General features: G+C 43.1%; 1 protein-coding gene across 1 annotated transcript; it reads left to right on the top strand.

The window, feature by feature from the left end:
• Positions 1-41,681: 41,681 nt before the first annotated feature.
• Positions 41,682-42,410, top strand: LOC308099654 (dual specificity protein phosphatase 12-like; the record flags this gene model as incomplete). Its single annotated transcript, XM_080448390.1, has 2 exons — positions 41,682-41,705; positions 41,811-42,410. 2 exons carry the CDS (start codon positions 41,682-41,684, stop codon positions 42,408-42,410), a joined length of 624 nt encoding a protein of 207 aa, XP_080304516.1.
• Between the last annotated feature and the right edge of the window lie 29,679 nt (positions 42,411-72,089).

Genomic DNA, 72,089 nt, shown 5'->3' with positions numbered 1-72,089 from the left:
TAGAAGGCATTTGTAGAATCGGCATCAAGTCTTAATTTTAAGGTGCTTTTACTCTACTTTTATTTCCATTTTCCAATACTTCCAAACTTCTACTCCACTACACCTCAGAGGCAAATGTACTTTTTACTCTGTAGTTACTTTGTAGGTTTTAATTATTATTACAAGAAAAATACATGAACCAATTAAGCCTCATTTTACCTTTATAAAATAGCTGATCTTCACGCTCTCAGCATGTAGCATTGGACTTTTAGTCATAACAGAGTATTTCTACATTGTAGTATTGCTAAGAAAATAGGAGCACTTCTTCAACCACTGTCTCGGGGGCCATCCTCACTCCTTCCACGCAGATGTGCGCAGGGGTGGCAGCGCAGAAACATGGGATGTGGTCGGGGTTGTGCTGCGTATCACATTAATATGCCACCTAAATGCATCGCTCTCTCCGGCCTCCCAGGCTGGAGCCATGCCCAGAACAAAGAGATTGAAAGTCATTTGGACCGAGGGGAGGGGGCTCTGAGCACAACCTACATGAAATGAATACGAGCGACTGAACCAGCCGGCTGAATACTAATCGGGAAGCCTATAGTTCTTCAGACCCATTGGAAGAAGGGGGATATTAGTCTGGGACCTGGCTAAGATATGTATGCACTTCATTTAGGAGAGAATATCTCAACTGTTCTTGGCAAATATGACCCCAAGGAACAACTTAGGAACTGTGACTAATTCTCTATCCGGGGCGAAATACCCGAAAATGACCACGCCCTTTTAAAAATGACCACATCCTGTGTGCTACTTCCAACATAGCTATATTTTCTAAACCGTTTGTGCTACAGATATCCTGAGGTGCTCAAAATGTTCAGGAAACCCATGTCTAGAGGTGCATTTAAATGTTTAAAATTTCTAATTAGATTTTTTTATGAGAAAACTGACAAAAATAGCTTAAAAAGTTCACTTATTACACTATTGCTGAGGTAAAGGGCTCAGCTACTGTAGAATTAGTGATGGTCTCTGACACCTTGTAGTTGGTGGGTATCTCCCCACGCTCCTTCACTGCTCCCATTCTGATGAGCTGTTGGCAACTAACTTGAGACCTAAGCTTTACTCTGGTCCGGCTCTGAGTGGCAAGGGGCCTTACAGAGATCTCACTCTCCTCTGATAGTTTCTCTAGATGAATTGGAACATTTTGGAAGAGGACAAGGATGGTATCATGAGTGGAGCCTGTTCCTGCCAGGGTGCTTTCGTTGCGGTCAAAGTTGTCCATTGCCCCATTTAGTGGGCTTGTTGCTTCAAGGACAGCAGGAAGAGGTACTCTGTTGTTACCTGTTGTAGCGATGATTTGTTCAGCGAGATCCACATCAATCCTCTTGACTGTGTTGTAGCTAACACAAATTCCGTGATGGTTAAGAGCAGTCACAAGCTCTTTTGATCGAGCGAGACTGTGGACTCCTTGTGCCACCATGACATGGAAAGGTCTTGGTTCCTTGCCATCAGTCAGGATGTAGTGCAGAATTTGAAAAACTACATCAACCTTCAGCTGAGAAGTTGTTTTACCCGTGAACATATGCGAGCAAAACTCCTCCCATTTTGGTGGTCGGTTCTTATTGAATATGTCATTGGACAGTTGGAGGTCTTGGGGCTCACAGAAGCTATTCTGCAGACCAAATCTGTATTCTTTCAGCTCCTGTGCCAGCTCAGTTGCAACCTGTTGGACAGGTGACACTCTCAGAGACTCGACCAAGGTCACTGGAGAACTATTGGCACAAAGTACCATCTGGGATATTCGTTTATTACTTGGGTATGTAAAGCAGACAGTGTCTCCATACAGTTTGATGATTAGCTGCTTTACTGCTCGGTTTGACACTATTCCAGCTGAACCGTCATTGATAGAAGTCAGACTGTGCACTGACTTACTCATATCCAGCCCAAGGGCTAAAAATCTATCTTTCAAGGATTTGTCTTCGGCTATTAGGTCATTCTCCACTTCAATGTTTTTCAGCATTTCCTCAACTTTAGCATGATATTTATTAAAATAGCCTTTACAACAATGATCAAGATATTTGATATCAGCCGCAAAAACATCCTCTACCGCACAGATTGTTGCTGTTTCAGTGTACACATGGTCCTTGAACAACATGGCTGCATTTAGTAGTTTTTGGGCCATCGGTTTTTCACAGATTGTGAACAATACGTGTATTTTCTTCTGTTTACCTGTAGTTTTAGCCGCACCACAAATGATACAGACATTTTTAGTTACACTGGACTTCTTCTTCCTCTTGCTGCGTCGCTCAGATGTAGCATGAATAGGCAACTGCTGCCGAGATGGTTCTGCCTGTTCTAATGGTTTGGTTATGCTGTCTTTTCATATCCTTTTGAAATATTTTATAGCAAGATGAGCTGTGGTATTTCATGATACTCTGCTCTTGCTCTGTAAGTTGAAGAACCCTAGCAGCTAACTGCTATTAACATTAAGTTAATACATATGGCAGTTGCTGTATGTAGATAGTTTCATGTAATAAGTGTTTATAGCTGTTTTTGGCCATTTTCTCATAAAATATCAAATTATACATTTTACGCCTTTCTATGTCCCTCTAGACATGGATATTCTGAACATTTTGAGCACCTCAGGTAATCTGTAGCTCAAACGGTTTAGAAGATACAGCTATGTTGGAAGTAGCACACAGGATGTGGTCATTTTCGGGTATTTCGCCCCGGATAGAGAATTAGTCACAGTTCCTAATTTGTTCCTTGGGGTCATATTAGCCAAGAACAGTTGAGATAATCTCTCCTAAATTAAGTGCATACATATCTTAGCCAGGTCCTAGACTATATGAGAACAGTCGTGCTTATACAGTATGTTCTCACAAAACCAAAACATTCACGACAATGCCCCTAAATTGATGCGCTGCATTTGGACACCCATCTGACATTATCATTCTTTTTTTGGTTTCAGGGATCGCCATATAAGAAGTTTAGTGTGAAAAAGTATTCCAACTCTTTGAAAATAACAGATCTACAAGCTCACAACGCGTCACATCATGACCGACGTAAGCTTGTAGATCTGCTATTATAATATGTTTTTGTTTTTGCAGAATCCAATATATCTATGAAGTTTAACATACGTCTCTTGTTAACAAACAATAACAGCTTAAAAGAAACGATAATAATAATCAAACAAATGGCAATAACAAGGTATTATAAGCTAGTGAAACCCACAACTGAGCTATCTTATTGCTGATTTAAAGGGATATTTCACTTTAAAAAAAATTGGGTCATTTAATCGTCTACTCAGGCTTTTGTGAACCCCCCAGACTGTTTTTAAGTTGCTTGATTCAGTATTTAGATATTTGATATTCATTTTATCAGACACGCCCCCTTCCTATACAAACCCATTATAACTTCAAACTCAATTTTTAACATGTTAGATTCATTAAAAACACCCGTCCTTGGTTCTGGTGACTCATCCTGCCCTCCGAATACACGAGGGGGCCGTGTTTATTCGATTGCTTTTTTCATTTATTTTATATATTTATTTTATTGTATTTAATTTTTTTCATTTTCCAATAATTTTTTTTTAAATCAATGAAAAAAGTTATCGAAAAAACACGGCCCCCCTCGCGTATTAGGGGGGCAGGGTGAGTTACCAGAACCAAGGACGGGTGTTTTTTATAAATCTAACATGTTAAAAAGGGAGTTTGAAGTTATAATGGGTTTGTATAGGAAGGGGGCGTGTCTGAGAAAAAAAATCAAATATCTAAATACTGAGTCAAGCAACTTAAAAACTGTCTGGGGGTTCACAAAAGCGTGAGTAGACGATAAAATTACCCAAAGTTTTTTTTAAAGTAAAATATCCCTTCAACCTAAATGGACATGCTGTCAGAAAACATGCAACATTTCTACTGTATATTAGGAACCAAATGGGTCCATTTGGTTCCATTTGTTCAATCTTACAGTTAAACTAACACTGATGATCTTACAGTAGATTGGGGTCCCAGAGATACAAACAAACAAATAACTTGTGAGGTTACTTCTAAAATTGAACCCCAGTTCTCATCTTACCTCCTCCCACTTCAGTGGACTGGGATGGCTAAATGGTAAATAGTGCATTTATAGCGCCTTTATCCAAGGCACTTTACAATGATTGTGCATTACATTCACCCATTCACACACACATTCAATCACCGATGACGGAGGAAACCATGCAAGGCACCAACCTGCTCTTCGTGCCGCGCTGCAAGCTTGTACTGTACATCTGCTATGTTTGAATAGTTTAGAAAAATCTTGAAAGTACATTTTTTTAAAGAAAATCTTCTCTACTGGGGGAGGGGGGGCCCCTGGCACAACACATTTAGATCGGTGGGGCAGCGGCCAAATACATATCAATTTGGGGGTCCTTGGGACGAAAAAGTTTGAGAACTACTGATTTAGAAGGCATTTGTAGAATCGGCCTCAGGTCTTGTGTTAAATGCGGAAGTCTTGCCATACCATATTTGACCACGAGGAAACGGCAGCTTCAATAATCCTCGGTAGTCCTGGGGGCTTGACTGTGCCGCTCAACATTGACGTCTCACGGAGCAGTTACAGCTGCGTCAGATGATTATTTTCAGTAAGTCTCTGGGCTGATATGAGCTAGATGATAGATGATTGCCTCCATCAAGTCTTCGGCCCTCTGATAATTTGATATCGATCAACTGACTGTCTTCGGTTTTCGGGTTCAAATACATGATTCATATCTTCAAACACTTACCACAAAGTCTGTTACTCTGCTCTGCATATATCAGAGTTCTGCCACCGTTGAGACGAGCAACTTCGTGATCTATAAGCTCACGACCGCGTCACACGTGTCGTGAGCTTGTAGATCAGCTAATTTCAGCCGATCTGCAAGGCTAAACCTAAATCAGCCTCCGGTCTTCCCCCAACATGTTCATTAGAGGAGTGCTTGTGTTGAAATGCCACAGAGTCGGCCCACTAGTGCATTCTGCGTCCGACTTGTTATCGTCTGGGAAAAGGTTCCTGAAAACGCAATTACGAGTATCTCTTCCGTACTCTCGCCTTCTTTTCCAAACTGACAAACGTATTAGAGCTAATTGAATCCTGCCCTCTCGACAGCTGTCTGAAATAATGAACCCTCTGTTCTCTGGCACTTTCTCTCGCCGGGGCGGTCAGGCCTCCCGCACTGCGGTGCACATCAAGCAGCCTTATCTCAGAGCGCTATCTGAGGCTCCGGCAATTATTGATCAGAGTGAGTGCCCGAGCCTGCATGTTTAGGCCACTCAGAGATGTGGCATTACCCAGACAAAAGCCATGCTTTCAGGGTCCGACGAAAACAGCCCAGGTGGTGCTTTTAGATCATTCTGTGCCAAACATCCAGGGTGCAGAAAGGAACTTTTTTTTGTTTTTGTTTACCATCTCAATGTAATCCGCTACAGATTACTTACATGTCAAAATCAGTAATACACATTAAAAGAAATACATGTTTCAAGATGCATGCAGACAACATATAAGCCTACTTTTAAACGTATTTTAATATAATGTCATAAAGATTATTATATTGGGATAAAAAAAACCTGTAAAAAACACCATTAGGACTCTAGGCCAGCTCTTAAGGTGCGATGAAATGTTTGTTCAAGCGGCGCATTTACATACAAAGTCAATGCAAAGACACAACTTGGCGCAACGTTTCATCGAGCAGTGCGAACAAGGTTACACGAACAAAGCGTTCCGTCGCCTCGGTATCTTCACTCCAGTTGGAAAATCCCAAGTGAGGCGACGTTCGCTCACGTCACACTGACCAGCGCGAACAAAGTGGAGCGAAGTGACTATAGATATTTTATCTTGCGGCGAGAACGCACTTTTAGGGGCTGTGTCCGCCGAGGCGTTTTCCCCCTGAGCATGTGTTTTGAATGGTTTTCAATGGGATATTTTAGACTGTGCTACAATAAGGGGGGATTCGGCCGTTACATCTGACATAAGGTCACCTAAACAGTTTCATAATATACCAGATGACATTGTGAGTTCTTATGGCTACAGGTACAAAATATCCACTAAAGTTACTTTATATTGTCGCTGTCGGGTGGAAACCTTGTATGTCTAAAACCATTTGTTTTGAAGAAGTGGAGAAAAAAAAAGAATTACCTGTGTTCCAATGGATGGTAATTCTGTTACACTGGACTCATTTTGACCCAGCCATTACTGCAGGTAAGAAAGCTCAGTCATACGAGTGTTATGGAGATACAAGGTTTCTATATATAAGTATGAATATATGAGTTGGTTACATCGTTACAATATTCCTCATGCAATAAAATGTATATCATTGCCATTTTCTTTTTTCTTAGCAGCATGAAAAAAAACAGCTCCTTGTAAAAAGGGAGAAAAACATTTGTTTATAACCAAAATACCAAATACACACAATTCTGTTTGTAATGGGCCCATGAAAGAATAGTGTTACAGGGTTCAATTATACCACACATGAACCCTATCGTGTCACGATTAGTTCAACTGGCGGACCCAAATGCAGACACAACACAAAGTCATAGTCCAAGGGTGTTTATTGAACCAAAGGATGAATAGTGGAGGTTGGTGGTGTTGATTTGGAGTGGACGATGGGGGCAGGCAGGCACAGCAGGCACAGCAGGCAGGCAGGCGAGGCAGGTGAGGAAGGTCACTGTAGGACAGGAGAAAGGAGTGAGTCACAAGGAGTACAAAATACAGGTTGAGAAACTAACTAAGGCACTAGGAAAATCTAGGACTGAATACAGTAGCTGGCAAAAAGCGCTACCACACACGTGAGGTTGTGAAACGATCTGGCATCGCGTGGAGAGAAGACCATGGCTTTATAGACTGGAGGTGATGAGCTGATGGCAAGCAGGTGAGTTGGATGAGGAAACTAGAAACAGGTGTGCCAAGCTGGGAGCTGGAGCCAAGCCTACGCCCACACACACGCCCACTATTAAAGACACAGACACCAACACATAGACAACACAAGGACACAGACAGAGACTGTGACAGTGCCCCCCCGTCAAGGAACGCCTCCAGGCGATCCACCAGGCTTGCCTGGGTGACGGCGGCGGAAGTCAGAGACAAGGGAAGGATCCAGGATGAAGCGGCGTGGCACCCAGCAACGCTCCTCAGGACCATACCCCTTCCAGTCCACCAGGTACTGAAACCCTCTACCTTGACGGCGCACATCCAGCAGCCGCCGGACGGTGTAGGCTGGGTGGTCGTCAATGACACGGGGGGGCGGGGGGGGCGGATCAGGAGGACACAGCGGGCTGGTCGAGACAGGCTTCAACTGGGAGTTCACTAGGCAAAGAAACACACCTTTATGGAAAGTTTAGGGTATTTATTGAAAACATAGAATGTAATGGAGGGAAGTGAAAAGGGGTTCCGGGGAGGGTCGCAGACCCTGGAGTCTTTGGGGAGGAGGTCGTTAGCGTGGTCGGCATGGCGGCTTGGACGGCTGTTAGCGTAGTCGGCACGGCACGCATGGACTGTTACCCCCAAAGAGAGACAAAGAGGGCAACAACTAAACTAAGGGATTATGGCTGGTCTGTTTTGGTAGCCCCATAAAAAACGTGAAAACTGGTCTGGACTGAGCAGAGTAGCGTGGTGGTGTTATAGCCGTGGCAGGACTAGAAAAGGGGGGGGGGGGCGATTAGCTAGGGCTAGGGGGTTTGGGGGGGTTCTGGGGGCATGAAGCCCGGGCGTGGGCTCCGCCGCAGTGGCTGCAAACATGGAGCAGCTTGCAAGAGCTGGCTGAGCAACCTAAATCGTTAAAATTGTTACAGACCATGCTTTTGCCGCAGAACAAAACGGGGCGCCCGCGCCGGTCAGTGGTTCTGTTGTTGGCTGGGTAGATGGGTGAAGGGGTGGGGGGATGGCAAGGGGAAGCTGGGGAGGGAAGGGGAGTTAGGGGCTGGAAGGCCACAGTGGCTGGAGCCGGGGTGGGGCTGGGAGCTGCGAAAGCGCACAAGCTGGCGGGGTGGGCGGAGTTGCCGCATAGTGAGCAGGTTTCTGCCACCCTGCCTGCGGAAAGCCGGCAATACAGCTCGAGGTCTAGGCGACCCCAGTAAGTGCCAAGGTTCCACTGCTGGAGCCTGGCAGCGGCTGTGGAGGAGAACTGGCGGTGGTACTCCTGGAAGAGGATTCCTCCAAAACGGACAGCTAGATCGAGTACCACCGCCATGTAGTCGTCCAGCTCCTGTCGTCGGGCTGGGAAAACTGAGCAAATGACGTCTCTGTAGATGCCGAAAGCCAGGCAGAACTCCGCAACGGTGAGTGGAGCGGATCGGGTAGGGGTGGAGTTGCGGAGTTGGATCTGGATGCCGCCGCAGTCCAGGAAGCGAGGCTCGGTGTTGCTGTCGGAGGGGCGGAGGAGGGAAGCCAGGTCGACGTGGTTGCCCTGAAGGATCTGGTTGCGTAGGGCAGGTGGGATTGGTTGGGGGTTCCAGGAAAGCGCGTTGGCCGGTGGGTCCACTGGAAGGGCTGTGGAGAGAGAAAAGAGGGGGGGGTGGATGGGGGGAGGGGGTATTGAGGGGAGGACAGGAAAGAACAGGGGGGGAAAGAGAAGCGATGCCACCGCTGGTTGTGGCAACGGGATTTGACAGGGTGGCATACGTGGGAGGAAAGCAGAAAAAAGGCGGTGCCTGGGATGCGCTGGTGCCAGGTGTGGCCACGGCAACGCTTGGGTTTTGAGTGGCAGCAGAAAAAGAAAACTGGGTTGGATGTAGGGATGGTTGTGTGGGGGGGGGGGTGAAAGTGCAGCCTGCTGTACAAGGGATGATAACAAAGACAGGAGAGACATTAATGGGTGGGTGGCAGGCACAGGGTTAACATTGACAGGTAATGTGCTGGAAGAAGGAGTAGTATTGGTAGTAGTAGTAAGCGGAATCGGAGAAATGGCTGCGGGCTGGCTTGTGGAGGCGGTGTTCTGTGCAGGCGCTGCTTGGCCAGCCCTGAGGGATCCGGTGCGGTGGGTGACGTCATCCGGAATCGCCGCGCTGAAGCGGGAGACGCGGCGCGTGACGTCATCGGGCGGCGCCTGGCTCGACGGAGGCCCCGGTGTTGCTGTTGTAGCTAGTGGTGTTGCAGTGAACAGCTGGAAGAGTCCTGCTTTGTTAGTGGAGCGGGGGAAAGCGATTCCGCGAGCTCGGAGCTGCTTCTGGAGTCCCACCGTGGTCCAGTCCTTGATGTCGGGTGGCGGAGTATGGGTGCTCGGGTCGGAAGAACCTCGAGGCGAGCGGTTGGAAAAGCTGGGACGCTGGCTCGGCAGCGTAGCTGGAATAGCCGACGGGGATCTCCGAGCTGCTCGACGGTGTTGGTGGTCTGAGGTTCTTGTGGGTTGTCGGCCCCGCTCCCGTTCACGGGGCTGCGGGCGATGGTGTGTGGATGCACGGGACCGACCTGACCTTGCTGGAGTGGACTGACCGGGCTGTGAAGCGATGGTGGACCGGAGGGAGAAGCTGGATCGCCTGGAAAAGGCTGAAGAAACTGAGGCGCTGGGGGAGATGGAACGGCGGGACTGGTTAGAAGGTAAGTTGCTTCTAGTACTGCGGGAAGTGCTGGGTTGAGTGGACGGGATGGTGGGCTGACTGGGCGAGATCACGGAGGGCTGACGTCCCCTGGTGATGGGCGTAGGGCTCCTCGGGATGATCCCGCTGATGTTGTCGTCGTCGGACGCGAATAGTTCGAGTGACAGTGAACTCATGATCAAATGCAGAAACGATACGAGCTTGAGTACGAAGTACGAAAGCGAGTAAGGGGTTTCTGGGTAGTTCTGATGTGTATAAATAGCGCCAGGTAGATTGGTAAGGGGGCGGAGTAAAGGTGTGTATCCCCGCCTCCTGAACATCTGTTGTTCCAACGCCATACATGGAAGGTGGGATGGACTCTCCAGCGAGGGGGCAACTTAAGCTTAACCACAGTTGGATTGATGACGGAGGCGACTTCATACAGGCCAACATACCGCGGCGAAAGCTTCTTGGACTCCACCTTCAGGGGGAGGTCTCTGGAGGAAAGCCAAACCCGCTGACCTGGCTGGTACACAGGGGCCGGGGTTCGGCGGCGATCAGCGTAGCGTCTATTCCGGTCCACAGAGCTGAGCAGGGCTGCACGAGCATCCTTCCACACCTTATGACAGCGCCGCAGATGCGCCTGGACCGAAGGTACGCCGACGTCAACTTCCTCAGCAGGAAACAGTGGTGGTTGGTAACCAAAGGACCCCTCGAACGGCGACACCCCCGTGGCTGCACAGGGCAAGGAGTTGTGGGCATACTCAACCCACACAAGGTGGGTGCTCCAGGAGGAGGGGTTCTTGGCGGCGACACATCGGAGAGCTGCTTCCAGGTCTTGGTTAGCTCGTTCCGTTTGTCCATTAGACTGAGGATGATAACCAGATGTTAAGCTCACCGAAGCCCCAAGGGCCCGACAGAAAGCCTTCCAGACCTCCGATATAAACTGGGGTCCTCTATCGGAAACAATGTCCAAAGGGATGCCATGAAGACGGAATACATGGTGTACTAGGAGGTCGGCTGTTTCCAGGGCTGTGGGGAGTTTAGGGAGAGCCACGAAATGTACCGATTTGGAGAATCTGTCCACTATGGTAAGGATTACGGAATTACCCTGAGAAGGAGGAAGGCCAGTAACAAAGTCCAATGCAATATGGGACCAGGGGTGACTTGGTACCGGCAGGGGATGGAGTAGACCCGCAGGTGGCCGATTGGAGGATTTCCCACGGGCACACACAGCACAGGCAGACACAAAGGTACGGGTGTCAGCATCCATGGTAGGCCACCAAAAGTGTCGCTTCAGGAGGGACAGGGTGCGGCCAACTCCTGGGTGGCAAGCAAACCGGGACGTGTGTGCCCAGAGAAGGACCTGAGAGCGGACGGAGTCAGGCACAAAGAGGCGGTTAACAGGGCCATTGCCTGGGTCTGGTTGGTCCTGCTGAGCCCCTCGAACCAGCGACTCAACCTCCCATGTCACGGCGGCCACCACACAGGACAATGGAAGGATGGGCTCAGGACTGGTGGGACTCTCTGAAGTGAACTGACGTGACAGGGCATCCGGTTTGATGTTGCGGGATCCTGGACGGTAGGTCAGCGTGAAGCGAAACCGACCAAAGAACAGTGCCCACCGGGCCTGACGGGAATTGAGGCGCTTGGCAGATTGGATGTAGGTTAGGTTCTTATGGTCTGTCCAGATGATGAAGGGGTGTTCCGCCCCCTCAAGCCAGTGCCTCCATTCTTCTAGAGCGAGTTTGACAGCCAGCAGCTCCCGATTACCCACGTCGTAATTGCGCTCCGCAGCATCTAAACGACCGGAGAAGAACGCACAAGGGTGGAGCTTCTGGTCTTCGGCAGAGCGCTGGGACAGGACAGCCCCCACTCCGGACTCTGAGGCATCGACTTCCACGACGAACTGGCGAGAGGAGTCAGGGTGAATGAGGACAGGGGCTGTGGTAAAAAGTCTCTTAAGCTCCTTGAAGGCAGCATCGGCCTCTGCAGTCCAAGAGAAAGGGATGGAAGGAGAGGTGAGTCTGGTGAGGGGTGCAACCACTCGACTGTAGTTCCTTATGAACCGGCGATAAAAGTTTGCGAACCCCAGGAAGCCTTGGAGACGTTTAACAGAGGTTGGTTGAGGCCAATCTACAACTGCCCGCACCTTTTCGGGGTCTGCCTTCATCTGGCCGCTCTCAACGACGAAACCGAGGAACCTTGTGGACTGGACATGGAACTTGCATTTCTCTGCTTTAATGTAGAGCTTGTTCTCGAGAAGGCGCTAGAGCACCTGTCTGACATGAACCACATGTTCCTCCAGGTTGCGGGAGAAGATCAGGATATCATCTAAGTATACAAAAACAGAGCGGTTAAGTAGGTCCCGGAGAACATCGTTCACAAGGGTTTGAAAAACTGCTGGGGCATTTGTTAAGCCAAAGGGCATAACCAAGTACTCGAAATGACCAAGAGGTGTCTTAAAAGCTGTCTTCCATTCGTCACCAGCTCGGATTCGAATTAAGTGATAAGCATTGCGAAGGTCTAACTTGGAAAACACAGTAGCTCCTTGAATGGGTTCAAAAGCAGATGCAAGCAAAGGCAGTGGGTATTTGTTCTTTATGGTGATATCATTCAACCCTCGAAAATCTATACAGGGACGTAAAGAGCCATCTTTCTTACCCACGAAGAAAAATCCTGCACCGAGTTGGGAAGAGGAGGGTCGAATGATGCCTGCAGCCAAGGAGTCGTGGATGTACTTCTCCATTGCCTCTCTCTCAGGACGGGACACATTGTATAACCGGCTGGCAGGCATGGGGGCTCCAGAAAGCAGGTCAATGGCACAGTCATAAGGGCGGTGCGGAGGAAGTGACAGAGCATGTTGCTTGCTGAAGGCCTGTTCAAAGTCATGGTAGACAGAGGGGACATGGGACAGATCTGGGGGCTCTGGGATAACAGGGGAGACTGTGCCCTCAGCAGGAGAGCGAGCGGACCGTAGGCAGGTGGAGAGACAGTAGGGACTCCAGCTCAGTACTTTGACCGCAGCCCAGTCAATATGAGGATTGTGAAGTCTTAACCAGGGTTGGCCAAGGACTACAGGAGCATTAGGGGAGGAGATGATGTGGAATTGTATTTGTTCAAGATGATTACCTGAGACAAGGAGGTGCACAGGTTCGGAGCGGTGAGTGACTCGGGCGAGGAGCCGACCAGTCAAGGCATTGGCCTGCAGAGGTGAGGGAAGAGGCTTGATGGTAATGTTCATCCGGGAGGCGACATCAGCGTCCAAGAAATTCTCATCCGCCCCCGAGTCCACCAGGGCGAGCAGTGACAGGGACTGGGATTGCCAACGAAGGGTAGCAGAGAACTGCATTCGGCATGGGGGTTTGGGGGGGGAGACAGCTTGGCTCACCAGAACTCCCACTGTTACTGGTGAGCCTGCTCTTTTGGTCGCAAAGGACAGGCGTCACGGAAATGGCCGGGTTGCCCACAATAGACACACACCCCAGTCTTCACCCGGCGAAGGCGCTCTTCACGAGTAAGATGGGCCCGACCCACCTGCATGGGCTCCTCATCAGGGGGACTGGAGGTTGAGACTGCGGGCATAGGGAATCTGGGCTCGGCTGGCAGGGTTCTGTAGCTTCCCCCGATGGGGGGTTCCCACGACCTAGGGGGAACTGGGTCAGCCTGCCACTGGGCCATCTGGTCGGAGATGTTGATAGCTGTAGTAATTGCTTCGTCTAGGGAGAGCTGCTCCTTCCTAAGAGCAATCTCCCTCCCAATGGTCCGACTGAGGCCACTCTGGAAGGCGGAGAGTAGGGCGAGGTCATTCCAACCACACTCCACTGCAAGGGACCGGAATTCGCAGGCAAACTCTCTTACTGAGCGCTTCCCCTGACGGAGTCTCAGCAACTGCTGACCTGCCTGCTGTCCTCGAATGGGGTGGTCGTAGACTCGCTTCAGTTCAGCGGATAGCACAGAAAAGGACTGGACTGAGGGGGATCCTTGCTCACGGAGGGCATTGAAATAACTCAAGGGAGGCCCTTGTAGCAGATTAGCTACATAAGCGATCTTGGCTGCCTCGCGGCCATAGTGAGATGGCTGAGCCTCAAAAGCAAGCTGAATCTGAGTTAAGAACTCACGACAGGTGTTTGGATTTCCGGAATATTTGGCAGGTGGAGGGATGCGTGGCTCTGCAGCACGGACAGCGGGAGGTTCAGGAGCGGCGACTTCAGGTGGTTGCACTGGCTGCTGCTGCGCATTGGTGAAGGCAGTCAGCTGGCTGGAGACCTGTGTCAACTGATCGGTAAGTTTTTGAAGCAGCTGCTCGTGGTTCGCCAGGCGCTGTCCCTGATGAATAAGGGCCTCCTTCACCCTGACCATATCTGCTGGGTCCATTCTGGCCAGATCGTTCTGTCACGATTAGTTCAACTGGCGGACCCAAATGCAGACACAACACAAAGTCATAGTCCAAGGGTGTTTATTGAACCAAAGGATGAATAGTGGAGGTTGGTGGTATTGATTTGGAGTGGACGATGGGGGCAGGCAGGCACAGCAGGCAGGCAGGCGAGGCAGGTGAGGAAGGTCACTGTAGGACAGGAGAAAGGAGTGAGTCACAAGGAGTACAAAATACAGGTTGAGAAACTAACTAAGGCACTAGGAAAATCTAGGACTGAATACAGTAGCTGGCAAAAAGCGTTACCACACACGTGAGGTTGTGAAACGATCTGGCATCGCGTGGAGAGAAGACCATGGCTTTATAGACTGGAGGTGATGAGCTGATGGCAAGCAGGTGAGTTGGATGAGGAAACTAGAAACAGGTGTGCCAAGCTGGGAGCTGGAGCCAAGCCTACGCCCACACACACGCCCACTATTAAAGACACAGACACCAACACAAAGACAACACTAGGACACAGACAGAGACTGTGACATATCGTCCCTATTTTGGGCTTATGTTTGAACATTCATTGAAAATAGCAGATCTACAAGCTCACTGTCCAGATGGTTTAGATGTGCCATAGAGCAACCATTTGTCAACCATCGGTCGATGGCATTGTCAATGCTTGATAACTGGTACAACTAAATCAAACATTGTCTAACCATAGTGTAGAACTGACAGGTTCTGTAAAAGATTCTTCCCCAAGCCTTTATGTCCTTAATGTATTACTCTTACTTTGTCGTTTTTTAAAATAGTATTTTGTAATTACTTTCATGAGTCAGATGCAACATTCTTTTTCGTTTATTGTCTCCGCCAGGCCGAAAGGCATGGCGAGAGAGTATGTTTTAACCCCTGTCCGTCCGTCCGTCCGTCCGTCCGTCCGTCCGTGTGTCCGTGTGTCCGTCCGTCCGTCATTCTGTCTGTGTACAGACTCCGGCACCGTTGGCTTGATCCACACACACTCCCTCGATGCCAATTCAGAACCTCTGCCCCACATTTTTCACATGGGCCTGTTATAGCGGCACCAGGAGGCCGATTCGTGCAAAAAAATTTTTTTGACAGTACTCCTACAGATTTTGTCCAAAAATCCCCAAATCCGTACACGGTATCTCTATAGTCATTCAACGAAACTGGTCTTTTAGATTTTTCATATTCCATCCTGATTGGCTAAAATTGGCTTCTAAAGTTTGCATGAGTAGGCCTACTCTGTTTTGAACAAAATGCCTCAAATCATGAAAACAGCATGCAATTTCCGTGAAATTTTGCACACACATTCCCATTAGGCCGAGGAAGAAATGCCACTTGAACATTTTCAAAATAGCCTCCTGGTGGCGCTATAACAGGCCGATTCGTGTTTTTACCAATAACTGCATCGATCTGTGTAAAACTTTGTATGCACACTCTCTAGAGGCCAAGGAAAAACCTTTGGCCTGCATTTTTCACATTTGCCTTTTATAGCGCCACCAGGAGGCCGACTTATGTAAAACACATTTTTTGATATTAAGCCTAAAGATGTTATCCAAATTTCACACAAATCGGTACACATGATCTCTATAGTCATGTGATCAAGACGGATCTGTTTGATCTTTCATATTCCATTCTGATTGGCTAAGATTGACATCTAAAGTTTACAGGAGTGGCCCGTTTTGAACAAAATGTCGCAAATCATGAACGCAGCGTCCGATTGCGGTGAAACTTTGCACGCACATTTGCACTACGTTGAGAAACAAATGCCACCCTTTTAACATTGCCCTATTATAGTGCCACCAGGAGGCCGATTTTTGCAACACTTTTCTTTTTTATATTACTCATACAAATTGTGTCCAAACATCATGCAAATCCGTACACATTATCTCTATAGTCAAGTGATCAATTTTTCAAATTCCATCCTGATTGGCGAATTCCGAACATTGCTGGCCCACAATAACCTACCTGACCTGGCGGAGACCTGTGCTCCGAGGAGCACTTTTTCTAGTTTTTCTTTATTCTGCTGTGCACTGGTTTGAATGACATATAGGAATGTTAACACTTGGGGTGCCAGAGGTTTATTAAAACAGGGTACATCTGGTGCTGGCAATCTTACCGTTTACTCCGCTCTGTTTACGGCTGTGGACGCCACGACGTGGACACGGATGTAAACAAAAGCTGCGTGCACGATGGTCGAGGGTCCCGATTAACGCCTGGAACAATAATATTTCTAACGCAATCCTCCATTGCAGAGTGATCGCCCATCGAAAACGGCTCCTTTCCACCATGTTAAAAAATAAATGGAGATATGAAGCTTTTTCTCAAGGAATTATAATGGGTGCGGACGGGAGGTCGTTTTTTGGGCATGGATCCACTTCCGTCCTCTCCTTCTTTCAAGCTACGTGAATCATTCCAAAGTTGCATTAGAGCGCCCCGCGTGGAAAAATAAATAAATAAATCTCTTCACGGAGATTCCCGGTTTTGGCACTCAACGCGACTATTTAGAAAACCAGGAATTCCCGGTTTTGGCACCCAATGTGTAAACATAATGTTTTTATGTTTTTCTTTCATTTGTTGCTGGTGGTAGTCTGCCAGAGTGCCAGTTCCCACCTGATGTTGTGTGGACTGATCCAGACGGTACTGGATAACTGCTAGCTTACATAACGTCTTAAGGACGTAGGTCAGACTTCTTGGCAGCAGCAGCTTCCACTGCAATATCTATTGGATTAGGTATGTATCCGTATCCTCTGAAGAGGATGATACGATCTCCCACCATGCAACAGCACATTGCACACATCCATGAACACTGGCCTTTCCCCTTGGGTTCAACCTTCTTCCAGGAGAAGGTCTCTGGGTTGAATTTCCACAAATCATTGAAGGTCTGGTTGTTGTTCACTCCACCAAATATGTACAGGTCTCCACTGTAGGTAAAGGCTGAATGAACCCAGCGTCCTTCTGGAAGAGGCTGTGCAGAAGGCGTGCTCAGCCAGCAGTTGTCTCTGTGTCAAACACTCTGATGTTGTTGTAATAGAACCAACCGTTTATCCCGATGATGGTGGCAGAATGATATGATGAAGCAGTGCCTTTGGTGTTAATTAAAGACCAGACCATTGTGGATGTGTCCAACTTGAAGAGGTCATTATAGTATGTCGGAAAGTTCCATCCTCCAAAGATATACATGACCTTCCCCAAGACACAGGCAGAGTGGCCACTCCTCGCTTCAGGAACAGTCCCAGAAACCTGGGGCTTTAAGATGTAGGACAGGAGAAAGGAGTGAGTCACAAGGAGTACAAAATACAGGTTGAGAAACTAACTAAGGCACTAGGAAAATCTAGGACTGAATACAGTAGCTGGCAAAAAGCGTTACCACACACGTGAGGTTGTGAAACGATCTGGCATCGCGTGGAGAGAAGACCATGGCTTTATAGACTGGAGGTGATGAGCTGATGGCAAGCAGGTGAGTTGGATGAGGAAACTAGAAACAGGTGTGCCAAGCTGGGAGCTGGAGCCAAGCCTACGCCCACACACACGCCCACTATTAAAGACACAGACACCAACACAAAGACAACACTAGGACACAGACAGAGACTGTGACATATCGTCCCTATTTTGGGCTTATGTTTGAACATTCATTGAAAATAGCAGATCTACAAGCTCACTGTCCAGATGGTTTAGATGTGCCATAGAGCAACCATTTGTCAACCATCGGTCGATGGCATTGTCAATGCTTGATAACTGGTACAACTAAATCAAACATTGTCTAACCATAGTGTAGAACTGACAGGTTCTGTAAAAGATTCTTCCCCAAGCCTTTATGTCCTTAATGTATTACTCTTACTTTGTCGTTTTTTAAAATAGTATTTTGTAATTACTTTCATGAGTCAGATGCAACATTCTTTTTCGTTTATTGTCTCCGCCAGGCCGAAAGGCATGGCGAGAGAGTATGTTTTAACCCCTGTCCGTCCGTCCGTCCGTCCGTCCGTCCGTCCGTGTGTCCGTGTGTCCGTCCGTCCGTCATTCTGTCTGTGTACAGACTCCGGCACCGTTGGCTTGATCCACACACACTCCCTCGATGCCAATTCAGAACCTCTGCCCCACATTTTTCACATGGGCCTGTTATAGCGGCACCAGGAGGCCGATTCGTGCAAAAAAAATTTTTTGACAGTACTCCTACAGATTTTGTCCAAAAATCCCCAAATCCGTACACGGTATCTCTATAGTCATTCAACGAAACTGGTCTTTTAGATTTTTCATATTCCATCCTGATTGGCTAAAATTGGCTTCTAAAGTTTGCATGAGTAGGCCTACTCTGTTTTGAACAAAATGCCTCAAATCATGAAAACAGCATGCAATTTCCGTGAAATTTTGCACACACATTCCCATTAGGCCGAGGAAGAAATGCCACTTGAACATTTTCAAAATAGCCTCCTGGTGGCGCTATAACAGGCCGATTCGTGTTTTTACCAATAACTGCATCGATCTGTGTAAAACTTTGTATGCACACTCTCTAGAGGCCAAGGAAAAACCTTTGGCCTGCATTTTTCACATTTGCCTTTTATAGCGCCACCAGGAGGCCGACTTATGTAAAACACATTTTTTGATATTAAGCCTAAAGATGTTATCCAAATTTCACACAAATCGGTACACATGATCTCTATAGTCATGTGATCAAGACGGATCTGTTTGATCTTTCATATTCCATTCTGATTGGCTAAGATTGACATCTAAAGTTTACAGGAGTGGCCCGTTTTGAACAAAATGTCGCAAATCATGAACGCAGCGTCCGATTGCGGTGAAACTTTGCACGCACATTTGCACTACGTTGAGAAACAAATGCCACCCTTTTAACATTGCCCTATTATAGTGCCACCAGGAGGCCGATTTTTGCAACACTTTTCTTTTTTATATTACTCATACAAATTGTGTCCAAACATCATGCAAATCCGTACACATTATCTCTATAGTCAAGTGATCAATTTTTCAAATTCCATCCTGATTGGCGAATTCCGAACATTGCTGGCCCACAATAACCTACCTGACCTGGCGGAGACCTGTGCTCCGAGGAGCACTTTTTCTAGTTTTTCTTTATTCTGCTGTGCACTGGTTTGAATGACATATAGGAATGTTAACACTTGGGGTGCCAGAGGTTTATTAAAACAGGGTACATCTGGTGCTGGCAATCTTACCGTTTACTCCGCTCTGTTTACGGCTGTGGACGCCACGACGTGGACACGGATGTAAACAAAAGCTGCGTGCACGATGGTCGAGGGTCCCGATTAACGCCTGGAACAATAATATTTCTAACGCAATCCTCCATTGCAGAGTGATCGCCCATCGAAAACGGCTCCTTTCCACCATGTTAAAAAATAAATGGAGATATGAAGCTTTTTCTCAAGGAATTATAATGGGTGCGGACGGGAGGTCGTTTTTTGGGCATGGATCCACTTCCGTCCTCTCCTTCTTTCAAGCTACGTGAATCATTCCAAAGTTGCATTAGAGCGCCCCGCGTGGAAAAATAAATAAATAAATCTCTTCACGGAGATTCCCGGTTTTGGCACTCAACGCGACTATTTAGAAAACCAGGAATTCCCGGTTTTGGCACCCAATGTGTAAACATAATGTTTTTATGTTTTTCTTTCATTTGTTGCTGGTGGTAGTCTGCCAGAGTGCCAGTTCCCACCTGATGTTGTGTGGACTGATCCAGACGGTACTGGATAACTGCTAGCTTACATAACGTCTTAAGGACGTAGGTCAGACTTCTTGGCAGCAGCAGCTTCCACTGCAATATCTATTGGATTAGGTATGTATCCGTATCCTCTGAAGAGGATGATACGATCTCCCACCATGCAACAGCACATTGCACACATCCATGAACACTGGCCTTTCCCCTTGGGTTCAACCTTCTTCCAGGAGAAGGTCTCTGGGTTGAATTTCCACAAATCATTGAAGGTCTGGTTGTTGTTCACTCCACCAAATATGTACAGGTCTCCACTGTAGGTAAAGGCTGAATGAACCCAGCGTCCTTCTGGAAGAGGCTGTGCAGAAGGCGTGCTCAGCCAGCAGTTGTCTCTGTGTCAAACACTCTGATGTTGTTGTAATAGAACCAACCGTTTATCCCGATGATGGTGGCAGAATGATATGATGAAGCAGTGCCTTTGGTGTTAATTAAAGACCAGACCATTGTGGATGTGTCCAACTTGAAGAGGTCATTATAGTATGTCGGAAAGTTCCATCCTCCAAAGATATACATGTAATGATCATGACACTGGATGAGATCGCAGCATATGAACACAGGACGTAATTAGCTCATAAACCATATAAATATAATTTATGAATCAATTACAATATAATAATACATACATATAGGTATATATATATATATTATTATTATTGAATCTTACGTCACTGTAATGTAACGTGAGTTCTTGGACAGGTTTATATAAATGTCTGTTTAATCAGAGAGAGATACATTTTAACTGGTCGGACAAAAGACACCACACATCATTACTTTCCTTGTTACAATAAAATTGAGTTTATTCAGACTTCACCGTTACAAGTATTTATAAAGCAACGCTTGGGAAACAGAAACTTATGTTGTGTATGGAGTTAATGTGGGGAGATAAGAAAACAGGAGAGAGAAAAAGTCACAGAGAGTAAAAGAAGGAATCGCATTGGGGATGCATTATTGTAAAACCTTCTGAGCTATGCTCAACTATAACAGATATTCTCTTGTAAACACAGTAACGTCGCCTTAAGATTAATGCACAAATCAAAATGGTTCAACACACCTTTAGACCCTGGATAGGGGCCTGAGTCCGGAGACTCTGGATTTCGGGAGAAAGGTACACAGGCGCGCTTTAAAGCCCAACTTGGCACTGGTTCTAGCGAGTGGTCTCAGAGTTCGGGAATCTCAGTGCAAAGGCAATACTGAGTTGGCGTCGACGGTGGCGGAGGCCGGGTCGCCGAGTTGACCACGGTGATGTCCTCTTGGAGAAGGGCGCATTTCACGGCTTGGGTGCGTGTGCGATGGAGATGAGTGGAGCGGAGGCCTTCTGATCAGTCTCTGCTCTTGCCGCGGCTGCGGGTTGCAGTGGCCTGGACCTCGACCTCCTCCTTGGTGGTTCCGTGTTGAAGAGCCCTAGGAAGGCTGGTTAACCCTCCTCGTCCTTGGTTGGTGATGGGAGAGCCAGGGAGATCATCCCTGGGCGGCTTTGAGCAAAGAGTGTTGTTCGTGTGGGATCTATATACCCTAAAATGTCTTTGAAGTGTGGTCAAATGTCATTACTATGCTAAATCCTTATCTGCTGTGGGATTTGCTGACTCTGAGTCACCGGGAGGGGAAGCAGAACCCTTCCGTGTGGTTTTATGACCCAGGTCAGCCATGGGCCCCCCTTGGGTCAGGCCCCGGTCACTTCTAAACACCAGGCATACATTTGGAAATACAGCATAGTACTACATTTTCACATTATTGTCCATTATTGTCCACATGTCTCTCCATGAGGTCACGTGTAATGTCTTCTTTGTGGTGAAAACATAATTTTCCATGCGCTCAAAAAGAGGGAGAAAGAGTGTGAGAGAGAGAGAGGGGGGAAGTTGTGTGTGTGTGTGTGTGTGTATGTGGCCATTTGGTTGGCCTGGCTTTCTCCCCCCCCCTTTTCCTGATCTGTTGTCTTCATCTTTGATGTCAGGATGGGGGAGAGATAATGGGAAATTCCACACAGCTCTTTGGTGAGCAGTCTGGATTTTACGGCTTGTCCGCAACGTCTCTCGCTGTTATCACCGTGTCGATTACAAACCCCCATTTAGGCCAGCGAAGGTCGGACCGCAGGTCCAGGGTCTTCTGCTGGCGTACCAGAATTTCAGCGACTGGATAACAGGGAGAGAACACACAGCGTGGCACACATTCCATCTGGCCTTCTAGGGCGGCCACCATTAGACTTGGCAATAACCCTAAGGCGACACTGCTATAGTCTAGTGGCATGCATCCTACGTAAAGGCACAGAGGTGAAAGGACAGAGAGAGAGAGAGGGAAAAGAAGGTGTTCTTTCTCTATGGGGTTCTTAGCCCGCCGGGCTTGGCTGTTGGCTAAGAAGGTTCTAATGGGGCCAAAAAGAAATCAATAAAACCATGCTGATATCAGGACCGTCTGTGTCCTAGAACCGGGGGAGTTAACTCTGGCCAAGGCCAGTGTTTACAGGGTATTACATGGGGTTCTGAATCTCTATGGGGGCCCAGTAGAAGAGAAAAACAGAGAAAGAATAAAAAAACAAAAACATAGTGCCAATGAGACATTAGCCCAACATCTAACTGAACCTACAGGGTTTTCTTTGAAACCTAACAGGTGGTTTTGAGTAGGGCCACACTCAGTATGCGCTAAAGTTTTAGTTTGCTTGCCTTTCCGGAGGAAAGGGGAAGATCGCATGCTGGGATTTTTATACCAGTAAAACAAGAGCCCGTTTGGGCGGGTATTGCACCCAAAATTACCTTTGACTTAAAGTAAACTAAAATGCAAAAGAAAAATGTCTATAAAAGTGTAAGAATAAAATGCCAAAGCAAAATGTATATAAAGGTTTTTTTTTTTTCAAAACAAAATACAACACACACGGCGGTCATCCCACCTTGTGGTGGGAAGGTAGTCCTACTTCCAACAGGCTTGGGCCGTGTTGGTGTCAAGATACAGGTCGGGGTTGCTGTCATTGTGGGCCACCACGTCTGGCGTGGTAACCCTGACGTATGTATCATCGTGCCCCCCCCTTAGGTTGGTCACGTTTTATGAATGATAATGTAAACCATTTTTCAACATTTGACACAAAGTTTGAGAAACCTATGCGCAAAAAGTTAAAAATATACCGGACCCCCCTTATGTTTTAGATGAAACACGAACTATTGTGAAGTGGTGTCATATGAAGCATACGTTGGAACAAAGTGATTAGGTTCTCTCAAATTCTTGTCGTCACGGGCTGGGCTTTGCCATCGTGATTCTCTGGGGACTTCAGCTGGGAGCTGTTGTACCAACTCAGGGAATCCAGGTCTTGTCCCAGAGTTATACCGTGAGAGCGAGCGACCGCGGTCTGGACTACGATCTTGGGAGGAGGGACGATCGCGGTCGTATGAGGGGGAGCGAGGTCGGCTCCAGGAGGGAGACTGGCGGTCGCTTCTCCTATACTGACCACGGTCGTCTTGCCTTTCATATTGTTCCCAATCGTTTTGCTCTTGATGTGAGGGGTAGTCACTCGGTCCGTTGTTGGACCTGTCTGTGCGAGGGTGCCCCCCCTCAAGTTCAAGGCTTTCTATTGGGCATACCGTATGGGCTTGGGGTTTAGTGCGATCTCTATCGAACGCTTCTCGGGCCAGGTTGCGGAGCTTGTTAGCTTGCGTATGTCTCGGTTCGACCCCAAGGGGAATTTGCTTTTTAATGGAAGGATGCAAATTACTTAAGAACAAGGCTTTAAAGTATTCGTTTTCTTCCATATTGGGTAGATTTTGATCGCCAAAGTACGCTCTACGCAGTTTTGCATAGTATACGTTAATAGGTTCGTCCTTTGAGTGGTGAACTCCTATGGCGGCGGTAATACCACTCTTGCTTTGGTGGTCGGCAAATTCCTCGATAATTGCCGCACGTATAGCCTGCCAGTCTTGGCGGGTTTGTTCTGTCTGCCGTCTAACAAAACTGCTGACCTCTCGGTTGGAGGTTAGCGTAATGAGTCTTAATTTGGTTTCAGACGTGACAGGGGCATATTCTTCTAAATGGTAGTCAATGTCCTCCAAATAGGTGTAGGTATCCACGTCCCCATCTGTTGTGGGGTTAAAGCGTGGGATAAATTTAGCAAGTTTTTTCAGATCGTCAGTGGTTAGGTGTTGGCCGGCTGGGTTAGCGCGTGGTGACACCGTTCCGTTTCCTGACCTTGGGGGAGTACCTGTACCGTGTGGCACTGGCTGGGTTTGCCCCGGCAGGCTCAGGCCGGCTTGCCCGGAGGGGAGAGGCGCCTCATACCTTTGGACAGTTGGTGTTACAGAGGGTGGAGGGTGGCTCCCCGTATTTGGAAAGGTTTGACTACCATTTAGCAGAGCGTGACCTGGGCTAGTGTACATAGGGTGGATCCCCGGTAGGGAAGCCGGGGCTCCGCCTGACGGGGGACGTACTTCTCTCCCTGGCGGGAGAACAGTGTCCCTATGTGCTAGTCTAGTCAAGTCATGGCTGGCAATTTGGCTTTCAATTTTTAGGCTAGTGACCTGGTGTGTGGAGACTTCCAGATCATGTCTCAATTTTGCAATTAGAGTGTCCGTTTCTGAGATGTATTTATGCCATGCCTGCCTTTCCTGTGTAAAACCATGTATTTCCGCCCTTAAGGACCCCATGAGGCGTTCTCTGACAGTTACCGTACCCTGGGCGACGTTTACGTCATTCCGCAGGTCGCTAATTTGACTTTGAAAGTCAGTGTTATCAGTTTGAACATCCAGGAGTGCTTGGGTTAGTCTAGTTTTCACTAATTGTCCTTCAGAGAGGCGGTCTTGAAGGTCGAGCGCCTCTGTTTCTAGCTGAATTATCCTCGCGTCAGCGGGACCTGATTGTCCAGGCCCTGCGCTGGGGGAAGGTGGAGTTTGTTTTACGGCTAATTCCATCGTGGCAATTTGGTTTTTTAGCTGTACTATTTCCTGCTCAGCTGTTGTCAGCAAAGCAGCTTTACTTTCCAAATCCTTTACCTTGTCCTGTAGCTCATCGACCTGTTTCACAGAGGCCATCTTAATGGACAGGGCGAAAGGAGCGACTACTAGGGTTCGGTATTTGGTCCAAATATGTTCAGCTAGTGTTAGCTATTACTTTGGACAAAACTATAAGGAGTGGTACATGCAGCAATACTGGTGAAGTAACAGTGGAATTGTACTTAGTAGGCCGTGTGAAGATGAGACAAGGTTTCCCTGATAATTATTTTGAGGTGTTTAGCTTTGTTTGAGACCTACAAATTTAAGAGGGATTATTAATCCCAGGTTCCTTAGTTTAGTTTATTTTTTTTTTTTAAATAAACGTTTATTCGGTTCGAATAGTAAAGTATCTTTGATTGAGAGAAAAGTCTTTGAAGGTTCCTTTGGGTTTTCCCCAAAATAACCGAGATTAGAAGAGAGGAAACAAAACCTTTCTTTAAAATCTGGAAAAACTAATCAGAGAGAAGTGAGAAAAAGTTTTTTTTTTTTTTAACTTTAACTAAATTCAATCTCTAAAAATTAATCCAAAAAAAAAATTGTTTAATCCAAATTCTAAAAAAAAAAAAAAAAAAAAATCAATTTTTTTTTTTTATTTTTTTTTAAAAAAAATAATTTTATCCATTTATAGAAATTTCAGAATAAACGTGAACAATCTGCAGAGTATCTTTAGAAACCGGAACATTGAAAAATTTCCGGGAATTATAGCCGAAAATACTCTGCAATCTTCAGACTTATTGTGTTTCTTCTTACAAAGGAACAAAAATTAATAATCTGTTTCCAATTCTGAACTAAGATTAACTTTCCGAATTAAGCAGTTAACTTATTAACCCTTTACTTTAAAACGAGCTCAAACTTTAACTCAGAAAATTAATATGGTCCGTTGGGTTTGGATCAACCAGGCTCTGTCTGTGATTTGTCAATCAAATGACCCAGATGAAACTTTTGTCACTCCGGTTTTGTTTGTCAACTCACAGTCAAACTCTCGCCGATTCGAACGCACCGTTCATAGCTACAACCTCTAAATATAACACTGGATACCAGTCTGTCTTCACACAACGTCACCACAACAGATCTTTATCTCAAGTGAATGTCTCACTGGAGCTCGGCTGTAGTGGGGGTGGAGTTCTTAGCTCCACAAAGCCTCTGCCCGTGCTGTGACGTTATCAACGGGGGAGGGGTGTGTTTACGCAATCCAAAATGGCGCCAACTGAATTGTCACGAGAGGGTCAGTCAGCAGGCTGTACGGGCCCGTGGCTGTTTGTGTTAGAAACACGAATTTCCTTCAGACAGCAATCTTGGCACAAGTTAAATTACGGATCAGTTTTAAGAGAAGAAAGATACGACTTTGGCTATTCTCTTTCTCTTCGTCTGATCTGTAAGCCTTTTACTGGGATTCTAAGTGACTATTAAGCGCTATAATAGTGATTCACTCGAATTTCCCCTTCTCATGAGACTGTATTAAACTGTCTCAGAGGATACCAAAATTAACAACGGCTTACTTATAGTTATTAACTCATAAGGGTGTCTGTCGCTTGATTGACAGTGCAGCGTGAGTGATACTTGGAGCGTTACTCCAAGAAGTACCCGCACAAAGGAAGCCCACTTTCCCTCAATTCCCTGGCTCTGTGGAGCTCAGAGTTGGTGGAGGAGGAGTCCTAAGCTGCTAGTGTCCGTGGTACGTGCTGTCACGTTGCCAACGGGCGGGGTCTGCTTACGTAATTCAAAATGGCGTTTGCTGGAGAATTTGTGAATGAGCTCTGTGCATTCTGACCAGAGAGAAAAAAAAACACACAGCTCTGTCGCTGTCTTTTGCTTCTTAGTCTATCTGTGGCCAAACACGATCCCAGTCTTTCACTCAGCAATCGTCACGAAACCAGTTAAATTACGGACCAGTTTGAAAAATAAAAGTACGAGTATTTTTCTTTTTCTTTATCTGATCTGTTAGCTTTTTAGGATTCTAAGTGAGCTGAAGCATTACAGTAGCGGTTCACTTTTGGAGATCCTCGTCTCCTAGACGATTTAATAAACGGTCTAAGAGGATACTAGAGATTATAACAAGCTTACAAAAGTTAATAAATCTCAGTCCAGTTTTGACGTAATTTTACCTTGGTTTAGCCTAGATTTGTGTTAACTAATCTCGCTTTCTCTTCTTATTATAATTACCGGCTCGAGTTAATTACCATCGAGTGTCGGTGTTTATTCATAAATTGGCCATTGGTAAAAACTTTGTCAGAATTTAAAAGGGAAAGGCTCTTTCTAAGTAGCTAGTTTAAAAAGAATATTTTTCAACCTTTTGAGTGCTGGACTCACATTAAAAGAATACTTTTTCTTTTATTATCTCCGGGGGGAAATAACACTCTATTTTTTTTCTATTGCCTGACGCACACACTGCCTGCAGTGGGACTCAGGGTTTAGTTAAAAAGAGGGCACGGTAATTTTGCTGACATACATCCTATCCAAGCGCGGTGCGCGTTCTGTTGGTTTTTTCTCTTACTGCTCCCCACGTTTGTTTTCAAACGTAGATGTTTGGTATCATTTGTCAACACAGTCTAGTATTCTCTCTGCTTAAAGACAAAAACCTGCCTCGTATAACGGGGCACCACCTGTAATGATCATGACACTGGATGAGATCGCAGCATATGAACACAGGACGTAATTAGCTCATAAACCATATAAATATAATTTATGAATCAATTACAATATAATAATACATACATATAGGTATATATATATATATTATTATTATTGAATCTTACGTCACTGTAATGTAACGTGAGTTCTTGGACAGGTTTATATAAATGTCTGTTTAATCAGAGAGAGATACATTTTAACTGGTCGGACAAAAGACACCACACATCATTACTTTCCTTGTTACAATAAAATTGAGTTTATTCAGACTTCACCGTTACAAGTATTTATAAAGCAACGCTTGGGAAACAGAAACTTATGTTGTGTATGGAGTTAATGTGGGGAGATAAGAAAACAGGAGAGAGAAAAAGTCACAGAGAGTAAAAGAAGGAATCGCATTGGGGATGCATTATTGTAAAACCTTCTGAGCTATGCTCAACTATAACAGATATTCTCTTGTAAACACAGTAACGTCGCCTTAAGATTAATGCACAAATCAAAATGGTTCAACACACCTTTAGACCCTGGATAGGGGCCTGAGTCCGGAGACTCTGGATTTCGGGAGAAAGGTACACAGGCGCGCTTTAAAGCCCAACTTGGCACTGGTTCTAGCGAGTGGTCTCAGAGTTCGGGAATCTCAGTGCAAAGGCAATACTGAGTTGGCGTCGACGGTGGCGGAGGCCGGGTCGCCGAGTTGACCACGGTGATGTCCTCTTGGAGAAGGGCGCATTTCACGGCTTGGGTGCGTGTGCGATGGAGATGAGTGGAGCGGAGGCCTTCTGATCAGTCTCTGCTCTTGCCGCGGCTGCGGGTTGCAGTGGCCTGGACCTCGACCTCCTCCTTGGTGGTTCCGTGTTGAAGAGCCCTAGGAAGGCTGGTTAACCCTCCTCGTCCTTGGTTGGTGATGGGAGAGCCAGGGAGATCATCCCTGGGCGGCTTTGAGCAAAGAGTGTTGTTCGTGTGGGATCTATATACCCTAAAATGTCTTTGAAGTGTGGTCAAATGTCATTACTATGCTAAATCCTTATCTGCTGTGGGATTTGCTGACTCTGAGTCACCGGGAGGGGAAGCAGAACCCTTCCGTGTGGTTTTATGACCCAGGTCAGCCATGGGCCCCCCTTGGGTCAGGCCCCGGTCACTTCTAAACACCAGGCATACATTTGGAAATACAGCATAGTACTACATTTTCACATTATTGTCCATTATTGTCCACATGTCTCTCCATGAGGTCACGTGTAATGTCTTCTTTGTGGTGAAAACATAATTTTCCATGCGCTCAAAAAGAGGGAGAAAGAGTGTGAGAGAGAGAGAGGGGGGAAGTTGTGTGTGTGTGTGTGTGTGTATGTGGCCATTTGGTTGGCCTGGCTTTCTCCCCCCCCCTTTTCCTGATCTGTTGTCTTCATCTTTGATGTCAGGATGGGGGAGAGATAATGGGAAATTCCACACAGCTCTTTGGTGAGCAGTCTGGATTTTACGGCTTGTCCGCAACGTCTCTCGCTGTTATCACCGTGTCGATTACATACATGACCTTCCCCAAGACACAGGCAGAGTGGCCACTCCTCGCTTCAGGAACAGTCCCAGAAACCTGGGGCTTTAACCATCTGTGGGTGTTGACATCAAATAAATAAAGAACATTGCAGTACCCCCCTTGGTTGGTAAACCCACCCCAGACGTACATGGTATCTTCTCTCATCACAGCTGTGTGCCATATGCGCATGGAGGGTACTTCGACGTTTTCCTGTTCCGGTTCTTACTGGGGGCAATGTCATCCAGCGTGAGGACATTGTGTTGAAGATATGCACCTCGATCCGATCCCTGTTGTACTTCTATCATTATCAGACCATCCAAAGCACCAAAGCAAACCTTGTACCCCACTGTAAAAGCAGTAAGACATTCTCTCTTTGGCGCTCCTTTCAGAGGCGCCGACCAGCGAAACATGTGAAACACCAGCAGAATTAAACTACAATTAAACAATTAACAATCAAACAAATCTTCTGTAAAGGATTGGAGTATCATAGTGTCCGCCACCACTTATATTAGACAGCGGCACAAATGTCACTGAAAGCTTGGCCGATCTGTGAAGACGATGGGCTGGGTTGGCCAATCAGGGAAGCTGATGTCTGTTGATCTCCCTAAAGGGCAACTTTGCCGATTTTCACCCAGATCATATTCGAATGACGTTTAGGACACAAGAAACACAATTCAGTTTTTTTGTGTGTTTAATCTTTGTTTTTAGATATTTACGTTATTGGAAAGTCAATGTTGTCATGTGACACCGGTCTCACTTTCTTTCCAGACTACATGACTGCAGGTGACTACAGGTGTGTAGTTTCAATTAGGGATGTTCAATATTTACTTTTTTACCGATATCCTATGTACCGATATTCTCCAACTCCTAATTTCCGATACCGATATCAACCGATACCGATATTTGCGGGATTTTTCACCAAGGTCAACTAATTGATTGGAATATGATTAGGATTACTGTGATTATGGTAAGCTCATATTTCATATCACACACACCATACATTAAAGTTGTACAATGCAAATTCACAACTAACGATTTTTAGCAACCTCTGCTGGTCACTACCGTCACTGCATACAATTTCCGTAATCCTCGATTACCCAGAATTCCATTCGTTTTCACCGGAAGCCGGAAGCGTTTCAAAAAGCGATCTTTTAATTGTTTTATACTATCTACGGATCGTTTCTCTTAGCCAGTGGAGCATTAGTTACCATGAGCTGTGCTTTCTTTTTCTGTTCTTTTTCGATCTTCTAATCCTACATTCTCTTAAAATCAGCGTGAGGTTCCTTTTTGTTATTAGCGCGATAGTTCCTGGCCAAACAGGAAACTGTTGCAGTAGTTCCTGGCCAAACAGGAAACCAGTGCATTTCCACCTCCGTTTTCCGGCCAGATGACGTCATTTCCCCGGGAAAGTCCCCCCAGTCCACGTTCAATATAAAATATATAAATAAAAGGCTTCCGGGGGTGAAATTCATGGAGTGGGTGTTGTGAAACTTTTGCCACTCACAAAAGATATACAATTTAACTTTAGTTTTGTTGAAAACGTTACCTAGTATGCCTTTAATAAAGGTTTATTTTTATATATATTTTTTTAACCGATAACAGGTATTTTCAGATAATACATTTTTATGCTAATATCGCCTAGTCTTAATCAAAACCAACCCCCATAGCACAAAGATCTACACCCGCGGGTGTCCGAGATGGTATGTAGTTGGTATTTAATGACCGTGGTCATAAAGGCTTAGAATAGGGTCAGCTATCTCTAATACAGACATTTCTCTGCAATGTTCATTAACCACAACAACATCATGTTGGATTAGCTGACAAAGATGTGAACATGTCTGGGTTATCACAGGTGCAACATGGATGGAATGACACGATAATGTCCTTCGCTACGAGGTCCACTATTCTATCATGATGTGCTATATCCATCCCTTTGTACATTACAGCAATTCAAGATGTGTGACAATGTGTCAGTTCTGCTCTGTGGCGTGGTGCACGCAATGAGGAACCTGAATGGTGGGGAGCCAGATTGAAAGATTGAGTCTAGTGGGGAGGACTTGTAGTTTGGCTTTACTGTGAAAGTGGTCACAAAGGGTTGAGGTTATCGGCGCAATATTTTTTGCGCCGATAACCTCAACCCTGCGTTATCACATAACCGTGGTTTTGCATTAACACGATTATTGTCCCAACCCTATGTGGCCGCAGATGGACATGGATAGAGCAGCGGGTAAAGAATAATTTAGAATCTCAATGTTCCTGAGCCAAATATTCCCATTTCTAGCCTGGGACCAGACGACTCTGCCAGTGCAAAAAAGAAAAGAAATGCCCTCTGCGATTTGGGTCTAGCCCCGCTCCTTTCCAATCCATTTCCTGCTCCCGAAGTCTAGGGTAACCAATCAGGGCCCAGTATTCAAATATGGGAGACTCTAATTGGTAGTTGGTTGTAGGTCTAACCAATTGTGTCCACAACCATTCTTTTGATCCCGCCCCTTGGAAAAAAAACGTCCTCATAGAAGCACCAGACTCATATCCACGCAGTGCTATAGTCTGGCCACGTGAGGCAATCCAATTTCCAGATAGGTGTATATCAATGTTACAGTTTTTCGGGTAGGTCTCTCACAATGGGTTGGGCGGGTGGAGTTTATAAAAGACCTGACCTGCACCTACAGCAGTGGTTCTTAACCCATTAAGATCTGGAACGCATCTGTGTAACTTTTTCATTTGAGCTAAAAAGCATTATTTGACACTTTGGCTATTCAAAAATAGCAGATATACAAGCTCATAGCGCGGCACAGAGTGATTTTGAAAAATCTTAAAAATGTGTGCAAATCTTTGAGTATATATTTTTTACAGCGAACATTTTTAACTCTACTCTTTGCTTCTGGGGGTCTCTGGAACAAAACATTTTGAGATGGGGGTTGGTGGCCAAATACATATCATTTTTTAGGGTCCTTGACATGAAAAAGTTTGAGAACCACTGATATAGAAAAATAAGTTTTTTCACAAAACTGTTGGGATTTTTGATCCATTTAGATTTTTTTTTAAATTCTCTGGGACCCCATTCTGCGCTGCACAATCCTCAGTTTTTATTTAACTCAGAGTGTATGAATGGGCATGTCATAATAGTTGAACATTTGGCAAAAATAGCAGATCTGCAAGATCACAACATGTACAACTAATAATGTGTCTGGTTGGTTTAGGTGTGCCGAAGAGCAACCATTGGTCAACCATGGGTCAGTGGTATTGTCAATGCTTGCTAGATGGTACACCTAGATCAAACATAGCCTGCCCATGGTGCAGAACTGCCCAGTTCTGTAAAAGCTTCTTCCCCATCCCATTATACTCCTTAATTAATTAATTAATTAATGATGTTGCCGGATGCAACATCATTTCATTAGTCTATGCATTTTTTTAAAGGTAATTTTGTGCTGTTGGTACTGTAGTCATGGCTACCAGTTCCCATCTGATGTCATGTGGGAGTTCTGACTGCTCCAGATCATACTGAATAACTGCTAGCTTGCATAACGTCTTCAGACTAGGACTTAAGTCCAAGAAGTACAGAAGGTCAGACATCTTGCCATCAGCTTCATCTTCAACATCCAGTGGAACGGATGTGAATCTGAATCCTCCAAAGAGGAGGACACGATCTCCCACCATGCAACAGCACATACTAGACATCCATGAACATGGGCCTTTCCCCTTGGGTTCAACCTTCTTCCAGGAGAAGGTCTCCGGATTTAATTTCCACAGATCATTGAAGGTGCGGTCCAGATTACAGTTGTCACTACCAAATATGTACAGCTCTCCATTGTAGGAAAAAGCTGAATGACTCCAGCGTCCTTCTGGAAGAACCTGTGCAGAAGGCGTGCTCAGCCAGCAGTTGGTCTCTGTGTCAAACACTCTGATGTTGTAGTAGTCCTCCTGGTCCCCTTGGCCCCCAAATACAAACATCTTTGTCCCGATGATGGTGGCAGAGTGACATAACGAAGCAGGGCCTCTGGTGATAATTAAAGACCAGACCGTTGTGGTCGTGTCCAACTTAAAGATGTCATTATAGCGTCCAGTCTGCTCGTTGTATCCTCCAAAAATATACATGACCTTCCCCAAGACACAGGCTGAGTGGCCACTCCTCGCTTCAGGAACAGTCCCAGAAACCATAGGCTTTAACCATCTGTGGGTGTCAACATCAAATGCATAAAGCACATTACAGTACTCCTTTTTGTAAGTGATCCACCCACCCCAGATGTACATGGTATCTTCTACCAGCACAGCTGTGTGCCGTACTCGCTTGGAGGGTACTTCAAGGGGGCGTTCTCCTCTTCCAGTTATTACTAGGGGCAATGTCCTCCAGCTTGAAGACACTGTGTTGAAGATATGTACCGACATCTGATCCATTTTGTAAACCTTGTATGATCCAAAGCAGTACACCTTGTATCCCACTGTAATAGCAGTACGAATTGTAGGAAGTATTCCCTTTGGTGCCCCCTTCAGACGCACCGACCAGCGTAACATGTCAGACACAAAAAATAATTAAAAAAATATGATGAAAGACATCATGGTATGTAAATGAATGCAATATTATGGTACCCTCTACAACTTATATCAGACAACGGCACAACTGTTACTCAAAGCTTAGCCAAACTGTGAAGACGATGGGTTGGGGTTGGCCTATCAGGGAAGCTGATGTCTGTTCTCAACCATATATACTTTGCCGTGAACGCTGAACGGGAACGTTATCTTCCTCACAACAGGCGCGCTGGCAAGTCATCTTGACTAACACAAACAGATTGATTAGCGACATTACAATTTGTGCATTGTGTGCATGCTGCGTGCAAAGGATTTCTCAATGAAGCATCATCAGTTCATTAGAACACTTTTTCTTCATAATAACGAACAGTCGAGGCACGGTGGCGCAGTCGGTAGCGCTGTCGCCTCACAGCTAGAAGGTCCTGGGTTCGATTCCCGCCGGGGACGCTGTGGGCGTGTCTTCTCCACCGCGTCATCAGCGCCCATACCCTAGGTGGGGTTGGCGAAAGGGCCTACTCTGTGTGGAGTTTGCATGTTCTCCCTGTGTCTCCTAGGGTAGTTAATACCCTCACAAAAACATGTAGTAATCCTGGTCGCTATACCGCCTCCCCCATGACAGCCGGGGCGCCTGATGGAGGGGAAGGGAACTGGTTGGAATAACGTGTTCCTTCCACGCGCTACGTCCAACCAGGGAAACTCCCCCCTGTCAGGTGACAAGAAGGTCAGTTGGCTCTCATGCATTGAAGGAAGCATGAGCTCGGCCCTGGCCTCCCTACTGTGGGGGACTGGTGTAGTGCTGGTGTAGGGCTGGTGTAGCGCCCAGGATCACTTAGGAAATTGGCACCGGGTGAAAAAAATGGGTTACAAAAATCGCGGGATAAAAACATTTAGTATTGCACTAAAATGACCACTTCAGACCAACCCTTCATAATGTGGCTCAGCTGACCTGCTGAGGCAATAAATCAAAATACTGTAGGCTGCTACTCACAGGTTATACTGCAGGTGGTGGTGGCCGCCGTCCGTGCATCATGTGGTTGGGACACTGGGACAGCTTCGGAAAAGTTGATAAGAAGTCTTAGCGCCAACAACTTCACAGCCACAACCAGCCCCGGGCCCTGATGAGACTGGATCCACTGCTTCCCCTATATAGCTACGCCAGTGCCTCATGAAAATACTGTATATGAAACATAATTTCATTCACCTGTGTGATTCCCATAGCTAATGTTACTCCACTCGCACCTGAATGTCCTTCGGGAGACAATCTTGCGCTGCTACGTTCTCTATCCAACTCAAGATGAAGGTGCATTACTGGTTTTAAACTCACACAGTACATTAAAATATCTATCGGAAAATCAATGCAGTACTGTACATAAATGTCCCTCTGCAGTTTCTATCTCTCTCTCTGCCACACTGCACGACAAGACGCAAACAGCTGCGCTGCTCTGAGCTGTGTGTGTAGAGCGCTTCATCCTGAGGGTGATTGGTTGAGGCAAAACAAGCCTCCGTTGCTGAGCTAAGCTTAGCAAAAAGTTAGTAGTAAAGCCATTTCATGACGTCTTTAAGTGGTTAAGTATTTTAAAAGCAAGTACTCTGTACTTTAACTCAAGTGAAAATTTGATTGGAAAACTTTCAATTGTAGTTGAGTTATCTAAACGTATCTATACTTTGACTCAAGAAAAGGGGTTGAGTACTTTGTCTAGGACTGTCAAATCATTGCATCACGGGTGTGAGAATGTGTTGACTACAGAGGTTCACACATTCAGTTTGAGGGCATGGAAGTGTGTTCAATCTATGACTTCAGTCATCTATCTATGACATTTCTTTGATGTATGAGCTCAAGGAGGCGCACTACCTATGTGGACACACTGCTGTAGGTAGCGGAGCTAGCAACACTGGCTGCAGAGCCCTGAAGGAATGAGTGGGAGGGTTCACACGCCACAATTGTAAATGAGAAATGAGTAATTTTTTTACAAATGGCTCAGTTTGTAACAAAATTAGGAAGTTCACACAAACATAGAACATTTAAAGGAGTAGTTCAACCCAAAAATGACTTATTTTCTAATAATTACACACTCCATGAAGCCTTGAATATGGAGGGTTTTTTTTTCTCTCGCTTACCCCTAAGCCAATAATTCGATGACCGGGTGGATGCTCAGTAAGGAGACTCAAAGGACTCTTTGAGTCGACTCAGCTGGCCATCAAATTATTGGCTTAGGAATTTGACAAAAACAAAAAACCTGGCTAAAGAGACACCACACATAACAGCCCAACCCAAATAACCATGATGTTACTATGTCAGTGGTTCTCAAACTTTTTCATGTCAAGGACCCCAAAATGTATATGTATTTGGCCGCGGACCCCCCATCTCAATATATGTTGATCCAGGGACCCCCAGAAGCAAATATTTCAGTTACAAATGCTAGCTTTAAAAAATATATATTCAAAGATTTGCAAAAACTTTTTTTCAAAAATAGCAGATCTACAAGCTCAAAGCACGGCACTCGTTGCCGAGCTATGAGCTTGGATATCTGCTATTTTTGAATAGCCAAAGTGTAAACTAATGCTTTTTAGCTCAAAAAATAAATGAATACACTTAATGCGTTAAATCTGCTCTGAGGAAGGCAGAGGCCGAGACGAGTTAGCGTTCCCAATAAATGAGAATGTGTATCTGAGCCAGTCTTGCATCCTTTATTCTGGAGTGCCGCTTTTTCCACTTTGGTGGTATTTGATGCAGGTTCCCTCATGCTGTTTGCTCAGTGCAAAAGATGTTTTGTTTATCAGCAACTTTGTTTTGAGCAGTGGTGGAAAAATAACTCAAATATTTTACTTAAGTAAAAGTACCAATACCGCACTGTAGAAATACTAATACTAATAAAGTAAACGTTTGGAATTAAAAATGTACTTGCCCACTGAGCATTTTTCGGGCTAAAATACGTCTAAGGGCTAGGCTAAAACCGGTTTATAATTGGTCTAAAAGTGAAAGTTTTTTCAACGTCTATTCTTAGCCTAGACGTTGATTATCTGTTTTTTAAAGGGATATTTCACTTTCAAAAAAACTTTGGGTACTTAAAGTATCAAAAGTAAAAGTACATGTTACGCAGAATGTCCCATTTCACAAGTTTTCAAGTGTATAAAATTCATAAAAATCCTTTGAAAATAGCAGATCTACAAGATCACAATGCGTCCCATTGCGACACACTGTGAGCTTGTAGATCGGCTATTTTCAAATGGCCGAAATGTATATAGGGCTGAAGTGGTTAATGTAGGCCTATGTTTCAAAATCTAAATCTACAAAGTAACTATATTAACTAAAGTTTTCAAATAAATGTAGTGGCGTAAAAGTACATTATTTGCCTCTGAAATGTAATGGAGTAGAAGTAAAAATATAGAAAATTGGAAATACTCAAGAAAAGTTAAAATAGGTCAAAATTGTACTTAAGTACAGTACTTGAGTGTATGTACTTAGTTACTTTGCACCACTGGTTTTGAGTAGCCAATTATTTGTATAACTTTGTATAATTTGCCACTGCTACCCTACTGGACACAGCGCCTCCGTCCAACTCCTCTCATGGTGTAGAGGGAAACATTAGTGGACCAAGTATAGACCTCTGAAGCTCTTCAATCAAAATGCATTTGATTTATTTACTTATTTGCCCATTTTTTTGGTCATTGCAGGTAGACATCTCTGGAAAGGGAAAGCGGGACGGGATGAAGCAATCATCAAGTGTAAAGTAGCCTACATGTCTGCAAACATGGCTCTGAACTTCTAAAAAGTAATTTATTCAGCAGACAGGGAGCCGAACAAGATTGATGTTCATATTTCATCCATCAATGGTTTTCATAATTCAGTATGGTACACTGGCGAGCCGGCACTATAGTCAGAGCTTGTCAAGCTGTAGCGAGCCGATTCGGAATAGCTGGCTTACTGATAATCAAAATCTTACCGTCAGAGTGACACAATATGGCAGCGGCTAGGGAGGGCGGCAAGAGAGGCAGCCTGCAGCCTGTGACTCTGACCCCGTCAGTCGTTGACTCTACCATCACTGAAGTCTCTTCTCTGAAACAATGGCCTTCAGAGAGCACTCACATGGATTAAAGCAAAATAAAATATCACAACTGAAAATATTTGTATGACCAAGTCCTAAAGTGCGATTTGTGAAACAGTGTTAAAGGAGCCCCCATGCACCCACACTAGCGCTGTTCCCTAAACAATTAACACAATATGTAAAATGATGATGTTTTAGTAATATTGTTCCTATTTTTCTACATACTGCCAGTGAAGAAATCACAGATTAAGGCTCTAATTTACTTTTATATGAACTTTAAGATTTCTGGAAGTAATTCTGAACATATTGCTAGTTTGACCACTCCAAATGCTCTATAATCTTAAAATAGAAACCCGAAAATAGCCAATCTACAAGTTCTCAATGCGTCGCGTTGAGAGCTTGTAGATAGGCTATTTTAGCTACACAACATGCTTCATAGAAGACATGCTGACTTCTATAGAATCCAAATGACTGAGATCAGTCGTGGAGACTGAGAACTTTAATCCATGACTCACAATGCAGAATTCCACTCCACTGCTAACTGATAGCTACTGCAGATCAAAGTTATTCTAGATTTTTTTTTTTCATTTAATTTTTTTTTTTTTTTTTTACAAATTCAGTTAAATTTCGATGCATTTTTTAAAGTGGGTTTGTTAGTTTATTTTGTATTTATGAAAACAAAATGGATTATACTCCTCGTTTTACATTAGCTGAGATTCTGTTATTGGCATATTCGACGGGCGTGCTCTCAACGCCTCTGCGGTAAATAAATATATACACATTAATAATCAAAATGCAAAGCAAGCTCATGACCGTCGGTTAATATTTAATGAGAAATATTGTGCGGTTGGCGTTGAGGAAGATGGAATTACTGATGGAATTGTTTTCTCTCACCTAATTTCATGAATGGCAAAGAAAGCAGGCCAAGCGTGTTAGCAGGCCCCAAAAGCAGCCAACAACGATTTTTTTCAGTGTTTATTTAGCCCTGAAAGTGTACAAATGAAATGGAATTCCAATTGACTGTAACTCTGAGAGTGGAACTGGATGGTGTAGGTTCTTCCTTGGCCTACTGGGAGTGTGCCTACAACGTTTCACGTTGATCGGTCTAGTGGTGTCCGAGATTAGCTGTACAGTACTGTACATGGGGGGATTATATCTCCTCTCTAGCCTTCGGAATGCCTTGGGATTCCGCCAGATGAAGTCGCTAATGTTGCCCGGGAATGGGAAGTCTGGAGCTCTCCGCTGGAACTGTTGCCTCGCCCTCATGGATAAGAAGTTGAAGAAGAACATAAAATATTTAAATATGGAGATAAGAGGTTTTTGCCCGATAGCAACGACAGCGTTTTATTATTTTATTTACTTTTTTGGGACCACTGTGCGAATAAGTATTTCTCAAATGTGGAATTCTGCCTAAATGCCTGTTAGAGTTTGAGAGAAGCCTGCTAAACTATTTCCTGCAAAACTGCAGTGCAGCGGTGGGGTCAACATGGGGTCTGGGTCCCCCCCAGGGGACCTTGACAGGGTTCCAGGGGGTCCCCAGTTAATTGACTGATAGTTAATCTTCACCATTATTAAAAGTATTGTAAGTAAATTCACAACTTTTCATCAATTAAAAACAATTCCAACTTTTTTCAATAATTCTTCACATTTCAAAAAAGTTTAAGAGGTAGAGAAAATAACAGATCTACATTTGCGCAGCATTATGAACTTGTAGATCTGCTATTTTCACTAGTTTGGGTCCCCGGCAAAACGTCTAATTTCTCTTTTGGGTCTTGAGCTAAAAAGGTTGGGAACCACTGAAGCCCATGGATGGATGGATGGATGGATGGATGGATGGATGGATGGAAAGAAAATAGCAGACCTACAAGCTCACAACGCGTCACCATCCGACACGTTGTAGATCAGCTATTTTTGCAGTATAAAAAAAATAGATTTACCTGTTTAATTCGATTATCTATATAGTCAACTCAAGTAATTAAAAGTGAATTAAAATGATCAGTTTTCGATTTGATTTGTTGATATATAAAAAGTAAACAAATATATGTATATAAAAAAAACTTGCATCTCGATTATTCGATCAATAGGAAAAGTAATCGGCAGAATAAAGAAGATAGATGTAGCTCTGGAAGCAAGGTGTGTTTGTGGCGTGAAACCTTTCTAGATTTAATTATTTTCTTACGTTTTTTTGCACTCTCTACCGGTGGGACATTGAACTGTTGTCTTTTGCTGGTGCACATTCCCTGGACCAGATGTATTTAACTTTTTTGTATTCACAGTGCAGGCGAGTGGAATGTTAACATTTTTGATTGACTGCACGCACACGTCATTATCGCTTCATAATTAAAGTGTAATGCGGTGTGCTCTCCCTTTGCCTTTTAAACCATTGTTAATTTATGTATGGTTAGCACACATTGTGTCAAAACGCCATTCTATCAGCCCTGCGTATTACGCCCACACATTACCTAGCCATAATTAAACGGCATATCTTAATAGCTGCAGTTTCCACTGTCTTCTGTGTGTGTGTGTGTGTGTGTGTGTGTGTGTGTGTGTGTGTGTGTGTGTGTGTGTGTGTGTGTGTGTGTGTGTGTGTGTGTGTGTGTGTGTGTGTGTGTGTGTGTGTTGGGGGGGTGGGGGGGGGGGGGGGGGGGTTAGCCATTGTTTTCTTGTCTTACAGCAGTTGGAAGGTGTGCTCATTTCTAGTGGTGGACAAAGTACTCAACTGTAAAGTATAAATACTCCTGGCCAAATAGGGTAAGGTAAGTTGCTCTGTTAATGTACTGGAGTAGCCTATACTGGCTTTTAAAATAACTAACCCCAAGTATTCAAAAGTACGAAGTACTGTACAAATTACATTTTCTTTCTAATGTCAATGCATTGCTTTATAGCACCCATTCCTGGGACAAAAAATATTAATTAATATAATTCTTTTAACATTCTTCAATTATGCCGGGAAAATATATTTAAGGGTTGACTATTAAACCATGTAACCTCCCAGAGTTTATTTTTTTATTTGTTATGTCACCTCCATAAGATGGCATATCGGACAGAGTTGACATCTGACAGAGTTTGACGGAGTTGACAACGATCTTGGACACAACTTTAAAGGGCAAAAACTTTTACAAAAAAAAACCCTCATTTTTAAAGATGATATTAATTCTTAGGTCTATGTTATCAATACACATGGTTAGTTTTTTTTATGCTTTTACCTGTTTGAAGTTTTGAGACAAGGGTGTTGTCTGGCAGATTGCAAGTTTAGATGTAAAAATTAAAAAAGGAAACCAAACCAAAACATTGTATTAATCATGTAATTCATATATATAAATCCTTTTAAGAATATATTTTCACCCAACTTTTTTTTTACTTACTATGTTAATAAATAATAATTGAAATGTTTTGGTAGGACATGATTTCCCAGTTCTCAAGAATGGGTGATAGACAAGTAGACATTTTCAAAAATGAAATAAAACAAGAAAAAGTACTCCTCGGAACACAGGTCTCCGCCAGGTCAGGTACGTTATTGTGGCCTCCTGGTGGCGCTATAATAGGCCAATGTGAAAAGGGTGCCATTTATTCTTAGGCCTTTCACGGCGATCGGACACTGCATTCATGATTTGAGGCATGTTGCTCCAAACATGTGTTTTGCTAAATTAGACCTGCTGGTGGCGCTATAACAGGCCAATGTGAAAAGGGTGGCATTTCTTCCTCGGCCTAGTGGGAATGTGTGTGTGAAATTTCACGGAAATCACACGCTGCGTTCATGATTTGAGGCATTTTGTTCAAAACGAACCAATCCTGCAAACTTTGGAAGCCAACCTTAGCCAATGAGGATGGAGTATGGAAAATCGTACAGATCCGTGTTGATCACATGACATGACTATACTGTGTACCGACTTGCATGACGTTTGGATAAAATCTGTAGGAGTAATATTTTTAAAAAAAATTGTGCAAAGGTTTTGCACAAATCGGCCTCCTGGTGGCACTATAACAGGCCCATGTGAAAAATGTGGGGCAGAGGCTCTGAATTGGCATCCAGGGAGTGTGTGTGCACAGTTTGGCTGCGATTAAGCCAACGGTGCCAGAGATTAGCTGTTCACAGACGGACGGACGGACGGACGGACACACACACACACACACACACACACACACACACACACACACACACACACGGACACACACGGACACACACACGGACACATGGACAGACGGACGGACGGACGGACAGGGGGTAAAACATACTCTCGCCAGGCCGAAAGACAAAAAACATGAATAATATTGAAAAATGCACACAAGCTTATAGATCTTCTATTTTCACTCTAGATTCACTATCCTTGGCTTTAACAATACTGCACTTTAATTTCACAATGGACGTCAATGAGGCTCTGATGGTGCTGAAACCTGACCCAAATTTGGAGTCATGCGTACATCACACTGACGTCATAGGGGAAGACAAGTATAATAACACATTTCAACAAAGACAATTCAAATCGTAGGGTTTGAGGAGACATCTCTGTCTGCATGAGGCCATGCAGTGTGAAATAGACGCCTCTAGTCCTTCGTGCAAACAACACAGACTGGCCAAGATCACTGAAGAAGAGGAAGTATACCCGGAGCTGCAGCAGCATGTCCCCATGGGAGAGGTGTTTGCTCCTCCCATGGGGGAGGTGTTTGCTGCTGACCCCGCCTCCGACCCTGACCCCGCCTCCAGCTCCCCTGAGCTTCCCTCCTACAGGTGTAGGAAGTGCAGCAGAACTCTGTTCCGTCACTCCAGTGTCCGTGGTCATCCCGTGGGGGTTGGTGGAGCCTTGGCCTTCAGCCACAAGAAGAAAGCCAGTAGCCTCGGTGACGTGCGATGCACGTCGTACTTCATTGAGCCGGTCCTGTGGATGGAGCGTGCACTGCTGGGGGTGACGGCTGGCCAGCTGCTGTGTCCAAAGTGTAGCTCCAAGCTGGGCTCGTTCAGCTGGTGCGGAGACCAGTGCTCCTGCGGCCGATGGGTCACTCCGGCCTTCCAGCTCCACCGGAACAGAGTCGACCAGATGAGTCAACGCAGCATCCGTGGTGGAGAACAAAGTACTCAACCAGCTCAGTAATTGAGTACTATAGAGTATTCCTGGCACTACAGGTACTCCTGGTCAAATGTGACTCAACTAACAAGTAAACGTTGCTCTGATTTGAGTTGCTCCTTTAAAAAGAATACTTAAAGGTGGGGTATGTGATTCTCTTTCTTTTTTCCCATTAAGACCTACAAATCCCAGATTTAAAGTAAATCAGTAGTTCTCACGCTGTCAAGATTTTTCAAAATCATTTAAAAAATCACACCCTGTGTGAAGTGGGCGGTGTCTTGCTAGCTAATCACAATACTGAATGGAGTCAACCAATCATGTACAAAAGATAAATACATTTATTGAAACACTCTTTATGATGGACAAAACCATAACTTGAAAAAAACACATTTTTGGTTTTTTTCAAGTTATGGTTGCTTATATAGGGCTATGCACATGTGTCATGTGACACTGGCCAATCACAGTCCTGAATAGACTGTGATTGGCCAATCACAGCGCAGGATAATTCTACTAATTTCCTGGGCCCAGATCACAGCGCAGGAAAATGTACATTTTTCCAAATCTCACTTATAGGGGCGGTTTCACCGCCCAAAAATAGCAGATGTACAAACTCACAGCGTGGCACGAAGTGACGTGCTGTGAGCTTGTAGATCTGCTATTTTTGAATAAGTGTTAAATTGCTATATTCTGATAGCACTCATTGCTATAGAGTGTTTGTTCAGTTACGGGATGCCTCTCCAGCTCGTTATTAAACTGAAAATGCATTTTCAGGTCGGGATACCAATTTTATCCAATCAGGATATAGAGAACTCAGACAGGATACAGATTAACAAGTGAAATTGGAAGTGATGACACACAGAAATGAGCAGACAACATTGGAACTGGAACACTATGAAAAATAAAGCCGATAAATGGGTACAGAGGGTAATGTGTGATTTTCTCACTTACAGTATTATGTCAATGTGCCAAAAGGCACTCCTCTGACTCACACTGTTACATGTTCCTCTATGTAGCAGTGCTTTGATTAATGAAAGGGTCCAAATGCTAAGTGCAGGTGTTAATTGGCGCTCTTACAGTATGTTCCAGAGAGTACTCTGGCACCAAAATGGATCATTTTGTCACTGCTGGGCGGAAACCTTGCATCTCCAAACATTTTCATCTTTTTTGTTTTTTTTAAAGGATCAACGCCCTGTTCTACAGTATACTTTGTAAAATGACAGTTCCACACAAAAGTATTGTAATAGCAGATATCTGATCAGTTTGTAGATCTGTTTTTACTATTACATATTTTATTTTTAAATGACATCCAAAAAAGGCGAGAGGCCAGGTTGAAGTGCACGTCTGTCTGTGTTTTTTTTTAAATAAATATGTAACCAATGAAAGGTATTAAGAAGACAAAATAATAACTACATTGGATCCATTAGACCCCCCCCCCCCCCCCCATTTAAGTAATGGTTTTGGGCATACAAGGTTTCCACCCGACAACAAAAACTGCATACATTCAGAGTACTGTCTTCCTCCTGCTAGCATACTGTAGTGCAGTGGTTCTCAAAGTGGGGTCCGGGGACCCCCAGGGGTCCTTGGGGGGTGCCTACCAGGGGGTCCCCGGAAAAAAAATGTTAATAAAGCGTCATAATAATTTTAACCGTTATTGTCTCCGCCGGAGGCGGAGAGTATGTTTTCGCTTCGTCCCGCTGTGTGTCCCCCCCCCCCCCTAGCCAAGCTAACATTGGTCAAGCTCCACGTGACACGTGACAATATGTTGACACCAATGCTTTTGATTGGCTAGAGGGACGCATGACGAAATAAAATCCTATAAGTGTCACTTCAAAAAACCATTTATGTTTTTGAAGTGAGGTAAGACAGGATCAATCAGTCTTGATTGGAACAGTACCTTCCAGTACAAATCACCCGTCCGTGCGTGTGTGTGTCCCTCTGAGTTTCATGTAATAGTTTCCTGTACATAGACTATCTCCTGGCAGCTCAGTACATGGTGGAAGCACAACAAGTCAAAGATCAAATTCAGATATCCCTACGGCAAAGCCGTTTGATTAAAATAGCACGGGTCTGCTGACGGAGACTTGTGCTCCGAGGAGCACATTTTTTAATACTTTGGCTATTAAAAAATAGCAGATATGAAAGCTCATAGCGCGTCATTTCATGCACCATGAGCTTGTATATATGCTATAAAAATGTTTAAATAATAATAATAATATTGAAAATGCATTTTCAGGTGGGGGGCTATTCTCAAATAACCTACAGTATGTACAGTATATAGGTTTAAAGTGCTCATGTAGCCTATCATGTAATCTCTCAAGAACAGATTCAGAGCTGCGCTTCAATCTGTCGGGAGCCCCGTTGAGAACCTATGCACATTGGCTACAAGTGGGCGGGCCTTCAAATCAGGAAGCACGCCACGCTTTACCCAATCAAATGTAGTGGGCGGGATTTACATCTGTGCACTCGCTTCCCACTGGAAACATACCCAAACTCATTTAACAATAGCGTCCTCGAAGCCGACAAAACCACGGAGAGTTGGTAACATTTGAACTTGCTCTTTCATCATAGAAACAAGTGGGCTTACAGTATAAGCAAAACGATAACAGTCAAATATATGTGTTGTGTAATAAAATATATGATTTATATTATTACAGTTTCAGTCTTTAATATTACTTAAGGCATCAGACATCAGCTTCACTGATTGGCCAAGCTTAGAGTGACGCCGGTGTATAATATAAGTGGTGCGCTGGTCGGCCCGCCTGAGAGGAGCACCCAAGATCAGGCATCCTGCTGTTACAGTGGGGTACAAGGTGTACTGCTTTGGATGGTCTGATAAGGACTACAAGTACAACATGGATCTGATGAAGGTGCATATCTTCAACACAGTGTCTTCACGCTGGATGACATTGCCCCTAGTACGAACTGGAAGAGGAGAACGCCCCCTTGAAGTACCATCCATCCGCACATTGCACACAGCTGTGCTGATAAAAGATACCATGTACATCTGGGGTGGGTGGATGACTTACAAAAAGGGGTACTGCAATGTGCTTTATGCATTTGATGTCGACACCCACAGATGGTTAAGGCCTAAGGTTTCCGGGACTGTTCCTGAGGCGAGGAGTGGCCACTCAGCCTGTGTCTTGGTGAAGGTCATGTATATTTTTGGAGGATTCAATCGTCATACTGGATACTATAATGGCATCTTCAAGTTGGACACAACCACAACGGTCTGGTCTTTAATTATTACCAGAGGCACTCAACCACCTGCTTCATGGGGTTACTCTGCCGCCATCATCGGGACAAAGATGTTTGTATTTGGAGGCCATTGGGACCAGGATGAGGACCACTACAAAAACATCAGACTGTTTGACACAGAGACCAACTGCTGGCTGAGCACGCCTCTGCACAGCTTCTTCCAGAAGAACGCTGGGGTCATTCAACGTTTCTCTACAATGGAGAGCTGTACATATTTGATGGTGACAACTGGAATCTGGACCGCACCTTCAATGATCTGTCGAAATTCAATCCAGAGACCTTCTCCTGGAAGAAGGTTGAACACAAGGGGAAAGGCCCGTGTTCATGGATGGCTAGTATGTGCTGTTGCATGGTGGGAGATCGTATCCTCCTCTTTGGAGGATTCAGATTCACATCCGTTCCAGTGGATGTTGAAAATGAAGTTGATGGCAAGATGTCTAACCTGCTGTACCTCTTGGACTTAAGTCCTAGTCTGAAGACGTTATGCAAGCTAGCAGTTATTCAGTATGATCTGGAGCAGTCAGAATTCACGCACAATATCAGGTGGGAACTGGCAGCCATGACGCAACAGAAACAAACAAAACTAGAAAATGTGCTCCTCGGAGCACAGGTCTCCGCCAGTACTGTTCCTGATTAATCCTGTCTTACCTATTTATGTTACATATTGTCACGTGTCACTTGACCAATGTTAGCTTGACCAATGTTACCTCACTTCAAAAAACAAAAATGTTTTTTTAAGTGACACACCTATTTATAGGATTTTATTTCGTCATGCGTCTCGCTAGCCAATCAAAAGCATTGGTGACAACATATTGTCACGTGTCACGTGAAGCTTGACCAATGTTAGCTTGGCTGGGGGGGGGGGGACACAGCGGGACAGAACGAAAACATACTCTCCACCTCTGGCGGAGACAATAAACTAGTACATTGCAGAATAAAACAGTTGCAACTAGAAAAAGTGCTCCTCGGAGCACAGGTCTCCGCCAGGTCAGGTAGGCTATTGTGGCCTCCTGGTGGCGGTATAATAGACCAATGTGAAAAGGGTGCCATTTCTTCTTAGGCCTTGCACGACAATCGGACACTGCATTCATGATTTGAGGCATTTTGTTAAAAACATATTTTTTTGTTAAATTAGACCCCTGCTGGTGGCGCTATAACAGGCCAATGTTAAAAGGGTGGCATTTGTTCCTCAACATAGTGTGAATGTGCGTGCAAAGTTTGAACGGACGGTGTGTTCATGATTTGCGGAATTTTGTTCAAAACAAGCCAATAATGCAAACTGTCAATGTCAATCTTAGCCAATCAGGATGGAATATGAAAAATTAAACACCTCCGTCGTGATCACATGACCATAGAGATCATGTGTACCGATTTGCGTGAAATTTGGATAAAATTGGAAGGAGTTGTATAAAATAATGTGTTTTACATAAGTCGGCCTCCTGGTGGCGCTATAAAAGGCAGATGTGAAAAATGCAGGGCAAAGGTTTTTCCTTGACCTCTAGGGAGTGTGCATACAAAGTTTTACACAGATCGGTGCAGTTATAGGTAAAAACACGAATCGGCCTGTTATAGCGCCTCCATGAGGCTGATTTGAAACACTCCTGCAAACTTTGGAAGACATTGTTAGCCAATCAGGATGGAATATGAGAAATCTGAAAGACTCGTTTAATTACTATAGAGATATATTTAATACTGTGTACCGATTTGCGTGATTTTTGGACAAAATCTGTTGGAGTACTGTCAAAAAATATGTTTTGCACAAATCGGCCTCCTGGTGGCGCTATAAAAGGCCCATGAGAAAAATTTGGGCCAGAGGTTCTGAATTGGCATCCAGGGAGTGTGTAGGCACAGTTTCGCTATAAGACAACGGTGCCGGAGATTAGCTGGTCACAGACGGACGGACTAACGGACACACACACGGACGGACGGATACACGGACGGACGGACAGGGGGTAAAACATACTCTCTCGCCATGCCTTTCGGCCTGGCGGAGACAATAAATATGTTGCATCCGGCTCATGAATGTAATTAAACAATATTATAAAAATCAATAAAAACTGCAGAAGAGTAATAAAGTAGTACAATGGCTTGGGGAAGAAGCTTTCACAGATCCTGTCAGTTCTGCATCTGGTGTTTGATGTAGTTGAACCAGGTAGCAAGCATTGACAATACCACTGACCCGATGGTTGACTAATGGTTGATCTTTGGAACATCTAACCGGACAGTGAGCTTGTAGATCTGCAATTTTTGCTTAATGTTCAACTTGTATGACACGCCCAGATGTAACTCAACCCTGTAACACTATTCCTTCACGAGGCCTATGTTTGTGTTAAAAAATATATTCCTTTGTTTGTAGCTGATCTACAAGCATAAGATTTATGTTTTTTTTTCACATTTTCAAGATTTTTGAAAATAGCCGTTCTACAAACATTGTGACGTGTTGTGTGCTTGTAGGGATCTTAGTATAATTTGAAAATAAAATAATATGTTTTTTTTTTTTTTTTTTCTTGTCCAGAAACAAGAAAAGACATTTTAGTGATTCGGGACCAACATGATTCTGGGGGGTCCAGATGACAGTGAAGTGACAATTAAGTACCTTTTTAATACCTAAAAGAACAAGACCAGGAGACCTGGTTCTGCCAGACCCCTAGTGGTTAAAATCTGAATGGCTGGGTAGGAAAAGAGGGACAGACAGACCGACCGACAGACCGACAAAGCCTCCTGTAGGCCGTACAGTCAAAAGTACAGTCAACAAACTATAGGCTACTATCAAAACTGGTCAAACATTGGCCAAATTGTAAATAATATAAGAAAGAGGCAAGGATTGTGAGAATGGCAGATCTACAAGTTCTCAATGCCTCGCAAGCTTGTAGATCGGCCATTTTCACAATATTTATACTGTGTAACCGAGTCAAACTAAATTGAATGCCTATAATTCCAAGTGCTTTCACTTGTGTTTCGATTATGATTATTTTGTGGGGTCGTAGCCTGAAAAGGTTGAGAACCAGTGTGCTATACAGTACCTCGTATCAGTTCAAATTTAAAACCATTAATGTAGACTTATATGATCAGAGTCCTAGGTCCCCAGTCCGTGCCCCGCCTACAGTCTAGGTGTTGAAGTCGGTGCAGCCCACACCACTAGGATGGGAAATTTCATGTACTAGAACAGAGGTCTTCAACGTTTTTTCAGGCCAAGGACCACTTAGCTGATAGAGAGATGAAGCAGGGACCCCTGCAATTGTGTTGCAGATTAAACTTTCACAGGTCTTACGTCTAATTATACTAATTACTTATTATTGTACTCATACATACTTTGTCCAAACATCACGCAAATCAGTAAACATTATTTCTATAGTCATGTGATCAAGATGGATCTGTCCGATTTTCCATATTCCATCCTGATTGCCTAAGATTGGCATCTGATGTTTGCAGAAGTGGCTCGTTTTGAACAAAATGCCTCAATTCATGAACACAGCGTCCGATTGCCGTGAAACTTCACATTGGCCTGTTATAGCAACACCAGGAGGCCGATTTTGCATTTTCTTTAAAATATTTTATTACAATTTCATCCTGATTGGCTATGATTGACCTGTTGGAGACCTTCCTACAGTAGATCTTGATACTGAAATGATACTGACATGATACTAACATGATACAGACATGGTACTGACTTGATACTGACATGATACAGACATGGTACTGACTTGATACTGACATGATACTGACCATGATACTGACTTGATAATGCCCATGATACTGACCATGATACTGACCATGATACTGACCATGATACTGACATGATGCTGACCATATACTGACCATGATACTGACCTTGATACTGACCATGATACTGACCATGATACTGACTTGATACTGACATGATACTGACATGACAATGATATCATACTGACCATGATACTGACATGATACTGACCATGATACTGACAATGATCCAGACATGATCCAGACATGATCCAGACATGATCCAGACATGATCCAGACATGATACTGACCATGATACTGACTTGATACTGACATGATACAGACATGATACTGACATGATACAGATATGATACAGACATGATACTGACATGATACTATATGATACTGACATGATACTGACATGATACTGACATGATACTGACCATGATACTGACATGATACTGACATGATACTAGCATGATACTGACATGATACTAGCATGATACCGACATGATACTGACCATGATACTGACCATGATATAGACATGGTATTGACATGATACTAGCATGATACTAGCATGATACTGACATGATACTGCCCACGATACTGACCATGCAAAGTGGTAATATATCATAATGAAACATTCTAATAGCACAAATCTTGTATGGGGGTCCCTGGCACGAAACATTTTCATATAGGGGTCCCGTAGCCAAATTATGTACCTATTCACTTGGGGGGGGGGGGGGTCCTCCTTGACATGAAAAAGTCGGAGAACCACTGTCCTATCCTATGAGCATCTGGCCGAACCTTTTACTGTGGAGTCATCTAAGTAAGTCTGAATGATAATGATGCTTTCCCAGCCCCCCCGATCCCCACACCAATCTTTATGAGCAGCTGTTCCACGCAGGCCTTTTGTTTACCCTCCGTTCTGTTAGCGCTGCCCGGCGTATTGTAACCGCCGTCTCGGGGCATTGTTGCTCATCGCTCTCTGCACACAATGCAGCCGCTAGCCTCCATTGTGCCGCTGTGGAACACTAGGAAATGAATTAGACTCCAGTTGCTTGAAAAGGCCAGAGAGACATAATAAGGGAATAACAGCACGGAGGTATTTCATTCACTATACTGTATGTACGTATACTTTTATGCTTTGAGGAACGCTGAGATGATTGTATAGATTAGAGTGGAGCTGTAGAGAGGGAGTTGGAGTTGTTATGATGGAGTGTATACTGGAATTAAAAGCTACAATCCCATGAGGTGGTTGTCTTTCTCTCCCGATGGAGTGAGTACAGAGACCACCTCCAGCCATTGCAGCGCATGCAGTGGTGAAACTAGCATGCTATTGCTAGTTCTATAGTATTACCCATACTGATGGATTGATTAATTGATTGATTGATTGATTGATTGAATAATTGATTGATTGATTGATTGATTGATTGATTGATTGATTGATTGATTGATTGATTGATTGATTGATTGATTGATTGAATACAAGTGTGTTAACAGTACAGGTAGTACAGTCGAAGGTTATGCTAAAAGGATAACACAAAAAGCGCTACGGGGCTTTTTTCTATTGCGGTCCATTGTACTCAATTCATCAGTAATAAATACAATACAATACAATACATATTGGTGCAGAATTCTAACATCAGCAGCTGACATGGTATGGTGGAGTATACTAGAATTTAAATCTGGGTTGGAATTGCGGTGGAGTATATACCATAATACAAACTAGAAAAAGTGCTCCTCGGAGCAGGTCAGGTACGTCATTGTGGTCTCCTGGTGGCGCTATAATAGACCAATGTGAAAGTTGTGCCATTTATTCCTAGGCCTTTCACGGCAAGCGGACACTGCATTCATGATTTGGGGCATTTTGTTCCAAAAATGTGTTTTGCTAAATTAGACCTGCTGGTGGCGCTATAACAGGCCATTGTGAAAAGGGTGGCATTTCTTCCTCTGCCTACTGGGAATGTGTTTGTGAAATTTCACGGAAATTGCAAGCTGCGTGCATAATTTGAGGCCTTTTGTTCAAAACGGACCAATCCTGCAAACTTTGGAAGCCAACCTTAGCCAATCAGGATGGAATATGGGAAATCGGACAAATCCGTGTTGATCACATTGCTGTAGAGATGCTGTGTACCAATTTGCATGATGTTTTGATAAAATTTGGACAGGGGGTAAAACATACTCTCTCGCCATGCCTTTCGGCCTGGGGGAGACAATAAAGGTTGAAATTGGAGTGGGGTAAACTAATTTTTTGAGTGGTGCTAGCCACTCCAAGGAGTGACTTTGTCTGTGTGTGTGTGTGTGTGTGTGTGTGTGTGTCTGTCTGTGTGTCTGTGTGTATGAGCACGGCCCCTCTGTATGTTTGAGCACAGCCTCAACAGCTGCGGCTGATTGCAACACAAAGACGCAACCAGTTACACTAATTATACACACACACACACACACACACACACACACACACACACACACACACACACACACACATACACACACACTTTTGAGTAAAAATACTTAACATGAGTAAAAATACTTAAAATGAGTAACAATACTTAAATATTAGTAAAGATACTTTAAAGTTCCTAAACTGAGTAAAAATACTTAAAATGAGTAAAAATACTTAAATCGAGTAAAAAATACTTAAAATGAGTAAAAATACTTAAAAGATGTTAAAATGAGTCAAAACACGTAAAAATCAGTAAAAACATTTTAAAGTACTTAAAATTAGTAAAAATACTTTGAAGTCATCAAAGTCTGTAAAAAGTAACTAACGAAATGAACTCATGAAAGGCACCACTCTCTTCACACTGGGTGTGATTTTTTTATATTATGTTGGAATATTAGTTTAGTATACTAGAAGTGGTTCCCGAACTTTTTAGCTTGAGACCCAAAAGATAAAGTCTCGCTGGGACCCAAACCTACAAAAATGCATGACCAATTAAGACTTTTTTAATTGTCATGTCACAATTTCTTACATGTTTTTTAATAAATTATTTTGAAAATACTGAATTTTATTTTTAGAAAATCTTTTGAAATAAAGAATTGTGAAACGTGAAACAAAATGGGATCATGGGAACCATGAAAATGGGTCCCCGAGCCATTGTTTGGGAAACAGTGCAGTGTGGAGCAGGATGTTCCTGGCCTGGTTCCAATGGCTGCCAGTGACAAGGAGCCACATTAATCAAGCGGGTCCACTAGACAAGGGGGCAAGTCCAAAATTAACACGTCACCAAGTTTAGTCCCCTGTGATGACAGGAGAGGTTACAACCCCCCCATAGCAGGAATATCCTGGCCTAAATACCCCCCCCCCCCTCCCCCCTCACCTCATCTCTCCCTCCTTCCACTCTGTCTCTATTCTGTGACCCCCTTATTGAAGACTTAGAGTGTGATGATAGATAGATAGCTAGGTAGGTAGGTAGGTAGGTAGGTAGGTAGGTAGGTAGGTAGGTAGGTAGGTAGGTAGATAGATAGATAGATAGATAGATAGATAGATAGATAGATAGATAGGTAGGTAGTAGGCCCGTAACGATACAGTAACTGCATCGATGCATCGTTTTGAATTTTCAACGATCTACTATATCGATATGCAAACAGCTAAATATCGTATCGTTTGACTTTGAATCGTATCGAATCGTTTTGCAATGCAAATAATCGTATCGAATCGTTCTGCAATGCAAATAATCAATTATATCAATACTAAGTACTTTTAAGAAGAAGAAAAGAGAAAGAGGGGTTTATATCCAGTATCCAGGTATTTATTTTTCACACAGAATTCTTGGGTAAATAAATAGTTACTATATCGATTTTAAATCATTGAATCGAATCGTATCGTTCTAAATTAACCTGTCCTGTATCGTTCATGTATCGTATCGACTAAATCGCTGAATCGAAACGTATCGTATCGTTCTAAATTAACCTGTATCGTTCATGTATCGTATCGACAACCAAGTATCGTGATACGTATCGAATCGTTGTTAAAACGTATCGTTACACCCCTAGTAGGTAGGTAGGTAGGTAGGTAGGTAGGTAGGTAGGTAGGTAGGTAGGTAGGTAGGTAGGTAGGTAGGTAGGTAGATACAGTAGATAGATAGATAGATAGATAGATAGATAGATAGATAGATAGATAGATAGATAGGTAGATAGGTAGACAAGTAGGTAGATAGGTAGATAGATAGATAGATAGATAGATAGATAGATAGATAGATAGATAGATAGATAGATAGATAGGTAGGTAGGTAGGTAGAGAGAGAGAGAGAGATTGGCCCACTGATCTACAAACTTCGGATGGATACGCTAATAATAGAACGTCCACCAAGGTTGAAGCAGCCACTCGGCATCTGAAAACTAAATGAGAGCACATCTAGCAGAAGGATTTCACAAAACATCTGTCCATCTGCCTGTGTCACTGTGATAACCTGACAGATAAGCAATTCAGGTTAAATTGACAGATGTTTAGTTTGTGTAACTAACTATCTAAATGAACCACTTAAACCCCCAGCATTCGCAATGTGGGGAAAGCTTTCCCCACAATAACAGAAAACAGAAAATACACTAGTATAGAGCCAGGGACACCAAACATTTATCCAACAACAGTGCAGTATTTCAGCATGCCTACTTTGCAGGAAGAAAAGGGCCTTAGTTTCTACTAGCGATCCCCATCGATGATGTCGTTGCTAGGCAGGTTTCTGAACTGTCCACTAGCCCACCAATGAGACGCGGAGTGAGAAGACCGAAATTGTGCCGTCTTAAGTTATAATGAGCATTAGTGAGGACCAATAGTACGAAGATACGGTTGAAAAAGTGCTCTTTTAACCCATTAAGACGGGGAAAGCATCCTGTGTCATTCATTTTTATTCAAAAATAGAAGATAATACAAGCTCATAGCACTCATGAGCTTGTAGAGCTGCCATTTTTTAAACTTGTTCTGGGGATTCTACAAATCTTCTAAAATCCTAACAGTGAAAACATTTATTATTTTTCATGTCAAGGACCACCCAACATTATATGTATTTGGCCGAGGACCCCCATCTGAAATTATTTTCTTCCAGGGACCACCCCCAGAAGCAAATATTGTAGTTAAAGATGTTCGCTTTAAAAAAATGTATATATTAAAAGAGTGGCACTTTTTTTTTAAATAGCCAAAGAAATTACACAAAGAAATGATCACAGCTCCGGTCTTAATGGGTTTAAGGATAACACCTTCAATTGAACTGAAAGGACTAGCTCTCTAACACGTAGGGGAGAGTGTCCAGTTTGATTGGCCCGACGGTTAGTCTGTAGATCAGGCCAACACCTCTGACGCTGATGATAGGCCCTATTCACACAAAAGAGAAAATGAAGTTCCCCGTATTGATCCAGTTTCGATCTGTGGGGCCCCCGGACTATAGAAGAACTCCGCCCCTTGCTTCCTCCACACTCTTCCAGGGAGAGTGTTTCACGGCAAGGCTGCTAATATCGTTACAGGGATGTGAGACTGAGAGATAACGCAGTTAGCAAGCAGTAGGGAGGGACCTCGTGCCGGGGTCGGTTCCTGGATTATGCTCTCGTCCTCTCCGGTCCGTTCTCTCCTTCCCACCAGGCCGATATGAGAGGTAATTTTGTCACGGCAGATTGAGCGCCTCTCCCGTCAGCCCCGTGGGCGGCCCGACGGCTCTGTTAGCTATACGGCGAGAGACGGCCGCGACCATCCATCAAGGTTGCGCGATGTCTTAAGTGACGACACATTGGCAGGTGCCCGAGCAGCACGGCGGCAGATTATAGGATTCTAAATCGGCCGCCCGGCCCGGAGAAATGAGGTGACAGCAGGTATCTCCTCTCGGTCCTCCTTGGTTTATACTTAGTTGCACGCCGGTGTCGCGCAACCGAAAGTAACTGAGCTAAAAGCTTGACCAAGGGTTCCCAAACTGTTTATAGGCTGCGACCCCCCAAAAATAATCATTTTTGAACTATGGACCCACCCTGACAAACACTTGGAATTGTATTACTTCTGCATTACATTTAGTTTGACTCGGTTCCACAGATAAATACCATTGTATTGTGAAAATAGCCGAACTACAAGCTCACAACGCTTCGCGCTGCGAGGCGTTGTGAGCTTGTAGATCGGCTATTTTCACAATGTTTGCCTCTGTCTTAGGTAATATTTGACAACGTGGCTAATTTGGTATTAAAAAGATCTTAAAAGTCATTAAATTTTAACTTTAGAAATTTGCAAATACCTTATATACACTTACTCTGTATGTTGGTTTGTCAGCTGTTGAGTGAGAAAATGCTGCACATTAAACTAATGCTCTGGGAAGTGGGAACCCCCCAAAATAATTTTGGGACCCCCTGGGGGTCCCGCCCCCCAGTTTGAGACCCACTGAGCTTGACAACGCATTGTGAGCTTGTAGATCAAGTATTTCCGGTGGGCCACACGGTGCACAAATAACACCGGGCGGGACAAAAGCCACTGGACACGCTGTAGCTCTGATGTTGAGCATAATGTTCCTTTTAATTATCTCTCGTTGCACCGTCAACCCATCTATGTAATGCTTTTTTAATGCTTTTCAAAGGAATATGCAAAGGAAGCCCCCACCCCCCACCCACCCTCCAAAGTAAGCTGCGAAATAGCCTCCAAATGACAAGCAAGCAAAGCGTGCGGTGGCAGATATTTCACGGCCTCGACAGCGCGCCGTTGCGATGACAAGACACTTTTGCGGCGCATCAATAAAGCTGGCCCATATGATGACTAGAGGTAATTTATTTAGCTAAGGACAGGCCATCACTCCAGTCAACACAGGATGCCCGGGCCATATAATAAAGAGACGTGACACGCGGGCTGATTAATTTATCACAAAAGAGTCGACCAAGGCAAGTGCATTATATATTACCTTGTAGGGACAAGATAAGTAAGGGGGTCTAAATTATGTTTGTTGAGATGCAAACGTAGATGGATTGCCCTCTTCACAAACGGTAAATTAAAATGCAATATACTCACCCATGCAAGTGCCTCCTCTGCAAAAGTTTTGTATTTTGTATATATATATTTTTTTTACTTAAGCAGTGTGCAGGATGGAATAATAAATAGTGCTCTTTGGTGGTTGGTTGAGACTCATTAAGGATTTGTGCATGAGTTGCACCCCGCTGAGGGTGTTTAGCCTGCAAGATAAATATTGTGCCTTAGCCAGATTATTACTATTATTTATTTTTTTCCTAAGGGATTTGCATAAATAAGTGCACAGTTAAATCCTCAGTGTTAATGTGTCCATTTGTTACTCCAGATGTGTACAAATGTAATGAAAGGGCCCATTGGTGTCCATCTGTTATAGTGTTATAATCGTGTAAAAAATAAACCCAATAAAACCCAAACCAAGAAAGCATCTGTACCATTCTATATTTTTTTGCATTGGCTATTAAAAAATACCAGATATACAAGCTCACAGCGCGTCACTGCAAGCTTGTACATCTGCTATTTTTGAACATTTTAGAAACATCTTAAAGTGTGCGAAATACTGATGTATAAGGCATTTGTAGAATCGGCCTCAGGTCTTAATGGGTTAATAATACACCTTTAGTATTTTACCCTGAGAGTGAACAAATGTAACCAAATGGACCCGTTGGTGTCCACTTCAGAGTTAGATTATAGTGTAAAATTTCAGAATTAAATTATAATAAAAAATCGTGTTATAATACTTATTTGACAATACTGACATTACAATGTCAGTATTGAATGTACAAATGTTACATTGAACACGCTTAGAGTTGAATAAACCCTGAGGATTTGACAGTGTGGCTGGTATGCAGCTGTATCTACTAAATGGCAAGCAACCACAGAGGGCTATAGTACCTCTTCAGTAGGTGTTGTGGAGTTACGTTAATACATGCTTGGTGCTCTGCTTGTGAGGTGCAGTGGTTCCTGCCAAAAAAAAAGGAGGGAAAAAAGGCAAAATCTCATCACATTCACACTATAGAGCAGGGGTCTTCAACGTTTTCAGGCCAGGGACCCCCTAGCTGAGAGAGAGAAGAAGCAGGGACCCCCTCTATAGTGTATAACATTGTATTTCAGATTTTTTTTTGTACTTGGCCTGCTCTTTTTTCCTTGTACACCCATACCTGTGTACAGGTGTGTGTACAAAAAAATAGCAGATCTACAAGCTCACAACGCCTCGCAGTGCGAGGCGTTGTGAGCTTGTAGATCTACTATTTTTTCGCTAAAGTTCTCCTCAGAAAAGTGATGCTATGGTTCAAGTGGTTAATGTAAAAAACAAAAAAAAATCATATCACACAAAGATTTGGCGGACCCCCTGTAGTAACTCTGAGGACCCCTTAGGGGTCCCGGACCCCCTGTTGAAGACCCCTGCTATAGAGCATCTAAAAAGTGCCCCATGCATCACCGCGGAGGCTGGCAGGGAGGGTGATATTTGTCACACTGCACCTGTCAGCAGGGAGTGTTGGGCAGGAGGAGTGAGACAAAGGCTCTACTGCGTCCTCCCGGTGGAGGCTCCTCACTGGCAGGTGAGCCAGTAGGATACAACAGCAGTGACATGTTTCTGGGTAGGAATCAATTGCCATAGCATCTAAATTAAGGAGAAAATGGGGTAAAAAGAAATGCACAGTTAAAGGGTAGTGTAAGTGATGTTTTTTTCCGTTAAAATAAGTGTTAAATTGCTTTATATTCTGATAGTACTCATTAGTAGAGTGTTTTTTTCCCCAGTAATTGGACGTGATGAAATTGGAACTGAAAGACTATGAAATTGAAGCTGATACTTTCTCCTGATTGGCTGAAGATTTGCCACCTACCTGATTGTTTTCCCCCTGTTTATTAAAGAGCTGAAGAGACCCCTGCTACTGAGCAAACACTCTATAACAATGATTACTATCACATTATGTTATAGTGCTTTAACCTTTTAACACAAAAAATAATACTTTGTTTTAACCACAATTCTATGACCTTTAAATCCTCCCTCTTAATGTATCCATTTGTAAAAAGTCTATTTTTTACAAATACAGACTTAAAAGAATCTTAAACAGGCACAAAAAAAATCTTTGCCAGAACATGTACCAACACGAGCAATATCATACAAACAAGAAAAACTAAGAAACATAAACCACACACATGCAAAGAAAAGCAAAACATAACAAAACGAAAAGGTCAGAGTTAAATAAACTCTGAGGATTTTACAGTGTGGCTGGTAGTAATAATCACCTAATGGCAAGCAGCCACAGAGGGCTGCCACAGAGGGCTGCTGTGTACAATTAGCCAGTCATTTCCAGGCAACAGCTGTTTTGGTATGTCGCCATTGTTGTTGCTACTGCTGTGGGTTTTCGTACTAGCAGATCAGCTGTTTTTTTTCTTTCTATTTTTCTTAATGAGCAAGTACATAAAAAAGGAGTCCTTTCTGTGTTGGGAAAAACCTTCCCCTATGTTACACGAAACAAAATGTCATTTCTCATTACTTCCAACAAACTGGATGCCTAGAGAGCACAAAGGAAGCAGTGTAGGCTCGTATCAAGTGTTTTGTACAGTATGTTGTTTGCCAACAAACACCAGTGGTGGAAAGTAACTAACAACATTTTGCTCAAGTATTGTACTTAATACTTGTACAAATTTGAGGTACTTTAAAAAAAAGTACCTCAAAAACATTTATTGACTAAGTACATTTTCCCACGTTTTTACACTTCTACTCCACTACATCTCAGACGCAATATTGTGCTTTTTACTCCACAATCATTTGACAACATTGTAGATTTAGAATATTATGACATTACAATGATACATTAATCAATTAAGCAGTCATTTATACTTTGTCTAAAAAATAGCCAATCTATAAGCGCAAAAATACTTGTGATTCGGCACGTTGTGAGCTTGTAGATGGCCTACTTTCAAAAGATTTTGACACATTTTGAAAAATGAAAAGATTCTGCATAATGAGTACTTTTACTTTTGGTACTTTAAGTAATTTTTTATGTCAATACCTTTGTACTTTTATTCAAGTACAGGCTTTTAACAGAGTATTTCTGCTGGTATTGTTACTTTTACTTAAGTAAGAACATCTGAGAAGCACCACTGGCCAACATACCGTCTGTTCGACAGTGTTACCAACTCAGCCTTGTCTTATATCAAGCTGTCAGAATTTGGTGTTCACCCAAGCCAGAAAAATGTCAATATTTGAAGTCAAAATGTAATATCGAGGTCAATCTTTGACAAATGTGCACCGTGCTGACCGTGTGATCTCAGTGTGCTAGGATTGAAGCAGGCATTTTTGACATTAAACTAACTTTAAGCCTTTACCCAAACCCTCGCCCCTTAACTAAACAAACTAACGTCAAACCTTAACCCAAACTCCTCGCCCCTTAACTAAACAAACCAGTGTCTATTTTAACCTGCTAAACAGGCACTGAGCCCTGTCACCATGTCAGACTTGCATCCAAATGTATATACGGCTGAAGTGGTTAATGTATGTTTTGTTATTACAAATTAGTAGATATTCCAAATCTACAAAGTAACTAGCAACGTAAGTTTTCAAATAGTTGTATTGGAGTAAAAGTACAATATTTCCCTCTGAGATGTAGTGGAGTAAAATGAAAAAGTACTGACAATTGGAAATACTCCTAAGTAAAAATACCTCAAAATTGTACTTAAGTACAGTACTTGAGTAAATGACTCAGCTACGTACTTTACTCCACTGCTGTTTGGACCTGTTAATTGGCTCCCTACTTTTTTTTAAACAGAGGAGTAACCTTTGCAATCTTCCACAAATCAGCATACTGTAAGCACATTCCTTAAAACACAGATTGAACATAATGGCCTCTACAGGCTCAGCAATTGGTTTAGCTGTTAACTGAAGCAGTCTGCCATTAATGTTATCAAACTCACAAGGTTTATCACACGTAATTGTGTGAAATAGCTTTACCATATGATCAACACTGGCTTGAATTCAAACATACAATCCTTACCACACATAATATGATTTGTTTTAATTATAGCTTTGGACAGCCATACCGCTCACAGGCATTTGATTTCTTAATGTATTCACTTTGCTGAGGAAGTAATTATTGAAGTAGTTTGATGGTTTAGTAATGAATCCTCCATTCAGTTCAATAAATGAAGGCGTTTCGGCCATTTTACTTCTACCCATAGCATCATTAAGTACTCTCCAAAGTGTTTTACTGTCTCCATGACACTCCTCAAATTTAGAATAATAGTAATATTTTGCTTTCTTTTGTCTAATTAATTTAGTTATTTTATTTCATAGTGAGTGGTATAGGCTTGCCAATATGCTACATACCTGGCGTGATGGCAGATTATTTTCTGTAGGTCCCTTTCTCTCATTCAGTTTCTCAATTCCTCGTCCAGCCAAGGTGCTTTAAGTGATCTGCAGTAACAGTGAGCTTCTTAATTGGAGCATGTTTATCTCACACTGCAGAAAATTAATTCATAAATGAGTCTAGTGCAGCATTTACATGCATCTTCTCAAGCACCGTATCCCACTCAATATGTTCCACATCAGAAGTAAAATCATTTTCCAGTTTTATACAGTATGTTCTCCTATGAATTACTTTAGTCCCTGCTTTAGGAACCTTTGTATAAAACAATTTGTTAGCAACAACATGTCTTGACATGTGTGTGTGTGTGTGTGTGTGTGTGTGTGTGTGTGTGTGTGTGTGTGTGTGTGTGTGTGTGTGTGTGTGTGTGTGTGTGTGTGTGTGTGTGTGTGTGTGTGTGTGTGTGTGTGTGTATGTGTGTGTGTGTGTGTGTGTGTGTGTGTGTGTGTGTGTGTGTGTGTGTGTGTGTGTGTGTGTGTGTGTGTGTGTGCATGTGTGTGTGTGTGTGTGTGTGTGTGTGTGTGTGTGTGTGTGTGTGTGTGTGTGTGCATGTGTGTGTGTGTAGATTTGTGCGTGCGTGTGTGTGTGTGTGCATATGTGTCTAATTGTCCACTACTGAATGTCTCCTTGATCTGAAGACATCCAGTTGTGGAAGAAGTAATGTATAAACAGTATCAAAGCATTGGCATCAAAATATACTGGATGGTCCATTTTACAATGAATGATATAATAATAATAATAATGATAATAATAATAATAATAATAATAATAATAATAATAATAATAATAATAATAATATTACCCTTATTAGTATTACCCTTATTATTATTATTATTATTATTATTATTATTATTATTATTATTATTATGAATTACTTTACATGCTTCTAAGCTTAAACTATAATAATACATTATCATGTGTCACTTAGGGTATTGTATTGTATTCAAAATCTAAATCAATATTGCCTATGGAATACAACTATAAAGTATAACAAAATGGGAATACTCAAGTGAGTAATGCCATTGAAGACATCCGCCCATGCTTACTTAGATTAATGCCCCGCTCACGAAGACGACTCAAGACCCTTCCCAGTATGATTTAGTCGTTAATATAATGAGTACTTGAGGGTATTACACAGGCTTATAACTTTGGCATCTATGTCATTATGCTTCTGATTTGATTTAATATCATTCCCAATGGTAATTGAGGCCAGGGCAAAGTCGTTTTATTTTGACCTCCAATTCACAGGAGTGGCGGTTGGGAGGGAAAAAAGACACAGTATTTTAAATAAGCTAATTTTTCTTAGAACCACATTGGTATTCCTATGCTTTTATCTCGATCAAGCTTTGTCTCAAAAAATATGCAGTCCGGGCCCGGGGTTTACGTGTAGCCCAGTGGTTCTCAAACTTTTTTATTTTATTTCAAATACCCCTGGTTTGGTATGCATTAGGCCCACGGACCCCCATAACTCTGAAGGTCAATACACACTCCTTCCGGCGTCGGAAAAGATTCAAAGTTTCGTATGGGCATTCGACTTCTACTCTGTTTGAACCCTAGCATCTCTATTCAGGGCTTGTAGATTGCCCGAAAATAGCCGATCTACAAGCACACACCGCGTTGTGTCAACGAAGATATTTTAGTGTAGAGGCATAACAGGAGGGCGCCTAGTATAGTGCTCAGGCAGACTCAGGTCAACTATAGGGTTTAAGTGGACAAGTTAAAGCTGTTGTTGTAGGCCTAAGTGATTTTCTCTATATTCCGAATAATCATTGCTATAGATTGTTTGTTCAGTATGTGGGGTCTCCCCACAGTGGCGTAGCTCAAAATCCGATCCCCCGCAAGGAGGGGGGTGGGGGTCCTTTCGCAAATGGCAATGGAGGTCATCCCTATGTTCCCCGGGTTCTATGTTCCCCACTAAGGTTAGGGTTAGGGTTAGGGTTAGGTTTAGGGTTAGGTAAGCGGGGGAACATAGAACCCGGGGAACATAGAACCCGGGGAACATAGACACGCTCCCGGTGGTGCTGGGTACGGTGCGGTAAATGTGTTTTGTCTGCACACAGCCCAATGAGCCATTGAGCCCATATCTTTTCTCCAAACTTTCCTCCACTCTCCTAAGGAAAGTGTGTCTGTGACTGTGCGTGCGTGTCTCAAACACCAGCAGACGGCATGCGTAATGTGTGTAATGCGCACATGCATTGATAGACAACAACATTGTTTATTAGACATTATCAAAATTACTATAATTAGTGCTTTGCAATTAGCCTATTATTATTAGAGCGGTCGTCACGGGGGAAAGTGCTAATCATCATTGCAAGCCCTCTGCACCACACTATCAGCTGTCACATTCTCTCAGAAAGCACTGCAGTCGGCACTGCCCAATGTCCAACCATACATCATTACATGAAGGCCAAACACAACATGCAGGGCATATATAAATGAACACTAAGCGCTGCATGTTGTATATTTGATTCACCATTAGTGCTTTCATTTAAAGGACAACTTTGTTTTTTTACAAACAAGGTTTATGTTTTAGCTCGTAATTAAAGTAAATAAAAGATGTATAAAATATTTTTTTATATAATATATAAAAATATATATATTTACTGCTTTCTATAGTTTTAGCAATTTTTGCGATATTTTTTACAGTGGGCGGGGGCATTCGGGCAGGTGGCAACATATGTCTTTTTTACACAATAAAAAGGGTCCCGTGGTCTTTGATGGGCAGTTGTGAGTTATTGGGGGCTAGAAGATCTACTGTAAATAATAATAAATAAATCACCGGGTATATTATATATATGCTACACTGAGGCAGCCGGTCTTCATGCCCGGCGTCCACCTCCCCGGTGTTCATTTCCACATTAACTGCATCTCGCGGGAGCCCTGCGCGGGGACTTGCAGTAGCTTCCGTTTGTGTTGGTTGAAATATTGAAGACATTTTCGGTAGTTTTGCTACATATCAATTTTTTTCTCTGCTGTTCTCATCCGCTGCCATGTACATGCTACGTGACTACTACACACTGCTTCTGTAGTCAGGTGACAGCCTGGTGTTTGTTATGGGAGATTCATGATTTTGGCCTACCATCTTTTCAATTACATTTAATTCAGTTTGAACCACAATTTCAAGGTTTATTTTTCTTTATTTATCATTGTTTGTATCAGACTGTAAAAAGGTTAGTATCAACGCTATGGGCGGGTAGGGCCCCTCCAGCTCATTAAGACCTGAGGCTGATTCTACAAATGCCTTCTAAATCAGTAGATCTGCTATTTTGGAATAGCCAACGCTAATATCTAAAATGTCACAACTGTAACCGAATAGAAAGCAACACTTATTTGCCATCAAGCTGTTTAATTGTGAACACATTGACAAACACTGTACTTTTTAATTTGGGAAGTAACTGCCCTCCTTGTATGAAGGAAATTGGAGAATCATGGGTACATAACAAAATGGCAATACAGACAAAGTCAAAATCTAAGTCGAAAAAGGTTTTCAACCATATTAGTATAGGACCTGGCTAAGATATGTATGCACTTCATTTAGGAGAGAATATCTCAACTGTTCTTGGCTAATATGACCCCAGGGAACATAGGAACTTTGACTAATTCTCTATCCGGGACGAAATACCCGAAAATGACCACGCCCTTTTTAAAATGACCATAACCGGTGCACTACTTCCAACATGGCTCTATCTGCTAAACCGTTGGAGCTACAGATTTACTGAGGTGCTCAAAATGTCCAGAATACTTATGTTTAGGGAAACATAGAAAAGTGCAATATTTCTAATTTGAAATGTTATGACAGAACAGCTAAAAAATGCAAACTTGGTGTCTAAATCATGTTTTTTGACAATTAGAAACATGTTGGAATGCTTATCTTTATGACTGGGTGTGGCTGGACCTCTATTTTACATATTTCAAAGAAATATTAGTTTTGAAAACGTGTTTTACTTAGCTTAATCTTTGTCATTTTTGGCAAACTTGGCGTCTACTTTATGCTTTTTGAGCATTAGAAACACATTGGAATGCTCATATTTATGATTGAATCCATCTAGATCACTCTGACTTGCTTATTACAAATATGGCCACTATACCAAACATGTTATGTAACATAAGAAAGTTGTAGAAATTAGATCAAATTAAGATCAAACTGGAGAAAACAATGTAATTTTATTGAAACAATATAATATGACTATATAAACCAAAGTATACAGCAACAGCCAGTCCACTATGCACATCAATGCTCAGCATGCATTGAACACTATCATAATAGTCAAAGGTGTATGGAATTTGAGCAATATGTTTAAATTAGAATCAGAAAAGTTAATTGCTAAACAACAAATGGTTGCTAGGAATTTGTCTTGGTGTTACTACAACAACGGAACAGCTCTGCAATAACTGATACATACAGTACTGCACCACACGCACGCACGCACGAAAACACACACACACACACACACACACACACACACACACACACACACACACACACACACACACACACACACACACACACACACACACACACACACACACACACACACACACACACACACTTGGGTGGGAGGAAGGTTCTCAAGGGACCTGGTACCAGACTGTAAACCCTGGCTGTTCTGTCATAAAATATATAATTAGAAATGTTGCACTTTACTTTGTTTCCCTAAACATAAGTATTCTGAACATTTTGAGCACCTCAGTAAATCTGTAGCTCCAACGGTTTACCATGTTGGAAATAGTGCACCGGTTATGGTCATTTTAAAAAGGGCGTGGTCATGTTCGGGTATTTCGTCCAGGATAGAGAATTAGTCAAAATTCATATTAGCCAAGAACAGTTGAGATATTCTCTCCTAAATTAAGTGCATACATATCTTAGCCAGGTCCTAGACTATGTTTCTTCCTTTGAGCTGCGGAGCGCAAAAAAAGTGACTGCTCTGCTCGACTGCCATCTCACTCAGCTACACTCTCAGTTAAATTAACACAGAGGATTTGTGTGTACCAAAGAGGTGTGTATGATTTGGCGTCTAGTAGGCTATAGGCTAATTTATTATTCATTTAATTCATATTCTTATTTAACTTATTCAATGGCATTGATCATTAAACCAGCTGTGTGTGCAGTGAGCTAAAACATGTAGGACGAGTAGTTATCCTGCCTATTTTACTAACAGCTCCATGAGGAGGTAAATGGTAAATGGTGCAGTTATATAGCGCTTTTATCCAAAGCGCTTTACATAGATTGTGCATTACATTCACCCATTCACACACACCGATGACGGAGGAAACCATCCAAGGCACCAACCTACTCATCGGGAGCATTTAGGGGTTCAGCGTCTTGCTCAAGGACACTTCGACACTAACTCTGGGGGAGCGCCCCAGCCCGGGATCGAACTGGGAACCGAATTTGGTAGACAGTAGCCTACCTTACTACAATAAGGTACTTGTCTTCACAACAATAATGTTCCGTTTTTTTTTTACAGCTGTACTGTATCACTCTGGTGTACTCTGGCCTTACAATAAAAAAAATTACTTGCATAAAACAATCGTACTTGCATACGTCAATTGACGTACTTGCATACGTCAATGCCATATCAACTTTTAAATTAGCCTATTTTATTTAGACAGTATCTTGTCTGATATGCACCACAGTATTACATTTTATGCTGAGCATTGTTGCACATACTGTACTAGCTGTAGCTGTATCATTAGGATTGAGTTCTACTCTTAAATCATTCTATTGTTTCAATAAAATTACATTGTAAGATACATTGGTTGTTTCATAACATATAGTGGCCATATTTGTGATAATCAAATTAGTGTCCTCTAGATAGATTAAATCATAAAGATAAGCATTCAAACATGTTTCTAATTGTCAAAAACATGATTTAGACACCAAGTTTGGCTCGGGCACCCTTGCTAAATCATTAGAGCACGCACGAAAACACACACACACACACACACACACACACACACACACACACACACACACACACACACACACACACACACACACACACACACACACAGTTTTTTTATGTCCTAATCATACATCTATAATGCAACAGACTCCAGCTTTGCAGCATTTGCTGTGTCCACCAAATGACTCTTGCAGCCACAGTGGAGGAGGATAGCGCACGCTTTACTGGCATCTGCAAGATGGGTCCAGTAAGGTTCCCAGGTTCTGACACTTGGGTGGGAGGAAGGTTCTCAAGGGACCTGGTACCATTTGACCAACATCAGCCTTCCCTGACTATGGGAAAAGGAGTGCAGGTATCTCACAGAAACCCTGGTCACCCTCACCTTGGAGCCTGAAAAGATCAACTCCAATTTCCATGTCCAAAGATTGGAGTGTATGGTCATCATCATATACGCAAGAGCTGTGGCCACAGCAGAGTAGATGAATCCTGACAGTGGCTTTTCTCAGTCCCTCAAGAACATTCCTCCCACCCAAGCTGCACTGATTCAGCATGTAAAAACTGCTTCAGACCAGCTTCTATTGGATCAGACAACCTCCGTCCAACAAAACATCCCAGATTTCAATAGGTTGTGCTGGTACTGGGACTCCATTACTAAGACTTGTGAACCATACTGGATCTTGCAGGTGCCAGTAAAGCTGTTGCTGTTGTAACACCAAGACCTTAATGTGATATAAACATATTGTAAACAATTCTATACACCTTTGACTAGTATGATATCATACTAGTCCAGGGGTGGGCAAAATGTATTTCCAGGGGTTCATACTGACTTCGATAAAGTGAGTGAAGGGCCACACATTGTACATTTGAATTGAAACGTGAAACACATGGTGCTGAATTGTGTTAAAACTGCATGAATTTGGTAGACAGTAGCCTACCTTACTACAATAAGGTACTTGTCTTCACAACAATAATGTTCAGTTTTTTTTTTACAGCTGTACTGTATCACTCTGGTGTACTCTGGCCTTACAATAAAAAAAATTACTTGCATAAAACAATCGTACTTGCATACGTCAATTGACGTACTTGCATACGTCAATGCCATATCAACTTTTAAATTAGCCTATTTTATTTAGACAGTATCTTGTCTGATATGCACCACTCCATAGGTCACTGATCAAACACATTGCATTATGTTATTAATATGGACTCAAGGTTGACTGTTTCAATGTTACATTATAAACATAAAACATTTGAGTACATACGGATGGAGGAATGCAAGTAGATATAGTACTCAAATAGTAAATATGAATTACTATTAATTGGAGTTGAGTTAAATATTTTTTTCTCAAAACCATTAACATATGGCAGCCTTTTAGAATGTAAATATATATATATATATATATATATTTATTTATTTGGGGGGGGGGGGGGGGGGGGGGGCATTTTGTTTTTCTTTGAGGACTTGGCGGGCCGGATTAAGATGGTCAATATATAGTAATACTATATAGTATTACATTTTATGCTGAGCATTGTTGCACATACTGTACTAGCTGTAGCTGTATCATTAGGATTGAGTTCTACTCTTAAATCATTCTATTGTTTCAATAAAATTACATTGTAAGATACATTGGTTGTTTCATAACATATAGTGGCCATATTTGTGATAATCAAATTAGTGTCCTCTAGATAGATTAAATCATAAAGATAAGCATTCAAACATGTTTCTAATTGTCAAAAACATGATTTAGACACCAAGTTTGGCTCGGGCACCCTTGCTAAATCATTAGAGCATGCCCTGGGTTACATCTGGGACAAATGTAGTGCTTTTAGGGTTAGGGTTAGCACAAAAAAATCCCTATGCCCCTGGACTGTAATCCAGACTGTAAACCCTGGCTGTTCTGTCATAAAATATATAATTAGAAATGTTGCACTTTACTTTGTTTCCCTAAACATAAGTATTCTGAACAGTTTGAGCACCTCAGTAAATCTGTAGCTCCAACGGTTTACCATGTTGGAAATAGTGCACCGGTTATGGTCATTTTAAAAAGGGCGTGGTCATTTTCGGGTATTTCGTCCCAGATAGAGAATTAGTCAAAGTTCCTAAGTTGTTCCCTGGGGTCATATTATTAGCCAAGAACGGTTGAGATATTCTCTCCTAAATTAAGTGCATACATATCTTAGCCAGGTCCTAGACTATGTTTCTTCCTTTGAGCTGCGGAGCGCAAAAAAAGTGACTGCTCTGCTCGACTGCCATCTCACTCAACTACACTCTCAGTTAAATTAACACAGAGGATTTGTGTGTACCGAAGAGGTGTGTATGATTTGGCGTCTAGTAGGCTATAGGCTATTTTATTATTCATTTAATTCATATTCTTATTTAACTTATTCAATGGCATTGATCATTAAACCAGCTGTGTGTGCAGTGAGCTAAAACATGTAGGACGAGTAGTTGTCCTTACAGTCCTGCCTATTTTACTAACAGCTCCATGAGGAGGTAAATGGTAAATGGTGCAGTTATATAGCGCTTTTATCCAAAGCGCTTTACATAGATTGTGCATTACATTCACCCATTCACACACACCGATGGCGGAGGAAACCATGCAAGGCACCAACCTACTCATCGGGAGCATTTAGGGGTTCAGCGTCTTGCTCAAGGACACTTCGACACTAACTCTGGGGGAGCGCCCCAGCCCGGGATCGAACTGGGAACCTTGCGGTTTCCAGTTCACTCTACCCGGCCACTCTACCCCCTGAACCACTGCCGAGGAGCATCCTAGTCCTGTAATACACAAACGGCTCTCTGTCTGAATGACAGTTGCCGCTGCCTGCCATAACCCAACAGAACTAAACATGCTACTGTGACTAATTAGATTTTGACGGCATCTTACCAACCATCAATCGCATAAGGTAACAGTAGACTCGTATTCCCCTATTTGCACTCTGTCAGGATGTGTTCCCACATTATGTTGACATGGATCACTCAAATTGAAGACCTCATGGAACACTGGAAATAAATGGCAATTCATTTTCAATGAGAGGCGGGCGATTATTCAGGACGCTCGTAGAAGTTGAGGGGCAGTGAGGCGAGCCGGTGTGGTCCCGTGAAATTCTCGCGCTAGTGCTCGTTTGTGCTCGTTTGTGCACGCGCACGCGGGCGGTAAGAGCTGGATTGTGGTGAGCTTTTCTTTTCCCCGTACCGCGCAGGAGGACAAAACAACAATGGGCCTCATGCAGCAACCGTTCTAAAGAGGAAATTTCTTCTTAACCCCACTTAAGAAGAAGATTTTGGTATACTCCAATGTTTTCTTAGCTCAGATGTGATCTGTTCTTAGGTAAGAACAGAATCTACGGACACTTTCTTAAGAGGACATTTCTTTTTAGACCCACTTAAGAAGTTTTTAAGAAGATTTTGGTATACTCCAATGTTTTTTTAGCTGTGATCTGTAGGTAAGAACAGAATCTACACACACTGAAGAGCACTCTTAGGGTGGCCTTTGAGTTCTTAAGTGTGTATGTTCGTGCAAAGATAATTTATTCTCGAAGTTTCTTCAATTCTACAGTTAATAATATAGGATTCAAATTACAATAATATTGTTATCATATTTTTAGAGCAGTGGTTCTCAAAGTGTGGTCTGGGGACCCCCAGGGGTCCTTGAGGGAGTTCCAGGGGGTCCACAGCAAACGAGGAACAGTTTAATCACTTTAACCCTATTTTATACTTTGTTTGAAAATAGACAATCTACAAGCTCACAACGTGTCCCATTACTGGCCATTTTGAGCTTGTAGATCGGCTATTTTTGAAACATTTAGATAAATTACAATCTAACCCAAACGGACCCGGTTGAGTTGAAGCCCAAGCCCCATAGTACTGGAGTTGAGTCATGGCAAGCGTTGTACATTCATCCAACATTTATTGTTTTGTTTGAATCTTTCATGCACAGATGTGTGCTTTCAGCCCACAAGCACACTGATACATTTGTTGTGTGTTTTACGATTATACTGTAGAATAAACATTTCACACGTCATGGTCATGTAAATATTAAGTATAGAGTTTGTACAGTGAGCTGCTAGCTCAGTGTTTTCTTTCAGTGGTTTCTCCCTGTTTTGGGAGACATTTTGACTGGCTGACAGAGAAAGAACAACTTTAATAGACTATCATTTCATATGCTGTATGAGGCCCTGACCTCATAATCAATGACACAACATTTTAGGTCATGATCAAATCCTGATCTGAAAATGTACTGGTCTGTTGAAGTGCACAAATCACAAATACCTTCTTAAAACACTTTTCACTCATATGAGTAACAATCTATACTCTAATCATTAAATAATTATGCCTATATGTTTAGGAGATGACTAGCTACCACCAGGGAGGTCAGGGGAGGTGGAGGAGGAGTTGAGACTATGAATTGGGACAGACTGGGACAACAGTGAGGACATCAATAGTTTCTGCCAGTGTATCACAGATTCATTAACTTTTGTGAGGAGAATAATTATGGCAACCAGGAAGGTACAAGCTTTCTTTCCGTAACCAATCATGGGTTTTTCTTTGTGGGTAAGCACAAGGTTGAATGTCTGATAAAATAACTAAACTATTGAGAAAACAAGACAAAGTACAAACAAGCTTGTCATTTCCCAAACCCCAAGCAAGCCTGCGTTTAGTTTTGTTAGTTTTCCAGTAATGATTAATTGAGCTGTCCTTAAATGGATGCTGTCAGTAGTTTGCACTGAAATAGAATAAATTGTGTAAAAACAGGAACTCGGTTTGGCTCCTCCCCTTTCTTAATCCACTTCCTCCCGGGTGTTCGTTCAACAACAACACTTCATGTGGGCAGTGGTGCTGACAGAGAGATTAGCTTCATGGTAACTGAAGGGTCAATTTAAAATCATTAACCTATCTTAAACTATCTTGTCAACCAATCCAAATAAAAATGAGCAAACTACTTTTTTTTAGGTCAGTACAGTAATACTTATATATTTAATTGTGATTTTTCAATGGCAATATTTATTATGTTGCACACATTATAACTTAAAGCTGCCGTATGTACAGTAACTTCCCTCTTCTACCGTGTATTTGAACCCGGTTTCCTGAGCAAATGCTGATTATTTTTTTACGAATGAGCTAATAGTGCCTGCCTTCTTGCTCAGGGGATACATTGAATCTTGACCATCAGGTAAAAATGTTATCCTGTGTAAAGGTGAGAAAGTTTCCGGACTAGTTCGGAGAGTCAGTAGGCCACATCTAGAGGCGTAGCATCCGAAAAAATCTATCAGAAGTTCTTAATGTTGTCCAAATATTATTATTTCTCACTTTCTTAAAAAATTAAAAATAAAGAGTTTGGATGTAGGAAGGAGTGAAGGATTTATTGCGCTTAAGTTATCAGAGTTACAGACCTGTAAGAGTCCATTTGATTCCTAACTATCAGTCATTTAGGTATAGGGACCCCATGGAACCCCCTCGGGGACCCCTCGTCATACCTTCCACGCAAGGCAAGTTTATTTTTATAACACACTTTCAACAACAAGACATTTCAAAGT

The sequence above is a fragment of the Gymnoscopelus braueri genome (genome assembly GCF_963280865.1).
Source record: "Gymnoscopelus braueri genome assembly, chromosome: 13".
Lineage (NCBI taxonomy): Eukaryota > Metazoa > Chordata > Actinopteri > Myctophiformes > Myctophidae > Gymnoscopelus > Gymnoscopelus braueri.
This window is presented reverse-complemented; position numbering and strand designations above follow the sequence as displayed.